Here is a 72089-nt window from a genome sequence, read left to right on the forward strand (position 1 = left end):
TTAAGTGAATAATCATGAACTTCTTTCCCATCATTGTTTTACACTGTGTTCCAATAACAGCTAATAATCAACTACAGAATTGTTTTCATAAGATTTTCTTCTTTTATTTTTATCAAGTTTCATCCAGTGTCTCTTTGGGCTTAAAGAGCCTTGGCTCTTATTATTAGGCTTTTATTTTGTACTGGAGAAATCTCAAGAACGCATTCTGGTGTTTTTAGGACCTTCGTTCATAGCATTGTTGAATGTAAAGTTAACATTTTAGGGAAGACAGAATTTCTGAAAAGTGTTCTCTGATCTTTTGAGTTATAATTAAATACATACTTGGAGTTTTAAAATTCCAGTTCTATAACCTGTGTCAGAGTGAGGGAAGACTATAGAGGAGTTATGCTTTTTAATGAAAGTTGGAAAAATATGAAATCAACATTAGGGAGCAGGCAGATTTATTGTGGCAACTGACGATTGTAGGCCTAGTGAGTTTCTCATCATAATTCCCATAAAGCAGGAGGAGAAAGAGCCTGAGTGTAGATCTTTAGAATGAAACCACAGCAGGGGCAACGGAAGTTGGTTTAATGATTTTAAAAGCAACGCTAAGACTGAAAAATGCTTTTAACATTCCTAGCACACAAAAAGAATTGGCCTCAATGTTTTGCTGCCGAGCAATTGGGAAAATGAGTATTTCCATTGTGGCCAAAAGCCTGCACATTTCTCTTATGACTCATCTCGTGTCTGAATTCTAAAAGCCTGGCATGCGGAAGAACGGGCAAGTGCCACACCCTCATTTCTAGTTAATTCCTGTCAATGGAAAGTCAGGCTGCACTTCAGGGTAAGTTTTATGTGATAGTTCAATTCAGAGTATATTTTCCAGGGCCCTTGATATTTGGGGTAAGATGTAATTTTCATCTCTAAATTTAAAAAAAATTGTAGACACTCTGTTGTATGTAAACAACAGCACCGATCCTTGACACATATACCCCTTCTTGCTCTCTATACTGTGGACTTACATAAATATCAGTACCCTGACCTTGGGCAAGTAGTTAGTAATTCTGAGCTTCATTTTCCTCATCTGTAAAATGGGAACAATATCTGCCTTATCGGTTTATTGCAGGAGTTAAATGGGTGAATGTATATAAATAGCACAATATCTAACACATACTCATTATTCAGTAAATTGTAGCTGTTGTGGTGGTTTTTGATGTTGTTCATATTATTAATGATGTAATGGAAAGAACATTGGCCTGGAAATCAGAAAAAACTAAGTTTTCCCAAAGTAACTGCTTAGCCTGTAACCTATTTTGAGCCATATTTTCTCATCTTAAAATGAAGAGTCTGGCCTAGACAACTTTCCAAATTTAGTATTTATGACTCTATGAATAAACCGGTCTTTATAGTGAAGTCCTCTCAGCTCCATCCCCTGAAGTCCCTGCATGTTTCCGGAAATATTCTTCAACCACAAGCGAGTCTTGTGTCTGAAATTCCATGGAGCTCTTGTGTCTGAGCTCCATGCTGGCCAGATCTGTGTGGGTGCACAATAGCTCTGCAGAACTGCAGAGGAAAAGAGTTTTTTAGGTAATGGTTTTCAAATCCAAGGACATTATGTCTAGAAAAGTTTTTAGTAATAGTGGGTACACAGATAACATTCAGACTTGTCTCCAAGAGATACTGTTCCATTGCCAGTGAGAGCGGAAGATGGATGCTTTTATCCCACAAATCCTTGATGATATTTAACCACTTTAACTTGGAAACAAAGAAGTTTTCACCTGGGGCAATAAAATTCTCCAGACTGATGCCAGTTGAGGACAGACAGCCGTAACAGCACAAAAAGTACCCCTTGCATCTGTATGGCTTATTGCCTCTGCAAAGCCCTTTGTCATACATTATGCCCTTTCATCCCCACAACAACTATATAAGGCAGATAGAGATGCTATGAATATTCCCATTGCTGAAATAAAGGAGCTGATATCCAGAGAGGTTGTATGACTTTGCCTGGGGTTGCACAGCTCATAGGGCATGTGCTGTGCCTGAGAGAACCATGGCTTACTGGATGTGGAAGGCACCTAGACACCCCCTTGTACTGCATCTGAGCAGCAGTAATTCTGTCTTCCCCACTGGTCTTCTTGGAAACTGGCAAAACATTTCAGCATCTCTGTCAGATAAAACTAAGCAAAGTTCTCAAAAAAGGATCTACCAGATCAGCTTCTCAAGCAGGTCTGCTGGACGAATGTAAGGGGTAAGAGGAGGGGAGACCATACCCTCCTTCTCTATCAAGAGATACCATTATAATCCTTATCAATGCCTTATAATGTATGCCATTGCCTTCTACCTGCAGAACTGACTAAGCAAAATTATGAACAGGCCAAGACTGACCTTTCTCTTGATACATGAAACTGAATTGTTCTTGTAGTATTTGATTTATTCAATTAATAAAATGTTTACATGCTGTTTTTCCTTTATAATAGGTAGATAAACGTCTCCATTAAATGTCCTAAATGACTGTGCTTTTAAACTGAGTGTCACTCTCTGTGGGTGAATTTTGCGCATTTTGGAATGTGAACCATTTGACAGTCCTACGTTTACGTAGGTGGTGAAAGGTGCTGGCTCCTGCCTTTCACCACTAAGCAGCATTGCCTCTGCACGGGCTAGAAGAAGGCTCAGAGCTTCCGACTGAAGGCAGAGCTTCTGGAACTTGGGACCAGCCCATCAGCGTGCTTGAGCGCTGCTTCCTTCACTTACTCACTCTTGCCTCCCCGTCCACTCTGAACTCTACCCCGCATTCTACAGATGCAACTTCTCTTAGAGACACTAGGAAATACACAGACAAAGCCTGGAAAGGAAGAAAGTTTAAAAGGTTCATGGGGTATGACGGAGCTCAGTATCAAAATGTGTTTGTGTGTCTTTAATGGGGGTCAATGTCAAAGTGTGTGTGTGGATATGTGTGTGTTTCATGGGGGTCACAAGGGTCAGTATTAAAGTGTGTGTGTACAACACACACACACACACACTGGACCTGTGATAGGGTCTCACCTCTATAAACAAGAAGCACGGAGCAGGCCTCCTCTGTCCTTCATAGCTCCAGTGAGTACTGCCTAGAATAGAATTGGCCTCACTGTGGCCTCATCACGTTACAGAGCAGCATCTCCGTTCCCGTCCATCAGTCTGCCCAGGTGCTTTTCAGCCTCTCAGCTGTCCTTTCTCCCTGGCCTCTCTACCTTTGCTGTGGATTAGTTCCCTGTGGCTAGTTTGGTTTGTACTTCCCCAAACCGAATCCCAGTTCCTCCCTCCCACTCTGCACCAGCTCCTTTGGACGTCAGCTCTGGTTTCCGTCTCTGGTCTTTGAAGCACACGCTGTGCCTGCTCTCTTCTAAGTTATTAAGAATAGGTGTTAAATGAGGACAGCCTGGACCAGGTCTTCAGCCTGATGCCTCTCTGGAGCCAGCTACCAGCTTGTCCCTGAGATGGGCACCGAAGTGCTAATGCTTAGCCTCTAAGGCATGCTTTGAATCCCAGCTCTGCCACCTGGTTAGTACTTTACTCCCTGAGTTTCAGTTTTGTTATCTTTATGATGGGTGCAGTAATCCCTTCCTCAAAGAGTTGGAAGTAGTTAATGAGACAACGGTATAACATATGTGACAGCTATTAAAAAAGTTCTAGCTCTTATTAATAGTATCATTATTACTTAACATGGTCCTCCCCACTCATGTGACACGGATCTTCCCTCATTTTCCTTCCTCCTCCCCAGTATTTACAGTTTCTAAAAAAAAAAATACATTATCTCAATAACCTTTACAAACAGATGTTATCACCTCAATTTATAGGTAAGGAAATAAAGTCACAGACAGGTTATATCACTTTCTCAAGGTTGCATCATTTGGAATAAAAGCAACTGGGATAAATTAGTTCCCTCTCTGACTCCTTCAGGAAAAGTTTTCTGGCTGCTTCTGGTGCCATGAACACTTTAGGTACTGGGGAGACTGTGGTGATTAGACATGGGCCTGAGGTGGGGCCCAGTCACATGGGGAAAGTCAGTAACAGGATAATTATGGGATAGTAGGATACAGGCATACAAATAGGTAGCCAGGGACCTGGGGGCACCCCCAGGTAGCAGGGCTCCAGAGCCCATGGTCTTTCCATCACCACAGAGTTTACATAGTGCAAGCTGGAATGTGTCCTAGGGTCCGGCATGATGGGGCGCCCTGGAGGAGACAGTCATTCTGAAGGGGAGAGAGGGAGCAATCCGGGAGACCCCGTAAGGGCAGGCAGCATCATTGGAGACAGGGTTTGGAGGACGGGACTTTGGCAGCAATTCTGAAGGCAGCACACACTTCACACCTCTCAGCATCCACCCTTCTTCAAGGACAAGGAGACCCTTTCCCATGAGTCCCCTGAAGACCTTCTCTCACAACTCTTTGACCAGAATCACATCGCAAGCCTGTGGAAGCACCATGATTGACTTAGGATAACAAGGATCTACTCATAGGCTGTGGAGGTGCCCTGTGAAAGCTAAAGCAAAATGGGGGTTCTAGCAAGGAAGAAGGGGCTGCCTGGTGGGTGATTGGCCACCAGTGTCTGCCACAACCATCCGTTATTGTTACTATGATTATTATTATTTTGGTTTTTGATTTACATATTAGCTAATTTTTCTCTCCTGTGCTTTGGTCCGTATTCCTTCTTTTTGATGACTGGGGATGTTGAAATGCCCCCAGCTCACTATTCTAAGCATGAATTATTTTATTATACTGAGTTCTAATATGTTGAGGCTTGGAAGAACGGGCTGAATTTATAATTTGGAAGGCATACTTTGGATAAGTTATGAACATTCACTTGTATGATTTACCTTTTAATTCTAAAAGCAGAGTGCTGAAAAATATTGCTGGCTATATTGCCAGCCTCCCATTTTAGTTGTTTCTCTTCTGGTCAATCTCATTTGATTCCCTAACAACCAACAGAGTAGGATAAGTACTAGAACCTCTAATTAGGGTCAGACAGGTGAAGAGAATTTTGTAAGGCCACCATAGCAAGTTTTAGGCTTCCTGGTTGCAGACTTCTCACTAACTACAGTGTGATGAGCAAAACAGTCTGAAAATGACCATGGCAGCTGACTCTGGTTGCCTGACCAATGAGCTAGCAGGCACCAGAGACCTCCTTCTCCCAGTAGAAGTGCTACACCCAAGCTTGGCTTCCCATGGGACTGGTAGTATCCTTCGCCTGCAGCATCCTATGAACCTTGCCTGCTGGCTTTCCCAGCAGCCCCTGTAAACAGCTGGGCCCCCCAATCCAGACTGGATCAAGCTGCCTGAGTATTCTCCCACTGACAAGGCAACTTATACTTGCTTTATAGAAAAGGCAGAATAAGGAGGGATACTGTTCCTCTACTGGAACATAAACCCACACCATATTTCCTGCCAAGCACGCTTGCCTGTCTCTCTGTGGGACTGTGGGAAGTAGGGAACCCAGTACTCTCTTTCTGTGTAATCTGTTTTTAGGTTTTCCCTTTCCCCAATAAAGCCTATTCCTTAACCCAAACCAGGTGAGGTTGTAGAATTCATTCCAAACTTGATGCACCGTAGGTGGTGACTCAGAAGGGACCCAACTTGCACAACAGACACTTGTTTTTTTTACATAGGTCGGAGTATGGAAGTACCATTCAATTGTCCCCACAAGTGTAAAGCTATAAATATAGTAATACAGAAAAAAACTTATGCAAAAGTTATTTCATCCTTGTTTGAAATGTATGCCAAGTTATATGTATGTAATATATAATATATGAATGTATTCATTTAAGTCACCCTTCTGCAAAAGATAGCGTATAAATAAATACATATTAATAAATGGGCTATATGTTATTCATCATTTTATCTAAGACTTCTATGTTCTTTCTGCTTCCTCTTGCCCCCTTACGTGCTGAGCGTTGACATTGCTGCTTTCAACAAGATCTGAGCCCTGGCACTGGGCCTGAGTGTTTTAAGCCTTGCAGCCAATAAAGACTGAGATTCTAAACGCATACACACATATACACATACACACACACACACGCCCCACTCATTTATACTCTGGCAGTAGTTCATCAATGCCATTGCTAAAGTAATTTGATTTCCATAGTGATTCTAAATATTGAGATTCTAAGGGCATCAGGGGACAGACTTCCTCCCAAATTCCTCTGATCCTACAATTTCTCTCATGTCTCCACCACGGTGATCTAAGACAAAATAGCTTTTAGTAAAAGAGCTGGGTTTTCAGTAAAGTATTAACTACCCTCATTGGTAGATTACTTTGATTACTCTTTGGAATATTCTCCATCTTAATCCTCTCCTGAGTCCTCCCATATTTGCAGATTTATCTTCAGTCTTATCCCTTCCCTGAAGTCTCTCTCTGATCGAGGGCTCCCAGATCCCCTTCTCTAGCACTGTTGCTTATATAAGTTATGGCTTACACATCATCACAGAGTAACACATACATACTCACACACTGGCTTAAACACAGGAGCTGTGACTTATACTTGAGTATAAGTGTTGAGTTCCCTCAGTGTCCTCCAGTTCATCTGGGAGAGGGTGTCTTATATGCTCTTGGGAATAAATCCTCTCTCCCGATTTGACCTGCTAAGGCTGTGAGGTTCTCCTGCACATTCCATCGAAGCCTGTGTCAATCGCCTGGTTGCCTGTCCCAGGCCAGTTTCCTCTCCCACATCAACTCTGGTCCAGAAGCAGACTGGGTTCAGCCCAACACCCCACACCCCATCCCCAGAGGAGACCCAAATGAGGAAACTCCCTTCACCCTCTAAATCCCCACTTCTTCCCTAGAAACTTCACTGAAACTCTGTTTTGTTCTTTTAATTGCAGCCTCTTCTCCAGGTCTTGTGTACAGAACATGGGGGTAGGATTGGGCCATCTGAGGGACAGATAAGGGCTGTGCTGAGGTGTAGCCACCCCCATCACTGACTTAATGACCTTGGACAATCTTGGACTCTCCTCTCTCTTTAGGATGAATTGTCACTTCCATTAGGAGGTTTTTTGGTCCTATGCACAGCGGCCCATAACTACCTCCCCTTCTGTTTCTTCTCAGGTGAGATTGAATACTAGGGAGATCTCAGCTGAAGCTATCAGGATGGCACCCCAGTTTCCAAATAAAAAACAAATGGATGCCTACTTCCATTTATGTTGTCCCTTCCATAGAGAGATGGAGTCCTATCTCTTCACCTCTTTGCACTTGAGCCTGGTCATGTGGTTTGCTTTGGCTAATGACACACTAGCAAGGGTGATACAAACAGAGGCTTGAAAAGAGTTTGTGAATTGGGATCTGCTCTCTTTTGCTGCTTTTGGAACGCAGTGGCCAGTGAAAAGCCTGGGGTAGCCTGTCGGGTGCTGCAGACACATGGCACAGTTGCCTCTGCACCATAGCCAACCACGAGACACGTGATGAGGCCGTCCACATTCAATCAGCTTCTGGCTGAACCGCCCGCTGACTGTAGCCACAGGAGTGAACCCAGGCAGGACTAGCAGAAGAACCACCTAGCTGAGCTCAGTTTAAATTGCCAACACCCAGAATTGTGAACTCCTCAGTGACTGTTTCCTTAACCAAAAACCAAGTATTGGGATTGTTTGTTACACAGCAATAGATAACTGATCTATTACTGGAAGGGCAGAAGAGGGAATGTGGAATTGACAGAATAGGTATTCATAACTGATGGATAAAAGAAGATCTAGGGTCTTTTTCAGATACTAAAATTCTAAGATTTGATGAGAAGATCCCAATGTCTATACAAGCATAATTTATATCATTTAAATTCACAATTTGAAGACCATATCTGCTTTTCCTTCTGTTTTACATTGTAAATCTCAGAGATACACAATGTATGACCATAAAGAACTATGACTAATAATCACCACACTGATCTCATTACTTCCTTGCCACACCTTGTTTTGTTACTGCCAAGGCAATGCCTTTCTTGAGTTGTGGACTGTTCGTAAATGTTTACTTCCTATGATTCATACCTCAATCTTGTATAAGAGCTATATGCATTAAAAAAAAGAATTGAGACTTACGCATGAATTAATTTTTTAATAAAAAGATATTGAAATCACTTGCACAGTCACACACAACCATGAAAGAATGCAGCTGCTATAACACTAAAGGAAATTACCTCTAGGCTTCCATCCAGTACAATGCAATTTCAGCAACTAAGACAGAAGCCTTGAAAATAAGAGGTAATAATGGAAATGCTGACAAATCCATAACTCCCATTGCTGAAGGAGTGGCAAAGAAAGACCAGAATAATAACAACACAGGGTGAATTCCCAGTGTTTTTACCTTGCGTTGGCAGCAGGTGACAGGACCGGCTTTCATAATAACATTATAATTAAATTACCCATTGTTTATCTAAATAATTTCTGAAAGCCAGGAAAAAAATAGCACTATTTAATTTTGGAGAAGATTCCATTTTGCTGAGGTTTTTGGCACACGAGTCAGAGATTTCCAGATGGGACACTGCCCTGTCCTTGTTTACATATCTGGTGTCCACCCTAGGTCATGTGGAGGGAGACGCAAGAGGGAGGCAGATGCATCTTTGTACACATGTCACACTGAGGACTGTGGGCCTAGAACTCTGGGAAAATGTCCTCTTTCAACTCAGTGATCAGTGCTTTCCCCTTCCCGGGCTGTGACACAGTTTTCTCTTTGAAGGACAGGAACATCAGGAGAGAGTGTAGACAGTTCTCATCTCCATTTATGCTGCCCCCACCCCTCCACTTGCAATTCTCCTCCCAGCCAGAACCCACCCCCAGGGCCTCAAAGGGTCTCCTCCTCCAGATACCCAGGGCTGACCCAGCAGGAGGCACGAACACCCTTATTCATTACAGTGTCCTCTCTTCTTATCTTGCCTTTTTTTAGCCTGAAGGACAAAGACAGAGAGAGGAGTCTTGATTTTCCTTGTTAATCTGCTCCAGCTGGCAGCCTAGCCAACATCTAAAATCAGTTGTGATGTGAAAGTTATGTTTTTTTTAACTCTAGCAACTCATTTTATGTAATTTTATGGGTAACAGGATGGGAATTCAGCTTAGAAAACTTTTAACCAACAATCATTCAACAAATAAAAATGAAAACCAGAAAGGTGACTGTGACGAGCAAAATAGCCTGCTATGTCAAGAATGTACATGAATCATGTTTCCAAAGACCATGTTTCTTATCTGTTTTATAATGACCTGGAACTTCCTTCTAATCATTCTCTCTTGGGCTCCTTAGTTGTCCAAGGATGACTAATTCTGCACTTAGAATGGTGGACACTTGGAGCCTCAGACTCTCTGAGCTGAAGGGACCTCAGAGTGCTTTCTGGTTGACCAGCTCCACCACATACCCCACACCTGTTGGGAGTTGGAGAAACGAGGATGGAGAGTGTTATGGGTTGAATTGTATCCCCTGAAAAGATTTGTCGAAGCCTTAACCCCAGCACTTGTGAATGCAAACTTATTTGGAAACGGAGTCTCTGCAGATGTAATCAAGCTTCAGATGAGGTCACTAGGGTGACCCTAATCCAATACAACTGCTGTCCTTACTAGAGGAGGAGGGATACCGGGACAGACACACGAGGGAGGAACATCACGTAACAGATGGTGGAAGAGACTGAAGGGCTGCAGCTGCGAGCTGAGAGCGCCTAGGACTGCTGGCAACCCCCCAGAACCGAGCAAGAGGAGAGGAAGGATGCTCCCCTCTGGATTTCAGAGGGAGCCTGACCCTGCCAACACTTTGATTTCAGGCTTCAGCCTCCAGAACTGTGAGACAATACATTTCTGTTTTTTTCAAGCCGTGTAGTTTGTGGCACTTGTTACAGCAGACCTAGGAAATGAATACAGAGTTAGGCAAACTGCCCATGATCCCAGGGAGGGTGATGGCCAAGGACACAGCAGAACACAACCTTTGTGACTCCTACTCCAGGGTCTGTCCCCCGTCCTGGGCTTTATTCCTCTGAGGCATCACAGCTAAGTTGTATGCATGTATGTTTTCTTACTTCTTGTTTTTGTTCCAGATTTCTATAATAATTTCCCTCAAATAGACTTCCCTTGTCTCCCCCTTTTTTGTTTTGAAAAACTTTAGACAGATACATTGAAAGAATAACACAATGAACACACATATTCCCTACACCTACACTCACCAATTAACATTTTGCCATGTTTATTTCTCTCTTATTCTTTCTATGTTTACTTTTGTCTTGAGCACTTGAAAGTTTGCAGACCTCAGGACATTTCACATCTAAAATGTTTCATCATGTATCTCCTAAAAGCAAAGACATTCTCCTTCATAATGATCAGATTCAAGGAATTTAACACCAAAAGGATAATCAAATAAAGATTATATTCAAATTTCTCCAACATCCCCCCAAATATCTTTTATAGATAGTTTTTTCCTTCCTCCCCTCCCCTTCCCTCTACTGTCCTTTCCTTCAGTTTCCTTCAGCATCTTATCCTCCAGCTGCCAGGTCTCTTTCTCTTTTAATTGGGAGCATTTACCCACTTTTTTTTTTTTATCTTTTCCAACATTACATTTTTGAAGAGTCTGAGCCAATTGCCTAACAGAGTGTCCCACAATCTGGTTTTGTCTGCTTGTTTCCTCATGATTAGATTCAGGTTAACCATTCTTTGGTAGGAATATTACCCAGGTGAGGCTGTGCACTTCCCATGGCATCTCTGGCAGAACTTCATGGCGGTCAACAACGCCATCGCTGAGGATGTCGGGTTCGCTGGTGATGGTGGTACCTGTCAGGTCTCCCCACTGTAAAGTTACCATTTTTTTCCTGTTGTAATTAATGAATTATCTGAGGGGGATATTTGAGAGAAGACTTGTTCTTAACTACTTAATACAGTACATCCAGAGTAAACAACAAATGCTGACTTGGTATTAGATATCACTCCACAGCTGAAATGCAACACCTAACACGCCCTACTTGATTTACCACATGTTTTCCATAAGGGCTCTAGGGGGGTTAAGGTTAAAACTAACCCTCCTCCTTTACAAACCACCTGCCCACAGACATCTGAAGGTCACTCTCATGGCTTCACCAGCACATATAATATTATCGAGGTTTTGGTCTCAGGCAAGATTTCTGACTCATTAAAATTTACATTGAAACTTAAGAAGGCATACCAAAAAAAGTTAACTATATCAAAGGGTAAAGCCCTAGGTAGAAAACCCCAATGCTTAAAGCACAAAATTACATTAGGTAAATCAAAGGTTTGCTTCTCAGCATGTCAGCATCATGACAGCCCAAGTGTCACGGATAACATAGAGCTTATAAAATTACACTTGTGGCAGCATGGTATTTTCCTTGTTGGCTACCACAAATAACATGAACTTGAGAAAGCAGGACAAAAATAGATCTCCAAAGCCATGTCAATCATTTCTGAGAGGTCAAAACCCCTTGTGGCTTTAATTGGAAATTACTGCCTTGGTAATTAGTATAATAACACGAAAACACACCTAAATCTCTGAGTGAACATTAAGCAGGGTGATTATGACCCATCAGTCACCAAGGCCACCCTCAGGGCCTTCCTATGCCACCGGGAGTTTGGTTCTGCTGTGAATTCCTGTGGAGTTTTTTCTGTATTTGTTGCAGGAAGGGGGACGCCTTCCAGGGCCCAAGAGTGGGCTCTTGTCTAACACTCGGAAATGAATTGTCGGAGGAGACACATGTGCTGACAAAGCAAGAGACTTTAGTGGGAAGGAGCACCCGTGTGGAGAGCAGGAGGAAAAGGGAACCCAGGAGGACTGCTGTGCCACGTGGCTCACAGTCCCAGGTTTTATGGTGATGGGATTAATTTCTGGGTTAGTCTCCGGCCGATCATTCTGACTCAGGGTCCTTCCTGGTGGTGCACGCATTGCTCAGCCAAGCTGGATTCCAGCGAGGACGATTCTGGGAGGTTGGTAGGACATATGGGCTGGCGTCTCCTTTTGACCTTTCCCGAATTCTTCTGGTTGGTGGTGGCTTGTTAGTTCCATGTGCTTACCAGGACCTCCTGTTGTAAAATAACTCATGCAAATGGTTACTGTGGTGCTGGCCAGGGTGGGCAGCTTCAGTCAGTGTTTCCCCTAACACATTGATTTCCCCACTGGATTGCAAGTTCCATGAGAACAGGGGCTTGGTCCTGTTTGCCCTCCAGTGTCCAGAACAGTGTCTGGTGCACGTTGGGTGTCCAACAATTATTGGTTGAATGAAGGAATGACTCAGTACTCTTCAAGGTTAGGTCAGTTCAACATTTCTAAGCAAGAGATGTAACCTCATGACCCCTTCACCATCTTTTAACTTAATTATAAAATTTGCTGCTTGGGAGTGTGTGTAAAGGGCCCTTCTTAACTTCTCTATCTTAATCTCCAACAGCTTAGCTGGTCATTTCAGGGTGGACAGCACACCTCTGTGTGCTAGACCACATCACGATTCTATCCCTTGAGGCCATGTTTCCCTCTCTCTCTACCTCTCTCTCTCTACCTCTCTCTCTCTCTCTCTCTCTTTGCAAAGCAGGAACCAGGAAGGACATGGACTATTCCATCATCTCATCATCACTAGTGTGTTTATATTCTTCCAATATTCCATTGCTGAGTTGCTAAAGGTCATGGGGAGAGCGAAGCCTGTGGATTGTTAATAGAGTGTATAATTTGCTTAAATAACATTTTTTCTGGGCTTCCCTGGTGGCGCAGTGGTTGAGAGTCCGCCTGCCGATGCAGGGAACACGGGTTCGTGCCCCGGTCCAGGAGGACCCCACGTGCCGCGGAGCGGCTGGGCCCGTGGGCCATGGCCACTGAGCCTGTGCGTCCGGAGCCTGTGCTCCGCAACGGGAGAGGCCACAACAGTGAGAGGCCCGCGTACCGCAAAAAAACAAAAAAAACAAAACAAAAAAAACCCACATTTTTTTCTGTACTTGATTTTGTCTAGAAATATTGTGACATACAATTTTGATTCATTTGCTTTAATATATGACAGTTAAGCAAAATAAATGATCTGCCCTATAAACATTATTTTGCTGTCATTGTTCATGTGCAGATGGAGGTTTCAAGGAAGCTGAAAGAATCAACCAATACACATGTTCACTTGAATCAAGACCCTCCAGACTCAGAGATGGAAGACAGTGCAGAGCAGAGAAGGAGAGAAGGGCCAGGAGAGAGGCTCTCCTTCCAGGAGAAAGTAGCAATAATAAAACTTTAAATATAAGAATAGTAGTAGTTTGTGCTTGTTGCATGCTTATTACTTCTTTTACAACAGCCCTATGCAGTAAGACTGTTATTCCCATTGTAGAGAGGAGGAAACTAAAGCTTAGCAAGGTTGTGACTTGACAGTAGTAAGGAGTGGGCAAGAATTTGAATCCTCTGACTTCAGAGGTTCTTACTTCACCACACACGGGGCTGCTTCCAAACGCACAGTAGAAGAAGAGCCTGTTATTTGCAAGTGTTGTTTTGTAAATTTTCAAGGAAATCTTTGATCATTTCTTAAAGTATTTATGCTGGGAGGAACTAAGGGCAGATAAGTTCCTGTAAGAGTTCACATAGGGGAATCCCTACAAGTGTTCTTTTTAAATCTAATATCTTTTGATATTCAGCCCTTTTATCATCTTTGTCATTCTCCTTGAATCCCTCTTCAAAGATGAAACATTCTCTAAAATTATGGATACAGCTCAACTCCTGAGAGGCATCCATTTGCAAAGAGATGAAAAGCTTTTCTACTGTAGGTGAGATGAACAAGGCAGACTGAAAACGTGACACGTTAAATATGCTACTGCCACTGACCTGCTCAGACACACAGATACAACGGCTCACTCTTTCTCCTGTCCCCTGGTGAAAAATTAGGGGAAATAAAGGGCCCGTATATACAAAGGTTATTTTTTAATCCAACACCTGGAAAGAAGTAGAAGGTTTACAATCATCAAGCTTAATTTTATCTAAACTTCTTAAGATTTTATGTGGGTGGGGGTGAGACGGGGGTGGGAATCCTTCTAAAACTAGTATTCATGTTGGCAACAGCGGCTTTCCAAAGCTACAGTTCAAATTCTGCACCAGTGCAGGCACAGTGTTTTTCTCTTACACCTACCCTCCCCCGCACTCCCCCAGACACATACTAGAAAAGCATTCAAAACCAGTTTTAAAAAGCAAGTGGGGCTTCCCTGGTGGCGCAGTGGTTGAGAGTCCGCCTGCCGATGCAGGGGACACGGGTTCGTGCCCCGGTCCGGGAAGATCCCACATGCCGCAGAGCGGCTGGGCCCGTGAGCCATGGTCGCTGAGCCTGCGCGTCTGGAGCCTGTGCTCCTCAACGGGAGAGGCCACAGCAGTGAGAGGTCCGCGTACCGCAAAATAAATGAATAAATAAATAAAATTTAAAAATAAAAAGCAAGTGTATTTTTTTTCTTTCTCACAAATTAATTTCCCCTTAATGTAGATGTGGTTAAACCACTGACAGGCAAACAGCAGGAATGCCTTTATATGAGTGTATCTTTCTTCCAACCCCAGCACAGATATAACCATCCATAACAAGGGCTCCTAACCTTTTGGATTTCAAGGACCAATAAATGAATGAACACATGAAACTTTGGATGATTCAAGGTTGCCAAGTTTCAATTTGCAATGAAAGAAAACAAATAATAATACATATTACCACCATGACTTCATAAAGCAAAGGACAACATAACAGGAGAAAGAATGTCAGTACATAATTGCAAGATAAAGAATTTGTTTTAATCTTAAAGTTAGCTTATGGAATTTAGTTTTATTCTCACTCTGCCACAAGTCAGTGAAAATTCTATTAGAGACTGGCACTGGTCCTGGGAGCAACATTTGGCCACCACTGATCTAAAGGAGGTCTTTCCTGATTATCATCTCCCTCCACCACTGGGTGGAACTAATCCCCTTCTTTCTCCTCAAGCATTTTGTGAATACTTCTGCTATATCGCACTGTTTCATAATTATTCCTTTTTTTTTTTTTTTTTTTTTTTTGCAGTACGTGGGCCTCTCACTGTTGTGGCCTCTCCCGTTGCGGAGCACAGGCTCAGGACGCGCAGGCTCAGCGGCCATGGCTCATGGGCCCAGCCGCTCCGCGGCACGTGGGATCCTCCCGGACCGGGGCATGAACCCGTGTCCCCTGCATCGGCAGGTGGACTCCCAACCACTGCGCCACCAGGGAAGCCCTCATAATTATTCCTGTTAATATTTATCTAGCAGCTAGACCACAAGTTTTTAAAGGCACAAAGATTGTGTCTTACCCTTTTATCCACGTACAGAACTTATCAAATTAATTTGTACATAAGTCAGTCAAACGTAAAGAGAAAATTCTCTCCCTAGACAAAACTGACCATCTTATTTGCAAACTGGCATACCACAATAGGCCCTGGAGGGAGGTCCTAGAGATATGTAAAGGAAGGTATAACAACATCAAATACCATTGGCACACAGCTACGGCTTGCAAATTTTAATTGAAGTTTAAATAATTAGTCAACATCATTGTTCTGAAAAACAATCTCGGCTAAGAAATTGGTTTGGGGTCGTGTTTAAACATGGAGAGTGACATCGATTTATACATACCTCAAATGAAAATGGAATTTCCGGATGCAGAACAGAGTAAGAATCAAGAGGTAGGGTAATAGCCAGCAGCAGATGAGATCCACTGTGTTCATTTATGCAGGTGGTTTATTGGTGAGTCATGGATCTGTGGTCTGAATACTGAACACTGACCCGGCAGTTTCCTAAATTCAGGAAAACAACATGTCCTAATTTATTACCCTGACATAATTTGGCCACAGATCAGCAATGCAGTAAAAATATATTCCATAAAAATATCTTTATGGATTTTCTCATTACATTGACAAATGAGGGGTGGAATCACCTTATGGGGGGCGGAATCACCAAAAACTTCTATCCTTTATACACATATATCTCCATGAAGCAAAGAACATAAAAAGGGGAAGGAATTAAAATGATAATCAATTGTTTCCTAGACTGTCTCTTAAGAAACAATTGACAAATTCAGAGGCTGTCAGCCTATACAGTGTTATGTTAGCTATTACTTTTCACTTCTTAGCGGTATCCAACAGTTAAATCATTTAGTGTTGTCTTATGGATCAAATTTAAATTTACCTTTAGCAGTGATTAAATAGTTATGAAGCTACACGAAGCTTTATGGATAAAATTGTGGCAGCATTAGCAACTGTAAGTGGGATCAGAGGAAGAAAACTGAAACCCAGAGCCTCACAGCTTGCTGTGCTCATTCACCTATCCTTCAGGCTAAAGAAATGAAAACAGCTCTGGGGGCCAAACTTGAGCATATCTGAATGCAGTGCTTTTGTAGAAGCAACATCATGCAGGCACAGCTACATTATTTCCTCACTGAGGCTGGCAGGCCCCAAGGATCCCACCCCTGGGACTCATGCCCTGTGGACTCCTTTCCAAACTTTACCAGCGTTGGTTTGTGTGACCAATAGGATACAGAAGTGATTGTACGTCACTTCTGAGATTAAGTTATAAAAGACTTTGCAGCTTCTGCCTCGAAGTCTCTCTCTTTGTCTCTCTCAGATCACTGGCTCTGGAAAAGCCAGCTCCTATGTTGTGAGCAGCCCTAAAGAGAGGCCTGTGAGGCAAGAAACTGAAATGTTCCGTGAACAGCCATGTGAGTGAGTTGGAAGCAGTCTCCAGCCCCAGTCAAGCTTTCAGATGACTACAGCCCCAGCAGACAGCTTGACTGCAACCTTAGCAGCCACTGAGCTAGAGCCACCCAGCTAAGCCGCTCCCAGATTCCTGGCCCTCAGGAACCAAGTGAGAAAAAATGTGTTTGTTGGTTTAAGCTGCTAATTTTGGAGGTGATTTGTTACTCAGCAATAGGTAACTAATACACCCACTGTGATCTTTGGTAAGTTAGATAAATTAATTGAGCCTCTGCTTCTTCATCTATAAAATGGGGACTGATATAAATAGAAATATATTTATACTTAATTTCCTTTGTTCCAGAACAAATTTAAGACTACTTTCAGGGATACATAAAATATAAGGAAGCATAGATTAAAAGAGGAGGGAGGATAGAAAAACAACGATAGGGGAAAAATAAGAAATGGGAAAGAGGTTAAAAAATAATACATTACGGGCTTCCCTGGTGGCACAGTGGTTGAGAGTCTGCCTGCCGATGCAGGGGACACGGGTTCATTCCCCGGTCCGGGAAGACCCCACATGCCGCGGAGCAGCTGGGCCCGTGGGCCATGGCTGCTGAGCCTGTGCGTCCGGAGCCTGTGCTCCGCAACAGAAGAGGCCACAACAGTGAGAGGCCCGCGTACTGCAAAAAAAAAAAAAAATAAAAATAATAATAATACATTACACACATGTTAAAACTGGGCCACAATCTGGCTCTGAAACTTAGCATAATTCCTCCAGCCTCCTCTTACCCCACCCCCACAACTGCACCACACACACATAAGGTCAGATGTTAGCTCAGAGTCCAAAAACTTTAAAAAGAAAACCCCCCTTTTTTTTTTTTTGTGGTACACGGGCCTCTCACTGTTGTGGCCTCTCCCGTTGCAGAGCACAGGCTCTGGACGCGCAGGCTCAGCGGCCATGGCTCACAGGCCCAGCTGCTCCACGGCATGTGGGATCTTCCTGGACCGGGGCACGAACCCGCATCCCCTGCATCGTCAGGCAGACTCTCAACCACTGCGCCACCAGGAAAGCCCAAGAAAATCCAATTATTGAAGAAACATATAATTATACTTAGTGCTAACATGGATGAGAATTTTCCTTGGGCACTCCCTAAAGCAGACACTGTATGGGGTACAGGCTCAGGCCTTCACACTCAGGGGTAATTTAAGGAAATGGGATGATGACACTATGTCTCGTATTATACCAAGCCCATAGTGGGGCTTATACAACAGTGTCTGCTGTTACTACTGTCATTCAGGGCAGAGTTTTACCAGTACTACAGCTCATCTCTAAAAAAGGTTTTCCCTTCACAGCCTAATACTCTTGACTTTCCGTCCTCATCAATATTAAAAATAGTCCTTTTCCCCCCACAAACTTAATGGAAACAGCTGTGGAAAATCCTGGATATTTCAAATAGTTTCTCATATTCCTTACATTGCAATAAGAAACGCAGTGGACATAAATGTCCACCCTCATGGTCACTCATGCTCAAAGCTTTGGGCCTCTTTGATACCCTCCCCTTTAAACACTTTCTTATTGACCTCACCACCAAGTCTTAATGTTTTCAGTAATGTCTCTTCCCATCTGACCCCTCCTTTATATTCTTGCTGCCACTGCCTAGCTCTGAGTTTTAACTCTTTACTGTCATATTTAGGCAATAGCCCTGTAGTAGTCAGCTCGGGCTGCCATAACAAAATACCATAGACTCAGCAGCTTAAACAAAAGACACTAATTTCTCACAGTTTTGGAGGCTGGGAAATCCAAAAGCAAGGTACTGGCTGATTCTGTTTCCTGGTGAGGGTGCTTTTTCCTGGCTTGTAGATGGCCCCCTTCTCCATGTCTCCTAACATGGTAGAGGGAGAGAGAGGGGAAGAGAGAGAGAGAAATCTCCCTGGTGTCTCTTTTTATAAGGGAACTAACCCCCCACCCCCATTCATGAGGGCACCATCCTCATGATCTCATCTAAACCTAATCACCTCCCAAAGGCCCCACATCCTAACCCTTCACATTGGGGGTTACGGAGGGAGACACGAGAGGGAGGAGATAGGTGGATGTATGTATATGTATAGCTGATTCACTTTGTAATACAGCAGAAACTAACATACCATTGTAAAGCAATTATATTCCAATAAAGGTGTTAAAAAAAATAAAAAAAAAAGAATTGTGGGGGACATTTCAGTCCATAGTAAGTCTCCAGTCTTTCCCAGTAGAACCAAAATGAATAGGATTGTAAGAGCACTTTTTCTCTCTTCTTTCATCAGGATTTAGTCAAGTGTCAGCCTGGGTCCAGACTGCAGCATGAGAAAATCTGACATCTTTGATATTAAAGAACCCAAATGCCTGCCCCAACTCTAATGCCTGTTCTTCACCCAACATAGCTCTTCCACTCACATTTGCTCCCTCTTGTCTCTGGGCCTTTTCTGTACTGTGAAATCCAGAACGCAACCACCACTCCCTTTCTGCAGCCAATTCCATCCTTTAAACCTAGTTGAAATCCTAGCTGAGAACTGAGAGTCTGAGTTGGAAGGACTCCAAAGGTTACTCTGTCCAACCCTCAGCCTCATTCATGCATCACCTATTCACCAACCCAACATTCATTTGGTAACTTCTAAGCCAAGTAAAAATGAATATGATAGATTCAGCCCCCAAAGAGGTCGCAGTTTGCACAGGGAGATTGGAATGCAAATGATTACAATGTAAGTACAATGTTCAAGACCTGAACAAAGTGCTTTGGGAGCACATTCTTTGACACTTGTCTAGATTCTACTTGAATACCTCCAGGGACAGGAAACTCAGGTAGCTCATTCCATTTCAGAAAACTATAACCAAATCAAGTTAGCACACTGAGTGTAAATCTAACTTCTACATATTTACTCTAGTTTTTTCAAACTCCAGAGGTTTCAAAGATAAATCTAGATTTCTTTTCATGTGTCTGTCACTTAGGTATTTGAAGACCATACCATAAATATCCCTAAATTTCTTACATGTTCTGATTCTAGGCTCTTCACCCTGTTGGCTGCCCTCCTCTGGCTCCACTGAAGATTTTTTATACCCTTCAAAGTTTGTTGGGGATTCACCAAGGTAAAATGGAGGGAGGCTATCCCCTCCTTAGTTCTTACCTTAATGCAAACTAAGATCACGTTTACCTTCTGTGGAGGGAAGGGGGCAACCTTACTATTTATTGTAGAAAATCAAAGTTTTCAGTGATTCTTTTTTTCTCCCTCATTCATCTAAGTGATCTCTCCTTTTGAATGGCTCATATTGGGGCTTGTTCATACTATCTTGTATTATCAGTTAATTTTTTTATGTATAAATCTAAGCTCTCTACCTAAACAGAAGGATTCTTGTGTGTGGGGGGGTAAGGATACTTTTATTATTCATATTTTCCTTTAATAAGTATGTGAATGAATGAACAAGTGTTAAGGGAGAAAAGCCCTATGGTATGCAGAGCAACATCCCTTTCTAAAAGATGTCCACACCACAATCCCCAGAACCTGTGAATATGCTATGCTACATGGCACGGGGATGATTAAGTATGCAGATGGATTTATGGTTGTTGATGGACTGACTTTAAAGTAAAGAGATTATCCTGGATTCTCACCCAGCAGGCCCAATGTAATCACAAGAAGGCAATAGAGATCACAGTGAGAGTGATCTGAAGATGCTACTCTCTCCCTTTGAAGATGGAGAAAAGAGCCATGGGTCAAGGAACTGCAGTAGCATTTCATCGCTGGCTGAGGCAAGAAAACAGATTCTCACCTAAAGCCTCCAGAAGGGAATGCAGCTCTGCTGACACCTTGATTTTAGCCAACTGAGACCCATTTTAGACTTCTGACTTCCAGAACTGTAAGCTATGTGTGCCATTTTAATCCACTAAATTTGTGGTAATTTGTTACAACAGCAATAGGAAATTCATTCAGGTGCTACTATTTTGTGCTATTTGCCAGCCATCATTTGGCATTTTCCTTTAGATTGTCATTAATCCTTATAACGCTCTTTAGATTTTAAAAGTGTTGAAGCTATTGGGTAAATTTGGAAAGATTAGCCAGCTAGTAAGAAGCAGAGCTAGGATTTGAACTCTGGTGTCTCTGGCTCCAACTTATGCTTGTTTTACAAAACCACAATGCCTTCAGAAGGGATAAAATCACAACCCAGATATTGTACCTTAGTAACTCCCTAAACATTTTTTTAAAATATTTATTTATTTGGCTGTGCCAGGTCTCAGCTGCAGCATGCGGGGTCTTCGTTGCTGGTGTGGGATCTTTAGTTGCAGCATGCGAACTCTTAGTTGTGGCACGTGGGATCTAGTTTGCTGACCAGGGATCAAACCCAGGCCCTTTGCATTGGGAGCGTGGAGTCTTACCCAGTGGGACACCAGGGAAGTCCCCTAAATATTCTGATTAGACTTCCCGAGTCCATTATTCCTAGCAGAAACTGGATACATAATTCGATAGCTCTTATTAACATTCTTCCTCTGTCTTCTTTCTCTCCGTGAACTTTTCCCTCTCCTGTTGATATGCTTAAATATAAAATATTGTAAACTGAACATATAGCTTTAAATAGATTAAATTGTTCACTTCATATCACATGTCAACTATAGTTTATTACTAGGATGTGAATTGAATACATTAGGTATTCATCTACAAATATTTATAATATCTAGTTTCCAAGGAAAACATGGTTTTATAGCTGATATCTTGGGGTAAGGGGTGCGGTGGCTTGAAGCAGGACCTTGGTCCTTGTCTTCTTTGAAGAAACAATTCAGCAAAGAGACAGATTGTGAAGGAGATAAAGCATTTATTAGAAGCAAAGTACATGTGGAAGATCATACAGGTGGACTTGGAGTGAGGCGCAGAATGGGGACGGCTTAGGTTGCTTACGTGGATACAGTCTTCCAGAGTGTCTCTGGCCAATCATCTCACTTGTGTCCATACTTGGCTGGACTCAGGGCCCTCCCTGGTACATGAATCTTTCAATCCAGATGGATTCCAGTGTGAAGGTTTCTGGGAGCTTGGCAGGACATACTATGGGTTGACACCCCTCCTTCCTTTGAACCCTGAGGACCTTCTCTATGCCTGTGTGGGCTAGGAAATCCCTTTGACCACAAGAATGTGAAAAATGTGGTCACTCTGTCTTTCACCCAGTCAGGGCCTGATGCTCCTGCAGGTGTCTTATCTCAAGGTGTTAGCAGGGGCCAGTTGTAGCTGCTCAGCCTGGGGCCCATCTATCTCCTACCTCGAAACTACAATTGTTTTTCCTGAAAAAACATAACCAAACACTTCAGTGCTCTGACAAGAATGGCCATTCAGTGGTGATACACTTATCTGTGCAAAATTTATTGCTGGTTACAGATACAATAACAAGGGTGGAAATTTTGCAATTATAAGGATATAGTTTATCCTCAAATCTATAATGAAAATGTGAAACTTTCTGTAGTTCCTCAATTATCACAATTCACCTGTTGCAACATGCTACTTTTGTCTCTACTTGAAACGAGTTCATTATTGATCACCTATTGTGTGCAGTGGTCACTATAACATAGTGCTTTAGAACGCAAGCTAAGATGCAAGGCAGATGATTGTACTACTTCCTACTTATGTAAATAGTGCCAATCATCCTCAGTGAGACTCAAGTTTCCTCTCCTGTGAAATGGATATAATGGCGACACCTACCCCATATGAGAGTTATGAGGATATAATGAGACAATGCATTTAGAACAGGGGATAGTATAAAGTAAGCACTCACTACCTGTTAGTTCTCACTATACGCCAAGCTGTGGGTTTATATGGGTGTATAAAAGAGACAGGATCCCTGCCCTTAAGAAGCTTATACTCTTACAGTGAAGGTGTACAGGTAAGCAAAGAATTATAGTTTTTAAGAAGTGTGCAGATCAGCAGCTACTATTTTTGAGTTCACAGTGTGGGAGCTTCTGCTGAAGTCTGCATATTGGCATGACCTGCTTCAGGGGCACTCATGCCCGGGCACCTGCTGTAAAGTGCTCTAGACCCACCCCAAGGTCTCAGTTCCCCTGAAACCCTTCACCTTTTACCCTCTGTATTCTGGAGAATTATCTACAGAATTACAAAAAGTAATGAAAGAAAAAGTAATCCTGCCTGATTATCTGATGGCTGGAGAATACCCCTTCCCCCAAACATATCATCCTTAATATTTAAAGACAGCACCATAAGCAGGGATTTCTGAAATAAAGCAACTCTAGATACCCACTTTTCGTATTCTTTGTCATGTTAAATTAATGCACAGAAGCTTCCTCCTTCCCAGGAGATTTTTGTCCCTAATTCTGTAAGAGAACGATGATATATCTATTTCCCTCAAACATACTACTGCCTCATGTATTCTGATGAGAATGGACTACTTTTAAAATATTAAATAAGACAAAACTGAATGCACCTATAACAGCCTCTGGCCCACAAGAAATGAGCCACATTCCATGATCTGTTTCTTTCTTACAGATGATTTGTTGATCTCAGTGCATAACTCCAAATAATTTAATTTCAAAGAAGCAGTTCTCAACCCCAGGATGGTAATAAAACAGGTACCTATTGCTTACATACTTAGTAAGTACTTGCTGATTTCCTATCCAAGACCTGGAGGAGTTAAAGATGAGTGTCTAGCAGCCTCTCTTCCCTCTAATCACTGATTTTGGCAAAGGCCATGGTAGTTCACCAGGCATCAGGCTGACAGCATCTCAGACCCACTTGCAGGTCTATTTTAAGCTTCCTGGCTGGCATCTCTGAGATTCTACTGGACTATCTCCATGTGGTCACAGCTAACCTCCAATACCCCCAAGGGTTTTTATCATCCACCCACAAGAACACCAGGCCAATCTGGCTGAGCACTTGCTCATCTCCAGGTTTATTCTAGGGCAAGAAAATGACTACATGTTAATGGTCTAATTCAGGAACTGTCTTTCATTTTTGTTATCACAAAAAACACTGTGTAGACAAAACAGGTACTTTTGTGCAGTGCTTTCTTTGTACCATACTATTTTAGAAGCCCCTTCCTTTCTCCTTGCCTGCCCTTACAACAATCCTGTGTTGTTCAGTGCTACTTTTATCTACCTTCCAATGTCACAGTGTCAACAGGTGTTCTAGTGACTAAAACAGTCCGTGGGGTCAGAGCAGCAAACCCAAAGACCTTCCCTGGCCTTGGCCAGATGGCCATGTGATAAACAAACAGCACTTCTGAAGCAAGCCTATTTACTGGGTGGCCAAATGGAGCTCCATCTAGAGACAGGAAGAAAGCCAGGCCAGAGGAAAGACAAGATTGAGACGCTAAAGAATCTCCCCCAGTGGTACAAGCAGTTGGTTCCTCTGCAGAAGTACTATGACTTTATTTAGAACATACTTATCACTGAATCATACAACTTTGTAGCTAGAGAACAAAACTTACACCTCTAAATGAGTTTATTTCAAAGCCATTACTTTGGGGAGCCTTTATTCTGACTCCAGAAATACTTTGGCATTGCCTTCAGTTCTCATGACAAATTCTTTTGACTATATTTACTGGTGGCGAATACCAATTTTTTGAGAGTGGGTGTTATTTTCAGAAATAGGTCATTCAGAACTAAGACTATTAGCAGGAGGGAATCAATACTATTTTGGTGTAAAAACCAAGGCGCTAGTTATAGTAAACTAAGTTGGAGTTTCCTGGGCAGATCCAAAAACAATTTGAAAAGGTAATTTAAAAAGGGCTCTGAATAATGGCAATGTTGGTGTGGAATAATGAGATACGCCACCAAGATGAGCTGAAGAAGCCATTGATATGGATGCATATATTCTGGAGTCTCATGACTCTATTTTCACAATCACTAGGAAAAAGTTTATAGCCAACAGGCAAGCCTAGTGTAAGCTTCATTTCTGAGTCCTCAGGCAGAAATTCTCAAAATTAAAATCCACTTACCTTCAATTACCTGGTCTCCATGTCTGCAACGTAGGGGCTAAGAGGCAGTGACATTCCTCATGTAAATAAATTACTTTAACCTGATTTCCTAAGGTTCTAAGAATCTCCAATCTATTAATATTATGACTTCTTAGTATCTAGCTGTAGAACATATTCCACTTGAGGGTCTGGGTTTCCTACTCACTAGGAGTCCTTAATTAAAACAAACACACTCATCTGGACATGTCTATAATACTAATAATAGCTAATACTTATATAGCCCTTACTACCTGCTTGTACTTACTTAACATGATATGTATCAACTCAATACAACCCTGAGAGGTTAAAAAGTTTTAAAATATTACTATTTTTATTCCTATCTTACTTATGAAAGAACTGAGCCAGGAAGAGGTTGCCCAAGGCCACACAGTAAGCTGCAGAGCTGGGACTGGAACTCAGGCAGTCTATCTCCAGCTGTGCTCTTACTCACTTTGCTATATACCACCCTATACTGCCTCTATGAGACCACAGAAAACCAGATACATAAATCAGCTACTCAATAGAATAAAGGACAATGAAAAATATTTACAAACTTGGGCTTCTCTGGTGGCGCAGTGGTTGAGAGTCCGCCTGCCGATGCAGAGGACGCGGGTTCGTGCCCAGGTCCGGGAGGATCCCACGGCCACTGAGCCTGCGCGTCCGGAGCCTGTGCTCCTCAACGGGAGAGGCCACAGCAGTGAGAGGTCCGCGTACCGCAAAAAAATATATATATATTTACAAACTTATGGGATGCTCATTTGAGAAGTAGAAAGGAGGGGTGAAGTGAGGCAAGACCCATGTAAAATGGAATGAAGGCCACATAAAGATAGCCACAAGAGTTCCATGGGCAGCCTGGTGCTGGGCAAAAAGGCCCTCTAATTTATTTAGAGAATAGAGAAGGCAGTTGGAAAGACGTAGGAGTTATAAAGAACCAGTTCCTGGCACTGTTTTGTGTCTATAAAAATTTTCCTTTATTACATAAAAATCAGATAATGCAAATTAATAAAAACAAAACTCCACAATACTGTTAACATGACAGTTTTTATATCCAGCTCACATCACTTTATGAACTTTATTGGCTAGTAAGCAGACATGCTTAATAAATCAAAGTAAACTGTTTAACAGTAGGCGGGTTAAGTGCAATGATCTACCTGATACCATCTCCGAGGAAGCTTTTAGAAGTCACTATCAGTGACTCATTTCCCATAAAGAGGGGATTACGTGTGGACAGAAGGAAATGAAATAGCCCTTGACATGTCTTCCCTTTAACCCCAGGCTGCCAATACCACCCCAAATACAACTCGTCTCACAGAAGGGGAAACTGAGTCTTATGGAGTGGAAATGACTTGGATGAAAGTCCTGACACAAGAGTCCAGGGCTCTTCCCACTTCGTCACAAATGCAGACTGCATTCTACCCTTTTCCTTGTAACCATTCAGGGCAAGTAAGTCAATACTGATTTCAAAGCCCTTCAGAAAACGTGAGCACACACCTACTCTACAGGGGAAAGAATTCCTTCATCACAACTTCCTCTTGCTGCTGTTTAGACCGCCTTTCTCCCTGGGCCCTGAGAGGTGCCCAGAAAATGACAGAAAACATCCACGGCAACACTCCTAAAATCTGCAAAGTATCAAATGAATGAGGCCACAGATACTCCCGGGTTATCACGCCTTGTTATTCCAGGCAGGGGCGACTGCAGCGAATGCAGTTTCCCGTTGGGCAGGGAGCCGCCCCAACAGCCTAAACCTACGAAGCCCCGGCCCACTCGCAAGGCGCGGGGTAGGCTCGGCCAGCCCCCCGCCAGAGGCCAGAGATTCGCGGAAGCCTGCCCGGCAGGCAGAAGCCGGTCCCGGGGCCCAGCTCGCTTGGGGATGCTGGTCCGGGCCAGACGCTTTCTCCAACCCGTTCCGCCGCCAACCCACTAACCGCGCGCAGCCCCACCCTCCACCAGGCAACCAGGCGCGGGCGCGGTCACGTGAGGCGGGCCCGCGGAACCAATGGGCACCTCGCGCGGAATGGAAGGGATTGTCTGACCCCCATGACGTCACAAAGCCGGCGGGGAGCGCGCCGCTCTTCCGCTCCCACGAGCCGGGCAGCGGCCAGCTCTCCTCCTCTCCGCCCACTCGCCACTGCGCAGCCAATCGGAAGGCGGGAGAGCTTCGGCCCGAAAGTGTGGGCGGGGTAGGGTGGCTGCCCTGCGGGGCAGGGGCGCTGAGTGGGCCGGGCTGGGGCAAGGGGCCGAGCTACAGGGAGTTGCGCTGGGCTGCGTGGAAGGACCGCCCGCAGGTGCCGCCGCCGCGGCCGCCTCCTTGTTGAGAAGAAGCGGCTCCTCCCCTGCCGTGCCCGGTTCGTATTCCCTACTCCAGGCCCCGAGCCGGCCCTTCCGGAATCCTCCTCCACCAACCCAAAGTTGTGAGGGGGCGGCCGGCGCGCTTGGGGAGCGGCGGCCGCGGGCGTGCGGAGGGACTAACCGCGGAGCGCCAGGTGCGCGTGAGGGCGTCGGGGCCGCAGCAGGCGTGGCGGCGCTGGGGGCAGCCGCAGGCTCGGGGTGGTGGGCGGGCCCGCCGCGCCCGCTGTCAGCGCCGGGGGCGCCGTGGGGACCCGCGGGAGGGTGGGCTCCCGGGAGGTGCGACGCAGGTGGCGCGGCGTCTCTGCCTGAGGGTTTCCCCTTACACACCTCGAGTCCAGGGTGATCCCACAGTCAGCCGCCGCGGGCCGACCCTCAGTTTTCAGGACTGAAGCCGGTGCGGCGTGGGCGGGCGGAGGATGCCGCGCGCCCGTGGGCTCCGCTCCCGGGCTGGATGGACGGGCCGGTCCCGGGGCGCGCTTCTGCGGGCGTTGGGGCCCCCGCCGCCTCCACTGTAGCTCTGCCTCTCCCGCGGGGTGGGTTGGTTTGTTTGGTTTCCTTCTTCTCCCCACCCCTTTTTTCCTCCTCCATCCTCTTCCCCCCTCCTAGCCCCATTCACCGGGCTGGGGCGAGACCTCGCCCCTCCTCCGCTCCCGCCTCCCCTGCCGCCGCCTCCTCTAATGAGCATCTCTGCCTTGCTTTCAATGGGCCGGTGCTGCTGTCGCTGCTGCTGTCCGCGCGGGTTGTGGATGTTGTCGGCTCCGTGTTGTGATGACAGGAGAATGTGTGTGTGTCCCGGGCCCAGACGAATTGGTAGGTATTCACTTAACTACCTGCGTTGGGTACCCAGGAAGGATGTTGACTGATTTTGTGTGTGGATGGTTTTAGGTGGGTCGGCGTGGAATTAAGAGGTGAGATAGATAGCTTTGATGCCTTAGTGAGTGCAATTTTCAGGTAGGGACAAAGGAAACTAATCAAACAAGTGCTGGCTTAGGGCTTCGTGTCTTCCGAAGGCAACCGGTTTCTTCATTCATGTAGAGATAACAGGAGCTGTGAAATGTCTAGACATTAACCAAAAATGCTGAAAAATCGCAGAGAGTCTTTATGCAGGGTGTTTAATGCAATCAAATTACGTAAACTGGGGTTCTGACACATTTAATGATTAGTATAGCATTTTTTTTTCGTTTACACCAAAATTTTTGCAAACCTAAAGAGCTCTGGAGTCGGTACAGTAATTGCATTCTCTAATTTCTTCTGCGAGTTTATTGATGAAGTTGAATCATTTCTTGGCACAAACTCTGTTGAGCACATCAGTAAGAATGGATGGATCTCTTTCCTGTTGCTGGTTACAGCTCATCTTTCCTTATTAGTCGTGGGCAAAATTGGCAAAATCTGCCTAAGACTAAGATGCTGAATATAAGGTGGCTAAGTCTGGATCATGGGATAGGACCTTTTAAGTGAAATTGTGGCCAGAAATAACTGGAAAATTTGACAGTGCTTCAGTTTACCACAACTGTACCTTGCTGCGGTTCTTCCTGCCTCATCAAGAGCCGTCTACTTCATTAATTTAGCAAGTTTGTCGACAGAAGTTTTGATTTCATGGGGTTTTGTTGTTGAATCACAGGATATTCAGAAGGATACTCACAGAGTTTTTTGAATGCTCACTTAATGGTTTATGAAAGCATTTGAAAGTACTTCGACTTCTAGTAGTAACTGGTCTGATGGAGAGAGTATGTTACTTGTACTGGTGGTGATAGAATGTTCATTAATCACAGAGTAGGTAACTTCCCTAAGAATTTGACTTTTGGAGGCATGTTGGGAGTCAGTCCATATGCTAAGCCCCTGAGTAACTGAAAGATAGAGTTAATAAAATTCACTCTCTGCTTTTTTGTTTTTAATGTTGAGAATTTATGCCTGAAGGAAAAATGTATGTTAGAGTGCTTGCTGTTTGAATTTACGTATTATTCAAAGCATCTGCTGCATGAGTCGGTTCTTTTTGCCACAATAGTTCATTTTGCAGTCAATTTCAAAAGCAGGAGGATTGTCAAAGCAAAGGAATTTAAGGAAAGTGTGGGTTTCCTGGACTTGTTATTCCTTGATCAGACACCATATAGCCAAATCCTGGTATGCATCTATCTGTGAAAACCCCGCTCCAACACACACACACACACACACACACACACACACACACACACAGTGCTTTGATTCAATCTACATTCCATACAGAAATACACGTTTTTCCCTCTAAGATTCTTAAGTTTTAAAGTAAGCATAAATGCAAACGTATATAAAGTTACAGAGAAAATTTATTTTCATTAAGATTGGTGTCTGTTTACATTTTTAATAACAGAAAAAATCTTTATACAAAGCATGAAATAAGTTAATGTGCTTTCTGCATACAAACCTAGCAAGAGATATGATTCATATCTAGAAGCCAGTGTCATGTGGCCCCACGTTTGAGCACATCTCCTGGCTCAGTCATGTACACTTAACCTTTGGATGACTTTCAGGTATTCAGTTTGAAGTGCTGTTAGTTAAGTGGTTAGTCTTGATAGATTCCTGTTCTTCTGGAATTTCTGTTTTTCATGACTGCCTTTCAGAATACTTATTTAGTTATGGATTTTATTTCCAAAATTCTAATCATTTCCTTCTATTGCCTAATCTTGTCCTCAATTTTGTAAACAAATCCCTTCTTAAATACTGTAGTTAAAATAACGGTACTTTCTATCACATGCAAAAGGGGTTCTATATGACTGGCTTATATAGCACTTATTACAGAAGCAAATTCTCTGTTTTCTCTGCCCCCTTCACCGCATTCCACTTATCTTTTTTCTAACTGTGTTTCAAAAGAGGGTGCGTGAAAATAATGTAATATATTCTAACACTCTCTATGATATTTGTAAAATGTTTTCTTAATGTGTTCAACCTTAGGAAGGAATAGTTGATATTCAGACTCAGATGGTTTTATATTCCTTATTCCCTTTTGTTTACTGCATTTGTTTTCTTATTTAAAATATAAAGCCTGTTTATTTATAGGCCAGATGAATACTTTGATGCAATACCTCAAGAATTCAGGGGAAATATATGTTACAAGAGGGATTCTCTTCTTGTAAAAATTACCTGAATTAATGATACATGTTTATTAAATTTTCTAGATAAATGCCCAGCAAAATGTTTTCAGTGTCACATAGTAAGTGATATGATTTTGGTTTATTCATGATTATAATGCTCTACCTTTTTTAGCCAAACCTTAGACCATTAGACTACTATTTCACTGTTTATTAATTTCCAAGTACAAATAGATAACTTTTTTATAAAATGTAAGAGAAAATATTTTTCTAGGGGTGAATTCTACTTGGGATCCATTGTAGATGAAAATCATATTTCTGTAGCTTTCTTTCATGGCTGATAAGCAGAGGAAAACGGTAGCAAGTAAATTAAATTCCAGAACTGCGACCATTTATGTTATTAACAGAGTTTTAGAGCTGCTAGAATACTTAGGTTTTTTTTTTATCACAAAGAATGCACTAAAATTAAACAACAAATGAACCTGCATTTAATATCAAAGCCTCACTTCAATGCACACTTTTTATAAAGGCACAGAGTCCAGGAAGCGTGCTCAGATAGGATCTGCTCTGATGTGTTCACGTACAGCTTAGGAAAGCAAGGCTCAAAGCGGTGATCCAGCTTTTCCAGGATTATGTGGTGAATTGGTGGCAGACCTATGTCCCTAAACCTGCCAAATTGGCACAGTGGTCTGGAGAAACATTGTTTGCAAGACCATCTACTAGGATGCAGGGAGGGCATTTTGGAGCTTCTATTTTTATTCATTATGTAAAATTTTTCTTGTACAGGTTATAATGAACATTATATTAATGTAGTAGCATACGTATATAACTTACAAATAATTCATGAATACACACAGGTTGGGACTGCATCCCAACACTTTTATAGTAGTAGCCATGTGTATCAAATGCTAACAATCGACCACTGGTCTAGAAACAGGATCTTCATAAATGGGAGAAGCAATGCAATTTGGGAGATCCACGGCCTTTTTTAAGGATAGGGAGAAGGGTGATTGGCCAGGTAGACTGCCACTGCATAATGTTATATAACCTTCGTCTCCTCCACTCTCCCCAGCCAGATCTATTGTACATTCTGCACAGTTTGTGCTGCACAAAGAAATACAAGGAAGAGAGAAAAGTAAAGCTCGACGACAGTTCAGTCCTGGCTCCATAAGTGATTGGGAGGTGTGCTTAACAGAGTATATCCTGTAGAAATAGTACATGATATGTGTGTAAAATGTAGTGCCTTAGGAGGCACAGGGAGCCTGTAGATTCACCTGCTAAACATTTGTTATGAAAGCAAAAATAGATTAAGTAATCAGAATGTAACTTTTGCTGTCTAGGAATCCCAGTCAGAAGTTCCAGCCTGCCGCTGTTCTCTGATGCCATGCCAGCACCAACTCAACTGTTTTTCCCTCTGATCCGTCACTGTGAACTGAGCAGAATCTATGGCACTGCATGTTACTGCCACCACAGACATCTCTGCTGCTCACCCCCTTACATTCCTCAGAGTCGCCTGAGATACACACCCCATCCGGCATATGCTACCTTTTATAGGCCAAAGGAGAGCTGGTGGCAGTACACCCAAGGAAGGAGATATGCTTCCACACCACAGAAATTTTACCTTACACCTCCACAAGTCAACAGCATCCTGAAAGCTAATGAATACAGTTTCAAAGTGCCAGAATTTGATGGCAAAAATGTCAGTTCTGTCCTTGGATTTGACAGCAATCAGCTGCCTGCGAATGCACCCATTGAGGACCGGAGAAGTGCAGCAACCTGCTTGCAGACCAGAGGGATGCTTTTGGGGGTTTTCGATGGCCATGCAGGCTGTGCTTGCTCCCAGGCGGTCAGTGAAAGACTCTTTTATTATATTGCTGTCTCTCTGTTACCCCATGAGACTTTGCTAGAGATCGAAAATGCGGTGGAGAGCGGTCGAGCACTGCTCCCCATTCTCCAGTGGCACAAGCATCCCAATGATTACTTCAGTAAGGAGGCGTCCAAATTATATTTCAACAGCTTGAGGACTTACTGGCAAGAGCTTATAGACCTTAACACTGGGGAGTCGACTGAAATTGATGTTAAGGAGGCTTTGGTTAATGCTTTCAAGAGGCTTGATAATGACATCTCCTTGGAGGCTCAAGTCGGTGATCCCAATTCTTTCCTCAACTACCTGGTGCTTCGAGTGGCATTTTCTGGGGCCACAGCTTGTGTGGCCCATGTGGATGGTGTTGACCTTCATGTGGCCAATACTGGTGATAGCAGAGCCATGCTGGGTGTTCAGGAAGAGGACGGCTCTTGGTCAGCAGTCACTCTATCTAATGACCACAACGCTCAGAATGAAAGAGAAGTGGAACGCCTGAAATTGGAGCACCCAAAGAATGAGGCCAAGAGTGTGGTGAAACAGGATAGGCTGCTTGGCTTACTGATGCCTTTTAGGGCTTTTGGAGACGTAAAGTTCAAATGGAGCATTGACCTTCAAAAGAGAGTGATAGAATCTGGCCCAGACCAGCTGAATGACAACGAATATACCAAGTTTATCCCTCCTAATTATTACACACCTCCTTATCTCACTGCTGAGCCAGAAGTAACTTACCACCGATTAAGGCCACAGGATAAATTTCTGGTATTGGCGACTGATGGATTGTGGGAGACAATGCATAGGCAGGATGTGGTTAGGATTGTGGGCGAGTACCTAACAGGCATGCATCACCAACAGCCAATAGCTGTTGGTGGCTATAAGGTGACTCTGGGACAGATGCATGGCCTTTTAACAGAAAGGAGAGCCAAGATGTCATCGGTATTTGAGGATCAGAATGCAGCAACCCATCTAATTCGCCATGCTGTGGGCAACAACGAGTTTGGGGCTGTTGATCACGAGCGCCTCTCCAAAATGCTTAGTCTTCCTGAAGAGCTTGCTAGGATGTACAGGGATGACATTACAATCATTGTAGTTCAGTTCAATTCTCATGTCGTAGGGGCATATCAAAACCAGGAATAGTGAGTGGATCTTACCCTGGCAGTTCTCACATGAAATAGATTTAAAGAGCAGATAGATTTTTAAAAGATACTAATATAGTAAACATTTCCAGTGGGTCATTCTAAGCATTTCCCCATTTGATACTCTAGTCGCCAAGTAGTCCAAGTTGACTTTGTAGCCAGGTGGCAGGATCCTGAGTCTCCTTCTGCTTAGCTCGGACCTCACAGCACTTGCGGTTGAGGCACGTCAGTTCCTTACTGCAGATGTCTTAGGACATTGGCTTCTTTTTTCAACCTGAGAAAATCAGGATGACCTTACAAACAGGATCTTGAATAGGCCCAAAGCAAGGAACTTGCTGGGCATATTCTCTTGGTAAAACGAAAAAACATTATTCACACCTGCAGACCCATTTCATCACCAAGATTCCACTGTACATGAGAACATTTATTTATTGCATGATCTCCTAGATATACAGCCTATGCATTATTCATATAACTTTATTTTAACCTGAAGTAGTTTTCAAATCCAGTGCTTTAAGCCATAAAGGACCGAGAACCAAGTAATCTGAATTTGTAAGTGTGTGTGCTTATTTGACTGGAATCCTGCTTAAATGGAAAAACAAACGCTACCCCCTTCCCCACCCCTGATTACCTAATATGATTGAAACATTTTCTATCTTGCCACACACTTGAAGACAATAAAGGTGTTTAGTTTTATCTACTCTTATTGATGTTAAATAAAGGAAAAATAATTTTTTCAGTTTATGTTAATGAAAAGCTTTATTTAGTTTGAAATAAAAGATCCAGAATGAAGAGAAGAGGCTGATATGTTCAATTACTGTCATCTGCAGCCACCAGCACGTCACTCTTATCATGTAATCCCCCGAAGCGTGGCATGCTGTGTGTGCTGGGTAGACTGCTGCTGGGAAATCATACTTCTAATTTAGTAGTGATAATAATTTTCATCACTTTTGGACTTTTAAGGATGACACATATAAAATAAATTTAAATATATAATTTTGGGGAGTAAGGTTTAATATTACCTTCGGGTGCTGAAATGAGGAGGAAGTTTTTTGTTTTTCCCCACTTAGATGTAGGTCAATTAAAATAATTGGTTTAAAAATTACTAAATGCTTTAAACATATTGCAGCTTATAAATAGGAATGTTAAGATATCTACATGAGAAATTTTTAAAGGTAACTATTGTGCATGCCTCATGCTTAATGGAACACTTAGCAGCATCAAGTATTGTTTGCAGCAGTCGCCATAATTATATGCAGTCTCTTCCAATGCTGTATCAAAGTAAATGAAAATAAATATATTCAAATTGGCTTTTGGGGAGCTTATTTAATATGCATCAAATGGCATTTTGTTCCTGTGTTTAATGGTGATCCATGTACAGCTGTGCATATATTTTCATCACTTATTGTAGCATCACTGATAAAAGAATGGCTATGACTATGTTTGATTTTCACATAGATTTTAATACAAAACATGATCAGTTTTCCCTTGTGTAATTAGCTGAGGGGTGTTTAGGTCCTTTCGGATTTCTGTAGAATATGAACTAGATATTCAAGGACTCCCTCTGGACTGTGGACACTGAAGCAAGGTAGAATTGGCTGCAAAATTTGTTCCAATTGAAAATAGACTCAGGAAGATTGCAGCTCAGAAGACCATATGTTTGTTTTCTGAGGTCTATTTTTTTTCCTTTTTTTTTTTTTTTCCTTTTTTTTCCCCTTGAGTCAGCTTGGAACTTTCCTCCCAGGCAGTATTTTGGAGGGGGAAAAGCTATTGTACTATATACTTATTTATAAATGTTTTGACAGAGACTTCATCTTTTAATGAAATATATTGTAGAATGCAGTAGCAGTTAAAACTCATTTTCAGGCTACTATTTGAATTTCTCTTGAACACCACCACTAAAGAGTTCCACATTATCTTATACTTAGTAAAGTCTTGTCTCTATATAGTACAGTATATATAAATTTGGTTTCCCATGGTCATGATCAAGATAGTAATTCTTATTATTACACAAGAAACTTGGTCTGCAGTCCAAAAGCCTGTCTACTCTCTATAGAAATGAAAATGCAGTGTGGAGTTAACAGTATGGAAATGAAAATAATGAAAATGAAAATAATTGGATGTTAGAAATATGAATATTATCATCTAAAAAAAGTTGAGATTTTATTATAATTGGTTGTCACTGTGATTTGATATCTAGAATTAAAGAATATGTGTAAACTTTCATGGTATTTAGCCTTAAACTTTTTTTAATTTATACTTTCTAACATATGTATCAACTTCTGTATTTAGTCAGTGGCTCATGGTATTTATAATACGTCCTTAGCTAGTTAAATGGGATGGTGGTATGGTACACAGTACTTGGGGAAAACAACTGTCTTGTATCTGTGTGAAGAAATGTGAAAAGTTCATATATAATATAGAGAATGGTCAGAGAAATGCCCACAGTGAATTAAAGCTTCATATCTGCTTTCTGAATGACCTGTGTTGGTTTTTAATTAATAGTAAGATTCATTAGATGCTTTCTGTGGGGGTAGATTATACTTAACTTTAGGATCCTCTAGATAGATAGTACTTAAAAAAAAAACGAGGGTATAATTTACATTCAGTAAAATGCACAGGTTTTAAATGTGTAGTTTGAGATTTGGTAACCACAACCCCAATAAAGATATAGAACTTTTCCATTACTCCAGCAGAAAATTCCCTCATGCCACTTTCCAGTTAATCCTTCCCCACAAAACTATTGTTCTGACTTCTGTCACCATAGATCAGTGTTACTTGTTCTAGAAATTCATACAAATGAAATCATATAATATGTACTCTTTTGTATCTGACGGTTGTTCATTTTTTTGAGGTTCATTTATGTTGAGTGTATTCACAGTCTCTTCCTTATTACCAAGTAGCATTCCATAGTATGAATATATCACAATTTATCCATTGCTGATGGGCATTATTAGCCCCCTTCCTCTCCCCTTTTAGAGCTAACTTTTAGGTTAGCAATTCCCAGGGATATTATTTGGTTGAAGAATAGATTTAACATTGCAGATGTGATTGATTACAGGTGAGTTTTATGTTCCGTACCTTAATGCTAGGACTTTTTAAAAAATGCCCTTTAAACAAGTGATGAAAATGTTTCATGGTGAAAAATTTGGAGGGATTAGGGAGTGGTCCTTTGCTAATGACCTCTCTGTACCTCTCCCACTGATAATCTTGTTGAGTTGATTTAGTTCATTAAGTGATTGAGCTAATGACTATCCTATAAGAAAAAGACAAATAATACCTCGGTTTTTGATGGTCCTGGTTTATCACTCCATCGGCCATTGCTGTGATTAGGGTTGGGGAAGGAAGTGGCTTAAATGCTGACTGTTAAGTTAGGACTGGGATGGTGTAGCTGACTTGAATATCTCTGCTTTTATTAAACTAAATTAATACTTCCTAGAACAAGCTTTCCTGCTCACTAGTCAAACACATGCCTGAATATGGGTTATTGTTAGCTCTGTCTTTGGGTATAGCAAGAGGGTCTAGGTAACTGCTATCCTTAGTCTGTAGGTGAACATACCTTAATTATGATCCTTATCATAAATAAAACAATTGCTATTCACTATAGAATTTTTCAGATCGTCAAAAGCTGAGGCCTGGGCAAGCTGGGTAAATGAAGACGTTAATGGTATCTGAGTTAACTTGTTACAGTATGAAGGTCACTTCCTTTGTTCCATTCAGAGTTTACTTTGAAAGCCAAGCTTAATCTTATTAAATCCAGTCAGCCCGGTTCTTATGACAAAATTTATACCTTGGATTGAATCCTAACAATACACAGTATTGTCTTCTAAATAGCTTTCAAATTATAAGTCTTCAAAGTAAATATATTAAGAATGATGAAATTCATGCATTTCATGTGCCATTAATAACGATTATGCAATGCACATATTTTAAGGACCACACAATTTAGACTCAGTTATGTAGCCAATATTTAGGTTCGTAAAATATGCACATATCTGGTTTAAAATTGTTCTAATTTTTAACTTTACCTTGTTTGTCCATCAAGATTTTCAGTTCCTTAAGGTCAGGGCCCGTGGATTTTGTTTCTCTCTCTGAGCCAACACAATGTTGAATAAAAAATGTTCTGCATCCACTTTATTGTACATTAGAGACATACCATCAAGTAAAAAAAAAAAAACCTAAGTGAACTTTAAGAAATTCTTCATTCGTCAGAAGTTAACATCAATCTAGATGCTGAAATTTAGTTTCATTTTTATAGTTAAAAGTCAATGATTTCTAAAAATTGAACTAGTTTCCTGTTGCAAAGAATATTCAAAAGAAAAAAAAGTATCACTATACAAATTGGCCCATCACACCTTTAGCCCTCGACGGGAGAATGTTTCTTGTGTTCATTGGGAGAGACCTCAAAGACTCAATAGTCAAGCGAATCAATCGGACCCCAAAAGTCAGTTCATTTCCCCCAGTAAAACTTTGCTAACTGGTCCCCATCTAACCCTTGCCCTCTTCCCCAGCTCCTTTTGTACACACGGTGGGAGGCGTGCCCTCTGAGGGCCTGCGAAGAACTTTAGCTGTTGTTTGGAAGCACCTGGCACCCAGCTCCAAAAGAGCTCAGTAATTCACGTCACCTTCCTACCCCAAGGGAGCCATAAGACCCTGCCCTAGAGTCACACCTCTCCTCTCTTCTAAGCCATACCCAGTTCACTGACGTACTTCCTGCCTGCATCACATGCTCAACCAACCCAAACAATCAGATTTTACTACAGTGCAAGGAGGTTAGTGATCCTATTCAGCCTTTCAGAAACCTCAGACCTGGAGCACTGAGCCACCACCAGCAGCCAAGAAGAGTCAAAGAACCAAAGATTTTATCTCACCTGCGGTGATTGAATCAATCTGTCTCCTTGAAGGACAAGACCAATTTGATAGGCTGGCAGTGTTGACTAAGAGGCGAGCCTTCAAGCATAAAAGCTGAGAAGAATGGGAAACGTGACAGATCTAAGGGAAAGAAAAAAGAAAAGGCGAGAGAAGGAAGAGAGTGGTGTGATTAGAGGCAGTAATGGGGGCAGGGAGCATCAGATCCTCTGACTTCTTGGACCAGTGACAGGGATGAAAGCAAAGCAGAGGAAAAACAGCAGCCAGCTGAATAGTGGCGACATAAAGGATTGAAAAAAACACTTTTAAGCCCTTATGAAATCATGGATTTTATGCTAGGGCAGCAGCAGTTGGAATGCAAGGCAGTTTCCATTAGCGTGACCATTTTGTCTTGGCTCATTAGATAAGAGGGAAAAAAGAAAGTCTTTGACCACATGGAAAGGGAAACTGACCAGATGGACAGTTTTCTCAAAGGAACGTTGCTTAGACATTATTTTTTCTTGCTCCAAATCTGGGGACAAGTTAAACAGCCTAATTTCACCTGATGAAAACAGAGACTAGATCATTAAAGCCCTGGTGTCAGTAGAAACAGAGCTGTGAGACTGAGCAGACCAGAGAGAGTATGTTACTAAACCAAGCCTCATGACTGTGGGGTCACACACCTATGGCTCTTGTTTAGACGGGCAAAGATGGCTTCAGGTATAACGAGAAAGTGACCTCGCAGCCTTAGTAATGCTAACGGTAACCACGATTACTGTTTCTCGAGCACTTACTGTGTGCCAGGTCCTGTGGAAAATATACTCTGTGTTTTCTCATTTAATACTTGTGCTGCTAATCTCTGTTTGGCCCCTCAACCCCTTCTCTAAGCCATCTCTGCCCTGCCCTGTGTGCCTGGAAGCTCCTCCAGGCTGCACCTCCCAGGCTTGCTCGTCTTCTTTTTTTTTTGGCTGCGTTGGGTCTTTGTTGCTGTGCGTGGGCTTTCTCTAGTTGCAGCGAGCCAGGGCTACTCTTTGTTGCATTGCACGGGCTTCTCATTGCAGTGGCTTCTTTTGTTGCAGCACGCAGGTCCTAGAACACGTGGGCTTCGGTAGTTGTGGTGCACGGGCTCAGTAGTTGTGGCTCGCGGGCTCTAGAGTGCAGGCACAGTAGTTGTGGCACATGAGCTTAGTTGCTCTGCAGCATGTGGGATCTTCCTGGACCAGGGATCGAACCTGTGTCCCCTGCATTGGCAGAAAGATTCTCAACCACTGCGCCACCAAGGAAGTCCCTCGCTTGTCTTCTGATTATCATTTCCATTCAACCAGTGGGTAGCACCAGCAGGTGATTGGAGGGTGGGATGAGAGAGATGCTGGGATAGTTCTTCCTAGCTCTCTCCATGTTTCAAGTAACATCTCCAGCCTTAGCTGTGTCCCTCCACACTATAGCCCCTTAGGGCTGCACCTCTTCCACACTTCCGGTTCTCAGTGGGCTCAGGTCACGCTATTCCTCCCTTTGTCCTTTCAGCCTTAGGGATGGTAAAGACTTCCTACTACTGCTCGTCTCTGGGTGCCTCAACAACCCTGTCTGTTCCCTCATCCTTGCTCACACCTCTGTGAGTAATCCGTTCATTTGAACAATGTAAGGTGAAATCAGTTTCCTACCAGGACCTGACCAATACAATCCTTAAAACAAACTGAAGTATGATTTCCCCTATTTTACCTAGTGCAAAGAGGCACGGTAGCTTGTCCAGCATCACACACCAAACAAAGCCATACCTGTATATTCCAAAGCCTGCATGTTTAATCACATCACATTGCCCAGCCTCTCCGTGTAACCAGAATGATCCCTTTGGAATTGAGAAGACCCGAGGACTGTCAAGTGGCCAGTAGACAAGTGAGCCCTTGCAAAGCTGAGATAACGATCCTCAGAAGCAGCAGCAAAGACTGATGTAGGCCAGCAGTTAGTCTAGCACGTGGGGAATGGAGCCACCCACAGAGTGTGCCAAGTGAGGAGTGCATTGCAGTGTCCAGGTGTGCAGTTCCTCAGTTTCCCAATTCATTTGTTGAAATCTCCACAGTGGGAGATGAGGTAGAAAGATAGGAACTGCAGAAAAAGCCTTAGGTAGATAGTACATTTGAGCCTTGAACGAGAAGGGGACTAGGGGCCCCAAACCTCCCAGCATACAGGAAAATCCGGATATAACTTACAGTCAGCCCTCCATATACTTCATTCCTCCAGATCTACAGTTCCTCTGTATCTGTGATTCCACATCTGCAGATTCAACCAACCATAGATCAAGTAGCACTGTCGTATTTACTATTGAAAACTATCCACATAGAAGTGGACTTGCACAGTTCAAATCCTTGTTGTTCAAGGGTCAACCGTACACAATGGCCATAGCATCCTTGCAGCTAGCATACATTTAGAGAACTACTTGAGATGGCAAAGACTAGCCAAGCAGGCGTGGGATGCAAGAGTTGGTAGAGGCAGGGGTGGGAGGAAGAAGTACAAAACGATGTTAGCCAGAGCCATGCCAGGCTGAAATCTGGCTTCTAGCTACTCATAGGTGGGAGACTTGCCTAATTCTAAATGAGGAAGGATTGGTGGTTAGGCAAGAGAACATCGTTGTGATTTACATATTGCCATTAGTCATTCACGTGTGTACACTCACATTTAATGAACGGGTATGTTTTGTTCAAACACAGTCATATTTTTGTTCCTCTTGATTCCTTAGTTACCATAGTGCACGATCACTGAGCTCTACTCGGGTATGGGGTAACCTGACAACTGAACTTGGGAGACCTAACCAGTCACCCATCAAAGTCTTGGAACATTGTAACTGGATTGAATTGCCAGCCACCAGTTAGTTCAGTCCAATCTAGCAAGTGTTTATTGGGCTTGTTCACTGTTTTGGGTACTTGGCTATGTGGTAACCACCTTCCAAGATGGCTCCCAATGATCCCTATCGCCTGGCATTTATGCCCTGTGTAATATGCTCCCAGGATTTGTTTGTGTGACCAGCGGAACACAGCAGATGTGATGGCATGTCCCTCCTGAGATCAGATTATAAAAGACACTGCAGCTTCTGTCTTGGTCACTCTTACTCTCTCTTGGGAGGAGCCATGTTGTGAGCAGCCTTGTAGAGAGAACCTCATGGAAAGAGACCAGTGCCTCCTGGCAATAGACACATGAGTGGAGTTGGAAGCAGACCTTGCAGCTCCAGTCAAGTTTCCAAAGGCTGCAACTCTGGCTGACAGCATGATTAACAACCTCATGAGAGATCCTGAGCCAGAAAAGCTGCACCCAAATTCTAAACCCTCATAAAACGCAGCCAGTTATTCTACTAGCAAAATGGGTTTATTCAGGAACAGTAAAAAATTGCAATTCAGGACACGCAATCTATGGCAAATCACAGGCAGATTTGGAGAACACAAGAGAGGACCTTTTTTTTTATAGAGGAGAAGGGGGACGGGCTGTTATAAACAAGAGTCCATTGGAGGAAACTGAGAGTTTGAAGTATAGTGGATTTTCATTGGCTGAGTTGTGACAGTCTCTCATTGGCTGGGCTGTTGCCAGGCGAGGAGAAATTCTTCCTTCCTCCTACTGGGTAGTAATGTAACTTTCTTCGTGTTGTAACTGCAAAGGTACATCTCTTCCAGTTGGGTCTGCAATTGATTTACAGTGGTACAGCATGAGAGCTCCCCCTTCTGGACCTCCTCATTTTTTTTTTTTTTTTTTTTTTTGCGTGGTGTGCTGAGTTGGGTCTTCGTTGCTGTGCGCGGGGTTTTCTCCAGTTGCGGTGAGCAGGGGCTACTCTTCGCTGCGGTGCGCGGGCTTCTCACTGCGGTGGCTTCTCTTGTTGCGGAGCACGGGCTCTAGGCGCGTGGGCTTCAGTAGTCGCGTTACGTGGGTTCTAGAGCGCAGGCTCAGTAGTTGTGGTGCACGGGCTTAGTTGCTCTGCGGCATGTGGGATCTTCCGGGACCAGGGCTCGAACCCTGCATTGGCAGGAGGATTCTTAACCACTGCGCCACCAGGGAAATCCCTGGACCTCCTCATTTTCAATGAGGTTTCTATTTATAGGCAAACCTCATTTCATTGTGCTTCACTTTATTTTGCTTTGCACATATTGTGTTTTTTACAAGTTGAAGGTTTGTGGCAACGTCGAGTTGAGTAAGTCTATCAGTGCCATTTTCCCAACATTTGCTCACTTCCTGTCTCTGTGTCACATTTTGGCAATTCTCAAACTATTTCAAACTTTTTCATTATTATCATATTTATTATGGTGATCTGTGATCAGTGATCTTTGGTCTTTGATGTTACTACTGTGACTCGCTGAAGACTCAGATGATAGTTAATAGTTAGCAATTTTTAGCAATAAAGTCTTTTTAAATTAAGGTATGTACATTGTTCTTTCAGACGTGATGCTATTGCGCACTTAGTAGACTACAGTATAATGTAAACATAACTTTTATATGAACTGGGAAACCGAAAATTTTGTGTGACTCACTTTATTTCAATATTTGCTTTACTGTGATGGTCTGCAACCAAACCCACAATATCTCTGGGGTATGCCTATATTAATTTTCACAGAAATAACTGTTCATTGTTTTTGACATTAAGATTTGAAGCAATTTGTTATCCTCTTGAAAATTTTACATTTGGTTACCCAGACATTGGTCATTCAACTGTTTTCTGAACAGATGATGTCTCCAATTTGAACGTTATCTGGTAAACAAGATGTGCAATGACCAAATATATATTTTTATGCAGAAAACATTTCTGAGATATATTGAGTGAAAAAAATCAAGTTGTATAATACGATCCTGTTTATTACAAGCCTATTTAAAAAATACATTTAAGACTCTATTTCTATTATATAGATAATAAGTGCTCAATGTAGAAAATTAGAAAATACACATAAGCAGACATAATTAGTAGATAATCAAGTTGAACCATTATCTTGCTATTCAATGATAACAATTATTAACAAGTCAGTATATCAGGAGACAGTACAGTATAGTGGAATTAACACTGGCTTAGATACAGGTTGACCTAAATATGTGTCCCAAGTTGACCAGCTCCCAGAAATTATTTTACCTTTTGGTGCCTCAGATTCCCCATCTGTAAAATGGAGATAACAATAGCACTTTCTTCATAGGCTTTTTATGAGGATTATAAAGAATAATGCATATAAAGTGCTCTGGGAGTCGTTTTCACTATTATCCTTCCAGGTCTTTTGATATGCATATATACATTTAATATAAAATCAGATTGTACTATACATATTGATTTGTAACCTGTTTGTCCACTTAATCATATATGACAAATATCTTTTTAGTTATCCCATGTTCATGGATTAGAAGAATTAACATTGTTGAAATGTCCATTCTACCCAAAGCAATCTACAAATCAATGCAATTCCTATCAAAATTCCAATGGCATTTTTCACAGAAATAGAAAAAACAATCCTAAAATTCATATGGAACCAGAAAAGACCCCAAATAGCCAAAACAATTTTAAGCAAGAAGAACAAAGGTGTAGGCATCATACATCCTGATTTCAATATTCATTACAAAGCTACGGTAATCAAAACATTATGGTACTAGCATAAAAACATACCTATAGACCAATGAAACAGAATAGAGAGCCCAGAAATAAAAACATGAATACATGGTCAACTGATCTTCAACAAGGGTGCCAAGAACACACAAAATGGAAAGGATAGTCTCTCAATAAATGGTGCTTGGAAAATTGGATATCTGCATGCAGAAGAATGAAGTTGGACCCTTATCCCACACCCACCCCACCCCATTTTTGCCTTCTCTCTCTAGCCCACTTTTTTTCTGGTCTCTGGTCAGAAGAGCAACCTGTCTGTAACATCAATGCCTCACAGTGGATCTAGGCTGTCATACACCACTGCCCACAGCTTTGCTGTTGCTGGTTCAGCCAAGAAGGGTTCCAACTCTAGAGTGAGCTGGACCACAAAATCCCCAGCAGGTAAGTAACCATGACCAGTGGATTCTTTTTGGCTTCCAAGTTCTCATTTATTTTCTCTGGCTCCCAACCTGACTTGAACTATGCTTTGCCTCTCTACTACAATGCCAAATACAAGTACCAAAGATCCAATTCTGGAATGGTGGCAGGAGGAACTTCTCAGACCTGCTGTCTAGTGAAACAATCATAACTGGTGAAAGTTATTTTTTAAAACGCAACCATTTAAAATCTCTGGAGATTGTCCTGAGGGCATACAGCAAATGAAGAAACATTTATTCAAGAAAACCTACTAAATCTCAGAACAGTGAGGATCTATGGCATTTGAGCTATGACCTGCTCCCTGCCTCTCCCTGCCCCCAGATAAATGTAAGGATGTATTGTTCCATCATTTGGAGGTTATTAAGAAGTTGGCACATGATTGGTCTTGGGTAGCAGAGAAGGTACTTGAAATAATCAAAGAGAATGACTCCATTTTCTGCAATTTCCTGTGCTCACAAAAGGGCAAAAAGTCAGCCTCATGATCTGCTTGGAGAATACTTACACAGTCACAGCCCACACAGTCTAGTCTCAAAATGGACACTTATTTGAAGAAGCACAGCTCAAACAGGCATTTCAGTCTTACATCTCTAAAAATTTTAAATAATCCAAGTCATAATTCATGATTAATCTTTAAACCCTTTACCCTCAACTCTTCTCTCAAACCTAATAAATCCTAGGGGCCTCACATTTCCCTCCTGGCTTGGCCAGATCCCTCCCTTCTGCCCCTCTTCTCTAGTGAGTCCGATCCAACACTTCCCACCTCTTCTCTCCCCTCCCCCTTCCCCATCTATGCAACTGGCAGAGGAGACAAAGCAGGAGGCTAACAGGACAACACCCAAATGATTTTGTCCAGTTGCATTTCAGTCACATTAAGCTTCTGAGGTTTTGGACTTTATCTTAGTGTTTTTGTGTATATTTTTAAAATGCGTGTTCGTAAAAGAATTATTGTTATTGTACTTTGGCAAGTTATCTTCTTTCTTTGGACAGTGGCTCATGTGTTCCTCACCAATGCCCCTTTATGCTGTACCTCATCTGCATGTGAGTTTGACCATCTTTGCCTAGTTTCATTTCCCTTTCTGGAGAAAAGGCCTGCCCCTCACCTCTCACAGCTCCCCAACCTTGGCGACAGGCAGCCAAGCCCACTTGGGGGTGAGGGGGCAGCTGCTTCCTGACTTCGTGGCGGCTGCTCCAGGGCTTGAGCCCATTTAGAGTTTAGTATGCTGGCCTCCTTGTCTGGCACATAGTAAGAGTTCGAGAAAGCTGATCTGGCTCTGCATTTGTAGCTTAGCGGCAAACTTGCTGGTCTCTTTTTGGTCACGTCACCAGCTCTCTTACAACAGTGAGGGTAACTCAGCCGAAAGCTGGCTGCCATCACAAAAGTTGGATGCAAAGTTCATGTTTGATCACTGTGGGAGACAATTCAAACTAAGTTTTCTGGGTCTGTCAACTCTGTCCTATATCCAGTCTGTTCTCCATTCAGGGTCACCTTTGCCCATGTCCTGAAGAGGAAGTCTTTCCCTGTCTTGGCTCAACTAAATTCCTTTAGTTACCGAAGACGTTTACTCTCTGCAGAGAGAAATGGGTTTCCTTCCTCTCATGGCAAACTGACCTTTACCTCCCTTGGACACCAAGAAATTGAGCTCCATGTTCATGAGAAAAGGCTGATAAGACTGGGTGGCTGCTGCCAGGTTCTGCCTCCTGCCTCCTCTTTGATTTGATCGTTGTCTAAAACCCTGGGGGAGATGAAAGGTGCTTCCCACCTTTAGATCCACAAAAGATGCTGCCTTGCTTCATTAGCATTTGTGAACGCCCAACACAGCCAGCTACTCCCGTGATGTCAGAAGGTCCTGGGGTAGACTAGACAGTGTAGAGCAACTCAGCCCAGCATGCAATTTTAAAATACGGTGCTCTCAAAAATAAATATAGACACTAAAGGAAACGGTATTAGGTTTAAACTGTGGTATAAAAAAATATATGTTATGTAAGATTCTAACCTTCATGTAAATCCTTTTCTCTCAGGACACCTTTCCCTGATTCTTTTTGACTTTAAAGAATGTTTGTGTTTTTTTTTTTAAGAAAAAGGAAGTTACGCCCTTGGAAGCAAGAAGAAACAGCAGCAACAGACATGCAAGCTCCCCAGGTCTTCACAGGTGGGGTACAGGTGAATTCTTTGCCATTTATGGGGATCTTTTCTTGACAAGTCTTTCTTCTAAACAATGGCTTCTGCAGAATTCAGACAGCTACAGGCCACTCAGTTGCTTGTATTTGGCCAATCATCCTAACAGTTATTAAGTGCCTACTGTGCATCAGGAACAGAATTTAATTCTAAAGTAAGTTTAAAACACTTACTACGGCCTCCAACGTATTTGCCACTTCCCGCTCATCAGTTCAGTGAACATAATATCACCAGTATGGCAGACCAATAAAATGTTTTACAGAATTTCCAGTTAGTCTGAGGCCCTTGGGACTATATTGTGACAGAGGGCATGAGTTAACTTAAAAGCTAAAGAGAGACTGTAAATGTATACTATCCCACGTGAATGCAAGCTGCTTCTACTACTCTCTTCTGATGAGAATAGACGACAACACATTTGCCAGATCAGTGGTCATATACCATGAGCCAGAAGCCACACTGACATACTTTAGTAATGATACTAGCATGACAGTTGCAATTAGAGCTTCTGCTTAGTTGAATCGGTGGGAATCCACTCCTAGGATCCATTTGGTTTTATAGGAGACAAACTAGTGAACTGAATTGACATATGAGGGGGACAACCATGCATCCTTAGGTTTTTAAGAGTGACACAGGGAAATATAGTCATTATTTTATAATAATTTTAAATGGAGTATAATCTATACAAATATTGAATCAGGATATTGTGCACCTGAAACTAATATAATATTGTAAATCAGTTATATTTCAATTAAAAAAGAATATTAAAAATTAAATAAAATTAGGTTTAAAACAAGTGACTAAAATATCAGCTCTTAGCCAAATGTAATCAAATTGTACAACTTGCCAGATGTTATCTTATTTACAAATTTGACTGTATTTACTCTGAGTGGGCAGGTTTAACACATAACTGCTCGATCTTTTTCCTCCCTGTCCCCATATTCCCCCAGCGGGGACTAGAAACAGAGAGAGAGGAAGAGGATGCCAGTTTGGAGCCAAATCACAATCATGTCTCAGGCTTAAGCATATCCCTTTGCTTATCTTCTTGCAAGTCCTTGGTCAGTTCTCAAGCCCATTCCCCGGAGCAGCTATTTCAAAGCTCCATCACTTCCCCAAGCTCCCCATCACCTTTCAACAGATGGCTGTCTCATACTGAGGACATTGAGGTAATCAAGTGAGAACTTGCTTCATTTCCTACTTCCTAGCCAACAACTTTATCTGTTTCTATACCTCCCTCCTTCTCTCTTGTTTTAAGTCTCACCTCTCCACCAGACTTGTTAATCAGATCCACCTTCAGCTTCTCTAGGGTAGAATCACATCTTAAGGTGGAGATTAGATTCTTAAGTCAGTACATAGGGAAAAGTCACACATAGTAATTAAATAATCCATAACAATAGGTCAAAAGTGGCTTTGAGAATACAGTCCTGTAAAGTAATATATAGGTGTGAATGTACCAAGCAGACAGTAATCTATAGGTGTAAGGTATATATACTGCATAAGACTACACAAAGTATACAGTAATATATAGCATGAAATTCCAAAGAGGCGTTACTTAAGTAAGCTTTTTAGGAACCTTGAACAAACTAATGAATATTCCATCTTCCCATTTGCTGTCACCATCCTAGTTTTCGTAGATAACTTTATCAGTTCCTCTCTAGCCCTTAGTTGGTTCTTCAGTTTCTTCTTCCAGATTGTAGTAAAGCCAGCACTACCCACTAGTGGGTAGTGCTGAATCCCTTCCTATAGGCAACTTCATTGAGTGCGATGGTCCACTGGATTTCCAGCATTCTTTAATAATGATTTCTCTCTCTGTCTGCCTCCTGCCCCATTAGAAGATTAAGCTTGGCCACTTATAAAAGAAAACCAAAACAGCAGTGGCTTAAGAGAGAAGTGTATTTCTCTCCTTCTCTCTGTCTCATAAAAAAAGTCCAGGAGTAAAGTGGTGCAGGGCCGTTTTGGTGGTTCCACAGTCATCAGGGACCCAGGCTCCTTCTCCCTTTCTGCCCTGCCTTTCCAGTTCATGGCTTCCATCCTCGTGACTGCTGCAGCTCCAGCCACTGCATCCACATTCCAGACAGCAGGCAGAAGGAAGCTGATGTTCAGGAAAGTTACCCAAAACTTGGAAAGAAAGCAGAAGGATGGCTGTGTGTCCTACCAATGTCATAGGAGAACACTGTCAAGTTCCCCCAAGGGTCATCTCACTTGGAGAATGGCCCTTTAGTTACTCTTGATCAGGGTTCAGACTCTAAAATTAGATGTTAATTTGTAAAAAGTCAATAAGACGCAAATGAAATTTTCTCAGGATAGATGGTTTTATTACCTTGAATAACATTTGCCATTTTTGTATCTTATTAGCATTCTTATTCCAGGATTTCTTTTTTTTTCCCTACTAAACCAGCTATGTCATCTTGCTGGCTCCCCTCATTAATGAATTAATTATATTGTGGCATGTGCTCAGATAATGTGTGGGAATTACATTTTTAACATTTATAGTTTTCAACAGCAGGAAGGACAGAAGGGCTTTCTCCCACCTGAGTCCACAATCTCCCGAAATGTCCCACCTAAAATTTCTGCTTGTATCCCTTGGGCCAGAACGTAGTCATAAGGCCACACCTAGCTGCAAGGGAGGCAGGAGAATGTGGCCTTCTAGCTAAGTGCATCAGTACCCTGATTACAATCAGGGTTCTCATTCTAGATAGGCAGAGATCAAAGAGCAGAGACAACTACTAGTCTTTTTCACAGGAATATAGATCCATTGATTATACCCCCTTTAACCTGTATTTTTGCCTCTCCTTCTGTCTTGGCTTTCCAGTTGCCTAAAAGCATACTCAAAGAACTCTGACCCCTTGGTCCTGAATCCTTCTCCAGCTATCGTGATGACATTCTCCTTTTTCCCCAGTCAGGGTCCTAGAAAGAACAATCTTATTTGGTTCCACTTTCTCACTGCCTCTTCCACCTTCATCCACTTTCATCAGGCTTTTGTTTCTCTCACCCCACTAAGTCTCCTCTCACAGGCTACTGCTAATCCTCCAAACATAAAACTCAAATCAGCTGCATCTTGCACAAGCACATATGTAATAAATGATTACTAAATTATTCAGTGTGTTGGCTGATTTCTAAGTTATTCTTTCTTACTACAGAGTTATTTTCTATTCTGAATTGCAAAAGTAATATTTTAGTTTCATTATGGGCTAAATCGTTTCTTTTGACTTGTTCATGAAAAGTTAATTCTCAGAGATCACTTTGTTTCTGTGCAAAAATGCATTCTAACTTCCAAAAAATTAGCCTAACGGCACGCTTTTGGAAATGACCTTTTTGTAAGCTCGGGTATGTTTATTCAGTTCTCCTGTCTATTGAATAGAAAAAAGAAATTGGATGTTTGTTGCTAATAAAAGCAGATTTCACTTAGATTGCTTCCAAACACAACAGATCCGTGACAAGGTGTTTACCTGGCTAACTCATAGAGAAAAACTACCCATTTTGAAACCCCCAAGGGAAAAACACCAGTAAGATCCTTGATAATGCATTTTCCTCTATTCTTGAACTACCTCTTGATTCTCCCTCAAAATATGGATCTACGTATGTTCAAGTTCAATTTTTGTTCTAAACTAGAGATTTTAGTGTCCCAAACGGATGCTTTGCCCTCTGTAAGCCTCTCCCTGTTTGCTGCTTCATTCATCGCCTGGGGCTGCTCTTTTGGGATTGGGGCCTGGGACCTGGAATCCCCAGTGGTTGGGGATTGGTGCCGTGATGTGGTTATACTGCCCCGATGTGGTTATACTGCCCCGATGTGGCAGATTTCCTTCTATTTCAAATGCTGCCTCATTTTTTCTCTCATGCTTCCTTGAGAAACAACCTACTAATGAGGAATGGTTTCTGAGTGAGTACATCATAGGGCATTGAGGGGCAGTGGTGGGCTTGAAGGGAACCCAAAACATTTCTTCCATCCCTTCCTCACAGGTTTTGGGGGACATATGCGGAAGTAAAAATGAAAGCTTGGAACTTTAGTAAGCAACCCTCCTCTGCCATATCTGAAGAGCATCTCCATCAGGAAGAAGGCAAAACCCCTAGGAAAGAAGTCTGTCAGTTTTTCATCAGCTGGAGTTTGTCTGACCCTGCCAAATTAAACAGAGGTTGCAGTTTGGGACTCATAAGTTAAATCTGGCCCTCGGACATGCTGCGTTTGGCTGATGGTGTTTTTTGTTTGTGTTAGGTTTTAATTTTAAAAAAGTAATATTTAAAAGAAAGATTTCATAGAATAATCTAGACTTCTGGCTTCAGCGATATTGTATTCCTGAGTTGCAGCAATTGGTTGGAATGGAGTAGCTGCTCCTACCTTTAGATGGAGTTTGCCCACTGCATTGTGTCACATTCCTCACTTCTCCCTGTTATTGCTGCTGCTTCCCTCGTTTACAATATGTGCTGGGGCCCTTTGGAATCTCTACTGTAAACAGCTGGAGATGAGAAAGGAAGTAGAGTTATAAGGGAGCACTTCACAGAGGTTAAGACCTTAAGCTGGTCCTTGAAAACTGAGTAGAAATTTTCTTGGTAGAGGAGAGCACTAGGTAAGGGCACTCTAGGTAGAAAAGACAAATAGACAAAAGACATAGAGTTATGAAGGTTATCGGGAAGGATCAGAACCTGAAGAAGGGCTAGAGTAATCTTTCACGTGACCTTGGATTTCAACAGATTTCAATGCCAGTCCAAGCTCTACCACATAAGGTCTGTGTGACTCTGTGCCAGGTATTTCATTTGTTTGAGCCTCAGTTATTCTGTATAGTGGACATAATAGTAACTCTACCATATGGTTGACTACAGAATAGTCACATGACTACAGGTCACGTAGGTTTTTACTTAAAAAACTATTTACTGAAGTATAATATACATACTCAAAATTGCACATATCATAAATATGCAGTCAGTGGATTTTAATGAACTGAACTTCCATCCATGTAATAAGTACCCAGATCAAGAAACAGAAGATACCATCATTCCAGGGGTCCCCCTTATGCTCCTCTGGTCACTGGCCACCCTCCCAGGTCACCACTATCCTGACTTCTAACAGCATAGATTAGTTGTACCTTTATTTGTACTTTATATAAGTGGAATCTTATAGTAGGTACAATTTTTGCCCAGCTTCTTCTACTCAACATTACATTTATGAGATTCCTCCATATTGTTGCATGTAGTTCGAGGTCATTCATTTTCAATGCCATATAATATTCCATTGTGTGAATACCCCACAATTTATTTACCCTTTCTTGGTTAATGGACATTTAGGTAACTTTCTGGTTTTGGCTCCTAAAAATAGTATGGTTTACGAAAATTCTAAAAAGTCTAGTACATACATTTTGGTGAACATATGCTTGTGTTTCTGTTGAGTATACACCCAGGAGTGAAATTAGAGGGTCACAGGCTATGCATATGTTAAGTTTTAGTAGATATTGCTAAATAGTTTTCCAAAGTGATTGGAACCAATTTATATATCCAGTAGTCTATGAAGGTTCTGGTTGCTCCATATTTTTTCCAGAACTTGGTATTTTTATTTTCATTTTTGCAATTCTGATGGAGGTATAGTGTTATCTCATAGTGGTTTTAAAGTACATTTCCTTCACGGCTAAGGAAATCTAACATCTTCTCATATGTTTATTGAACATTTTGGATATTCTCTTTTGTGAAATATCAGTTTAAATCTTTTGCACACTTTTTTTATTGAATCATCTGTGGTGGGTTCCTTTGTATTGATTTGTATGATTCTTTATATATTTGGTGTAAGGCTTTGTTGGATATATGTATCACAAATATCTTATCCTACTCTGGTTGCTTTTTCACTCTATTAATGATGTCTTTTGGTGAACAGAAGCTCTTAATTTTAACATTGTAAGTATTTCAGTTTTTTCTTTTATGGTGAGTCCCTTTTTGTCTTGTTTATGAAATCATTGCCTACTCTAATATCTTGAGGATGTCCTGTGTTACCTTCTCAAAGCTTTATTATTTTACCTTTTACATTTAGATCTGTGATTCATCTGAAATGCATTTTTGTTTATGATGTGAGGTAGGGGTCAAGATACATTTTTTCCCCATTATATATCCAATTGACCCAGCACTATTTATGAAAAAATCATCCTTTCGCCTCTGAAAAGGATATGGCACTGTCCCCTTTGTCATAAGTTAGGTTTCTGTTCACGTATAACTGTGTTCTGCTCCATTGGCCTTTCTGGTTATCCTGGTGGAAATGCTACACTGTCTTAACTGCTACAACTTTGTAATAGGTCTTGGTATCTGGGGGGGGTTAAGTCTTCAGGCTTTTTTTAAGTCTTTTTCTTTAAGATTGCCTTCATTCTCCTTGAGCTTTTGCATTGCCACATGAATTTTAGAACCAGTGAGTCAGTTTCCTATGCCCTGAAGTACTAGAAATTAGTGTCCTTGAAGTGTATCACATTAGTATCTGAGAGTCCAAAAGGGCAGGGCTTGTATGAGTTTCCAAATCAGATTGTCTCCACGGTGACCCATCCAGTGTCTTCCCACTCTTTTTCTCTGACTCCCAGTTATACAAGTCTGCAGCCCCTGAAAGTCACTTGGGTGAAAGCCCCTCCTGCTCACAAGAATGCCAATGTTCATATCAAGGTTATCCCTATAGTTGTTAACAAGTTTCCACTTCTTGGTGGGTACCAGAGTAATGCTGGGTTCCATGAAGAAGACAATAGCCTATTCCCTAGTTCTTGCAACTTTGTTTCCTGAGCCCTGAAATAGCTCAAACTATTCCGGGAGCCTCGAAAGTTTTTCTGTTTCTTCACCTCTGGGCATAACCTCTGGCCCATGAGCCCACTAACTATTTCAAGAAATATAGTTCAGTTTCTGGGCTTAAACATTATTCAAGGAGCCAGAAAAAAAACCTTGCTCATCGTTTCTCTTCAAGTTCCTCTTTCAATCACAAGTTATACAAATGAACCTCCAGATATATGAGTGAATGCACAGAGACTCGGGGGCCTGGCTATGGGTATGCTTTCTCTGTTCACAGTGTCTGAGTCCCAGCTAACAAGTCAAAAATGCCCAAAACTCACACAAAGTACATAAACAATTCTTGTCTCATAAAATGCACTCGATAAACGATCCCTGGAAAGCATCTTCTATTACTGATTTAGACTTCCAACAGTAGGGATAGCATTTAGAATTTGGTGTCTATGGGGACTTCCCTGGTGGCACAGTGGTTAAGAATCCACCTGCCAATGCAGGAGACACGGTTTTGATCCCTGGTTCAGGAAGATCCCACATGCCACAGAGCAACTAAGCCCATGCACCACAACTACCGAGTCTGCGCTCTAGAGCCAGTGAGCCACAACTACTGAGCCCGCATGCCACAACTACTGAAGCCTGCACAAGCCCATGCACCACAACTACTGAGCCCACACACTGCAACTACTGAAGCCTAAGCACCTAGAGCCTGTGCTTCACAACAAGAGAAGCCACCACAATGAGAAGCTCGCGCACCGCAATGAAGAGTAGCCCCCACTCACCACAACTAGAAAGAAGCCCGCACACAATAACGAAGACCCAATGCAGCCAAAAAAAAAAAAAGAAAGAATAGAAGAATTTGGTGTCTATGACAAAGCAGAGACAATGGTTTCTCTCTTTTCTTTTTTTTCCCCTTCCTTTGCCATCTCCTCTTCTTTTTCACTTTTCCTATCACTCTCCTCTTTTCTCTCTTTCTCTTAATTCTTCACTAACTTCTGTTATTAATTATAATAGCTTAAATTAATTTGCTTGAGTTTTGTAGATAGAAAATGATGCAATCTGAAAATAAGGATACATTTATCTCTTTTTCCAACAACTCTTACTTTCCTTTCTTACTTCATTGGACTTTCTTTTTTTTATGTTTATTTATTTATTTTCTTATTAGTCAGCTATTTTATACACATCAGTGTATACATGTCAATCCCAATTGCCCAATTAATCACACCACAACCCCCATCCCCAGCTGCTTTGCCCCCTTGGTGTCCATACGTTTTTTTCTCTACTTCTGTGTCTCAATTTCTGCTCTGCAAACTGGTTCATCTGTACCATTTTCTAGGTTCCACATATATGCGTTGATATATGATATTTGTTTTTCTCTTTCTGACTTACTTCACTCTGAATGACAGTCTCTACATGCATCCATGTATCTACAAATGAACCAATTTCATTCCTTTTTATGGCTGAGTAATATTCCATTGTATATATATATCACAACTTCTTTATCCATTCATTTGTTGATGGGCATTTAGGTTGCTTCCATGACCTAGCTATTGTAAATAGTGCTGCAGTGAACATTGGGGTGCATGTGTCTTTTTGAATTGTGGTTCTCTCTGGGTATATGCCCAGTAGTGGAATTGCTGTGTCATATGATAATTCTATTTTTAGTTCTTTAAGGAACCTCCATACTGTTCTCCATAGTGGCTGTATCAATTTACATTCCTACCAACAGTGCAGGAGGGTTTCCTTTTCTTCACACCCTCTCCAGCATTTGTTGTTTGTAGATTTTCTGATGATGCCCATCCTAACTGGTGTGAGGTAATACCTCATTGTAGTTTTGATTTGCATTTCTCTAATTATTAGTGATGTTGAGTAGCTTTTCATGTGCATCTTGGCCATCTGTATGTCTTCTTTGGAGAAATGTCTACTTAGGTCTTCTGCCCATTTTTGGATTGGCTTGTTTGTTTATTTAATATTGAGCTGCATGAGCTGTTTATATATTTTGCAGATCAATCCTTTGTCCGTTGATTCGTTTGCAAATATTTTCTCCCATTCTGAGGGTTGTCTTTTCATCTTGTTTATGGTTTCATTTGCTGTGCAAAAGCTTTTAAGTTTCATTAGGTCCCATTTGTTTATTTTTCTTTTTATTTCCAGTACTCTAGGAGGTGAATCAAAAAAGATCTTGCTGTGATTTATGTCAGAGTGTTCTTCCTATGTTTTCCTCTAAGAGTTTTATAGTGTCTGGTCTTACATTTAGGTCTCTAATCCATTTTGAGTTTATTTTTGTGTGTGGTGTTAGGGAGTGTTCTAATTTCATTCTTTCACATGGAGCTGTCCAGTTTTCCCAGCACCACTTATTGAAGAGACTGTCTTTTCTCCATTGTATATCTTTGCCTCCTTTGTCATAGATTAGTTGACCATAGGTGCATGGGTTTATCTTTGGGCTTTCTATCTTGTTCCATTGATCTCTGTTTCTGTTTTTGTGCCAGTACCATATTGTCTTGATTACTGTAGCTTTGTAGTATAGTCTGAAGTCAAGGAGTCTGATTCCTCCAGCTCTGTTTTTTTCCCTCAAGACTGCTTTGGCTATTTGGTGTCTTTTGTGTCTCCATACAAATTTTGAGATTATTTGTTCTAGTTCCGTAAAAAATGCCATTGGTACTTTGATAGGGATTGCATTGAATCTGTAGATTGCTTTGGGTAGTATAATCATTTTCACAATATTGATTCTTCCAATCCAAGAACATGGTATATCTCTCCATCTGTTGGTATCATCTTTAATTTCTTTCATCAGTATGTTATAGTTTTCTGCATACAGGTCTTTTGTCTCCCTAGGTAGGTTTATTCCTAGATAGCTTATTCTTTTTGTTGCAATGGTAAATGGGAGTGTTTTCTTAATTTCTCTTTCAGATTTTTCATCATTAGTGTATAGGAATGCAAGAGATTTCTGTGCATTAATTTTGTATCCTGCAACTTTACCAAATTCATTGATTAGCTCTAGTAGTTTTCTGGTGACATTTTTAGGATTCTCTATGTGTAGTATCATGTCATCTGCAAACAGTGACACTTTTACTTCTTCTTTTCCAATTTGTATTCCTTTTGTTTCTTTTTCTTCTCTGATTGCCATGGTTAGGACTTCCAAGACTATGTTGATAGTGGTGTTAATAGTGGTGAGATTGGACATCCTTGTCTTGTTCCTGACCTTAGAGGAAATGCTTTCAGTTTTTCACCATTGAGAATGATGTTTGCTGTGGGTTTGTCGTATATGGCCTTTATTATGTTGAGGTAGGTTCCCTCTATGCCCACTTTCTGGAGGATTTTTATCATAAATTGGTGTTGAATTTTGTCAAAAGCTTTTTCTGCATCTATTGAGATGATGATATGGTTTTTATTCTTCAGTTTGTTAATATGGTGTATCACATTGATTTGCGTATATTGAAGAATGCTTGCATCCCTGGGATAAATCCCACATGGTGTATGATCCTTTTAATGTGTTGTTGGATTCTGTTTGCTAGTATTTTGTTGAAGATTTTTGCATCTATATTCATCAGTGATATTGGTCTGTAATTTTCTCTTTTTGTAGTATCTTGGTCTGCTTTTGGTATCAGGATGATGGTGGCCTCATAGAATGAGTTTGGGAGTGTTCCTTCCTCTGCAATTTTTGGAAGAGTTTGAGACGAATGGGTATTAGCTCTTCTCTAAATATTTGATAGAATTCACATGTGAAGCCATCTGGTCCTGGACTTTTGTTTGCTGGAAGATTTTTAATCACAGTTTCAATTTCATTCCGTTGGTTCATATTTTCTATTTCTTCCTGGTTCAGTCTTGGAAGGTTATACCTTTCTAAGAATTTGTCCATTTCTTCCAGATTGTCCATTGTATTGGCATAGAGTTGCTTGTAGTAGTCTCTTAGGCTGCTTTGTATTTCTGTGGTGTCTGTTGTAACTTCTCCTTTTTCATTTCTAATTTTATTGATTTGAGTCCTCTCCCTCTTTTTCTTGATGGATCTGGCTAACAGTTTGTCAATTTTGTTTATCTTCTCAGAGAACCAGCTTTTAGCTTTATTGATCTTTGCTATTGTTTTCTTTGTTCCTATTTCATTTATTTCTGCTCTGATCTTTATGATTTCTTTCCTTCTGCTAATTTTGCGTTTTGTTTGTTCTACTTTCTCTAGTTCCTTTCGGTGTAAGGTTAGATTGTTTATTTGAGATTTTTCTTGTTTCTTGAGGTAGGCTTGTATAGCTATAAACTTCCCTCTTAGAACTGCTTTTGCTGCATCCCATAGCTTTTGCATCATCGTGTTTTCATTGTCATTTGTCTCTAGGTATTTTTTGATTTCCTCTTTGATTTCTTCAGTGATCTCTTGGTTATTTAGTAACATATTGTTTAGCCTCCATGTGTTTGTGTTTTTTCCTTTTTTTCCCCTGTAATTGATTTCTAATCTCATAGCATTGTGGTCAGAAAAGATGCTTGATATGATTTCAATTTTCTTAAATTTACTGAGGCTTGATTTGTGACCCAAGATGTGATCTATCCTGGAGAATGTTCTGTGCACACTTGAGAAGAAAGTTCAGTCTGCTGTTTTTGGATGGAATGTCCTGTAAATATCAATTAAATCTATCTGGTCTGTTGTGTCATTTAAAGCTTGTGTTTCCTTATTAATTTTCTGTTTGGATGCTCTGTCCATTGGTGTAAGTGAGGTGTTAAAGTCCCCCACTATTATTGTGTTACTGTCAATTTCCTCTTTTATAGCTGTTAGCAGTTGCCTTATGTATTGAGGTTCTCCTATGTTGGGTGCATATATATTTAAAATTGTTATATCTTCTTCTTGGATTGATCCCTTGATCATTATGTAGTGTCCTTCCTTGTCTCTTGTCACATTCTTTATTTTAAAGTCTATTTTATCTGATATGAGTATAGCTACTCCAGCTTTCTTTTGATTTCCATTTGCATGGAGTATCTTTTTCCATCCCCTCACTTTCAGTCTGTATGTGTCCCTAGGTCTGAAGTGGGTCTCTTGTAGATAGCATATATATGGGTCTTATTTTTGTATCCATTCAGCAAGCCTTCGTCTTTTGGTTGGTGCATTTAATCCATTCACATTTAAGGTAATTATCGATATGTATGTTCCTATGACCATTTTCTTAATTGTTTTGGGTTTGTTTTTGTAGGTCCTTTTCTTCTCTTGTGTTTCCCACTTAGAGAAGTTCCTTTAGCGTTTGTTGTAGAGCTGGTTTGGTGACGCTGAATTCTCTTAGCTTTTGCTTGTCTGTAAAGCCTTTGATTTCTCCTTCGGATCTGAATGAAATCCTTGCCAGGTAGAGTAATCTTGGTTGTAAGTTCTTCCCTTTCATCACTTTAAGTATATCATGCCACTCCCTTCTTGCTTGTAGAGTTTCTGCTGAGAAATCAGCTGTTAACCTTATGGGAGTTCCCGTGTATGTTATTTCTCATTTTTCCCTTGCTGCTTTCAATAATTTTTCTGTGTCTTTAATTTTTGCCAAATTGATTACTATGTGTCTCGGCATGTTTCTCCTTGGGTTTATCCTGTATGGGACTCGCTGCACTTCCTGGACTTGGGTGGCTATTTCCTTTCCCATGTTCAGGAAGTTTTTGACTATAATCTCTTCAAATATTTTCTCTGGTCCTTTCTCTCTCTCTTCTCCTTCTGGGACCCCTATAATGCAAATGTTGTTGTGTTTAATGTTGTCCCAGAGGTCTCTTAGGCTGTCTTCATTTCTTTTCATTCTTTTTTCTTTATTTTGTTCTGCAGCAGTGAATTCCATCATTCTGTCTTCTAGGTCAGAATTGTCAAAAACATTTCTTATCCATTCTTCTGCCTCAGTTATTCTGCTATTGATTCTTTCTAGTGTATTTTTCATTTCAGTTATTGTATTGTTCATCTCTGTTTGTTTGTTCTTTAATTCTTCTAGATCTCTGTTAAACATTTCTTGCATCTTCTTGATCTTTGGCTCCATTCTTTTTCCGAGGTCCTGGATCATCTTCACTATCATTATTCTGAATTGTTTTTCTGGAAGGTTGCCTATCTCCATTTCATTTAGTTGTTTTTCTGGGGTTTTATCTTGTTCCTTCATCTGGTACCTAGCCCTCCTCCTTTTCATCTTGTCTATCTTTCTGTAAATGTGGTTTTTGTTCCACAGACTGCAGGACTGTAGTTCTGCTTGCTTCTGCTGTCTGCCCTCTGGTGGATGAGGCTATTTAAGATGCTTGTGGAAGTTTCCTGATGGGAGGGACTGGTGGAGGGTAGAGCTGGCTTTTTCTCTGGTGGGCAGAGCTCCGTAAAACTTTAATCCACTTGTCTGCTGATGGGTGGGTCTGGGTTCTCTCCCTGTTGGTTGTTTGGCCTGAGGTGACCCAAAACTGGAGCTTACCCAGGCTCTTTGGTGGGGCTAATGGTGGACTCTGGGAGGGCTCACACCAAGGAATACTTCCCAGTACTTCTGCTGCCAGTGTCCTTGTCCCCACTGTGAGCCACAGTCCCCTCCTGCCTCTGCAGGAGACCCTCCAACACTAGCAGGTAGGTCTGGTTCAGTCTCCCCTTGGGTCACTGCTCCTTCCCCTGGGTCCCGATGTGCACACTACTTTGTGTGTGCCCTCCAAGAGTGGAGTCTCTGTTTCCACCAGTCCTGTCCAAGTCCTGCAATCAAATCCCACTAGTCTTCAAAGTCTGATTCTCTAGGAATTCCTCCTCCCGTTGCCAGGCCCCCAGGTTGGGAAGCCTGACGTGTGACTCAGAACCTTCACTCCAGTGGGTGGACTTCTGTGGTATAATTTTTCTCCAGTTTGTGAGTCACCCACCCAGCAGTTATGGGATTTGATTTTATTGTGATAGCACCCCTCCTACCGTCTCATTGCGGCTTCTCCTTTGTCTTTGCATGTGGGTTATCTTTTTTGGTGAGTTCCAGTGTCTTCCTGTCGATGATTGTGCAGCAGTTATTTGTGATTCCAGTGTTCTCAAAAGAGGGAGTGAGAGCATGTCCTTCTACTCCGCCATCTTGAACCAATCTTCCATTGGAGTTTCTTATTACACTATTTTTCAAGTTAAAATTACGTAAGAGGAAAAAAAATTTACATAAGAGGAGTGGTAATGAATAACTCCTTTTTATTCCTTACTTCACAGGAAATGATTCCAGTGTTCATTAAGTGTGATCTTGACTGGTGGTTTGATACATTATATTTACTATATATATTGTATTCTGTACTTTTATATTATATTTGGTAAATATTCTTCTTTTTCTATTTTAGTGAGACATTTTTAAGCCAGCATTAGGTTTTGAATATTATCAAATGTAATTTTGACATATATTGGGCTGGTCTCTTTTTTTTTCTTTTTGAAATGTATTATGGCATAGGTTTTTAAAAACTAAAATAGCATTGTAAAATATATGGTTGACTTAAAATAGCATTTCTAAATATATGGATACTACAAAACTCCTAGAGGAAAACATAGGCAGAATGCTCTTTGACATAAATCACAGCAGTACTTTTTGGACTCCTCTCCTAAAATAAAGGAAATAAAAGCAAAAATAAACAAACAGGACCTAATTAAACTTAAAACCTTTTGCACAGTAAAAGAAACCATTGACAAAATGGAAAACCAATGTACTGATTGGGAGAAAATATTTGCAAATTATATGACTGATAAGGGATTAATATCCAACATATATAACAGCTCATACAACTCAACATCAAAAAATCAAACAACCTGACTAAAATATGGGCAGAAGAACTGAACAGACATTTTTCCAAAGAGGAACTGCAGATGGCCAACAGGCACATGGAAAGAAGTTCAACATGAAAAAACGCAAATCAAGCCACAATGAGATATCACCTCACACCTGTCAGAATGGCTATCATCAAAAGAATACAAATAACAAGTGTTGTCGAGGATGTGGAGAAAAAGGAACATTTGTGCACTTTTGATGGGAATGTAAACTGGTGCAGCCACTGTGGAAAACAGTATGGAAGTTTCTCAAAAAACTAAAAAATTGAACTACCATATGAGTGGAATGAGCAATTCCACTCCTGGGTATATATCCAGAGAAAACTAAAGCATTAATTTGAAAAGATACACCCCAATGTTCATAGCAGCATTATTTACAATTGCCAAGATATGGAAGCAACCTAAGTGTCCATCAGCAGATGAATGGATAAAGAAAAGGTGGAATAAAAAAGAACTAGTCAGCCATAAAAAAGAACAGCATTTTGCCGTTTGTAGCAACATGGATGGACTTGGAGGGTATTATGCTAAGTGAAATAAGTCAGAAAAAGACAAATACTGTATGATATCACTTATATGTAGAATCTAAAAAATACAACAAACTAGTGAATATAACAAAAAGAAGCAGACTCACAGATACAGAGAACAATCTAGTGGTTACCAGTGGGGAGATGGAGGAGGGGCAGTATAGGGTTAGGGCAGTGAGAGGTACAAACTATTAGCTGTAAGACAGGCTTAAGGATTATTGTACAATATGAGGAATATAGGCAATATTTTGTAATAACTATAAATGGAAAGTAAACTTTAAAAATTGTATAAAAAATTGAAAAACTTTTTTTGAAAAAGCAGTACCTTTAACCCCAGCCCCCCAAATATGGTTGAGTTTGATTATCTAGTATTTATGTGGGATTTTTGCACCTTTATTCATATATAAATTGGCATAAATACACATATATACATCTCAATAATTTTACTTTTTTGGTTGTTATCTTAGTTAGATCTCTTGGCATTAGGGTAATACTGGTTTTGTAAAATAGTTTGTGAAGTTTTTTTAACCTTTTCTGTTTTCTGAAGTAATTCACATAGCAAGGAATTGGTAACATTTATTTGGCCCTGAACTCTGTTTTGCAGATACTTCTTTGAAAAAGTTTCTAATTTCTTACATGACAGTGTATTCAACTTTCAACATTTTAGATAAACATTGATAATTTACATTTTTCCAGAGAATAGTTTATTCTATTAAAGTTTTTACATTTATTTCTTCTTGCATTCCCTCCTTTTAATGCTTTATGTTTATTTTGCTTTCCTTTTTTTCACTAATTAGATTTACTAGAGATTTTTTGTTGTAACTGCTTTTGTTGCTCTTTTTCCCAGCAAAGGAACAGAACTTGAACCAATTTACAGTTTCTCTGTTTCTAATTCATTAAATTTGACCTTTTTTTAGTTTGCCTAAGTTAGATTTCTAATTTTGTACATTGAATATTTAATTGGAGTTTATTTTATCTTGTTTAATAAAGAAAACATTTAAGGCTACTTATTTGCCTCTGAGCATAGCTTTGACAATATTCCATAAATTTCAAATGAGTATAGTATTGTCTATAAACTATGCTTTAGCTTTTGGTTTGCCCCAAGTATTTAGGAGAGTTGTTTTGTTTTGTTTTGTTTTCTTACTGTCCAAGATTCTTTCAAGTTTTTGTTATCTTTATAGTTAGGATGATCTTTACACTGCTTATTTCTCTTTCAGCAGAAAGTCTTCTGATCTGTCCTTGAGGAATAGTAACCCATCAGGAAAGAATGGAAACTATCTTTCCATCCTCATCCCTCTTTGAGTAGAAAGGCTTTGTGTGTGTGTGTGTGTATTTCTAAAGTTTGACACTTCATCACAGACAAGCAAGCCCTATTATAAAAGCAAGGAACCTGATGGACGTTTAATTTCAGGAGGAGGGTTTGGAGATGTGTGATAGTGGATGAAAAAATAAAGCACTCCAGTCCGAGGTGTGCTCTCCAAGTCCTGGGAATAGAGACTGGTTTAAGGAAGAGAGGATGATGGAACCCCCTTTTGCAAAACATCGCTGAAGTGTAGGACCTTGGAGGAAAGTGGCTGTGTGTGAAGACAGGTCCAGATACCAAGAGCTGCAATACTGGGGCCCATGTAAGGGGAGTGAGCTTCACATGGAAGAAGTGGGTTTGCTCATAATGCTGCTCCCTTTTGAAGGACATTGTTGAGGCATGACTTGGGACACAGGGACCAGCAGTTCTGGACAGATAGAGGAAGACCCAGGCTAGCAAAATTGTCTTGTGAAGCAAGAAGCAACTATGGTGAAGGTGGCAGCAGGCTTAAAGAAGCTAGAGTTCTTCTTTGCTTCAGAATAAAAGCCTGCCTGCTTTCCTTTTTAAACTGCCTAAATGAACCCCTTGGAAGAGTGTAAGGGCCCATAGATAAGAGAAAGGCCCAAGAATGAAGTCCATGACCTCTCACCAGTCTGGAATGTGGGGACTCAAACCAGTTCCAATTAATTTAAGAAATAAATAAAATGTGGTATTACTTGCATCCCTCCTGGGTGGAGTGAGTTACACATATCGCGTTACTTTTGAATTTTATTTTCTAGTGGCTGAAGCGTATGCCTTGCATAATTTTCATTTTTGAAACAATCCTGTGTTCTTTGTGAATTTTTTATATGTTTTCATAAATTCTAAACATTTTCATTGATTTGTTCCTAATTACAAAAGTAGTCCATGTACATTAGAGAAAAATTTTAAAGATAAAAGCATAAAGAAGAAAATGAATCTTTTAAAATACGTTTTTAATGTCTAAGGTATTATTTGTGTACATATATTTGATACCCAGTGTTGGACATTTAGGTTGTTTTCAACATTTTTCTTTTATAATTAATATTGTGATGAACTGCACATTCTTAATTATTTATTTAGAATAAATCCTAGAAGGGGAATTATTGAATCAAAGGTTATATCCATTTTTAAGTTTTGTTACATTTTACTAAATTGCTTTCCAAAAAGTTGCAACTATCTCAACAGCAGCGTTTGAGAATGCCTGTTTCCTGCACCTGCTCCAACATTAGGTATTGTCATTTCTTAAATGCCATTACCTGAAGCAGGTCACCCTCAGCTCCCACCTGGATGACTTACAACAGTCTCTTAGTGGTCCCCAGCCATCACTCTCCCCACTCTAATCAATTCTCCATACTCTACCCAGACTGATTCTTCTAACTTCCCTTTTTAAATTCCATAGCCCACAGAATGAGACCTAAATGTCCTCATGGTCCATGAGGTTCTTCATGTCCCTTTGGGGGCTCTTTAATCATCTTGTCATCCCCTTCTATGCCCCAGCCATTCTGTTTTTAGAAAGAGTTATTCATATTCTCTCTCCCTCTCTGTCTTTGTCTCTTACTCTCCTTCTGTCTTCCAGCCTCTGCATATGCAACTTCCTCAGGTTGTAACTCTCTTTCCCCTGTTCCTCTGGCTAACTGCATCCTCTTCCACCAGAGCATTGGGACATTTTCGTATCTGCAGTGTTCAGACTGGTGTTTGGCATTAGGCAACGCTGCCCCCTAGAGGACTCCTGTGTGCTCTGAACTAACCAGGCAACTAATTTGGGAATGTTTCAGGAAGTTAATCTCTGATGGAATATTCAGGGAATCTGATATCCATATCCAAATTATTTCTTTCTTCAGATATTGCTTCTACTGCATTCTTTCCCCTCTCTTCTTCCGGAACTTCAAAACCTGTTAGATTTTCTCACTGGATCCTTGGAGTCTCTTATTCTTTGCTTCGTATTTTCCATCTCTCTGTTTCTCTGTGCTGCATCTAATAGTTTCTTCTCTCCCATCTTCCACTTTGCCAAGTCTCTCTTGAGCTATGTACAATTTACTGTTAAACCCTCTGCTGAGCTATTAAGTTTACTTATTGCATTTTAAAATTATATAATTTCTATTTGGTTCTTTTCAGCTCTGCCATATTACTTTTAAAATGCAATTTTCAGGTCTCTGCTGAAACTTTTAAGCTTGTGTTTTATTTCTAAAAACATAGTAAGCCTAGTTGTTTTATAGTTTGAATATGATAATTCTAGTAGTTAGGTCTTTGTACATCTATTTCTGTTGTTTGGTCTTTCTGCTCCTTTTTACTTATGGAATCTGGTGTTTGAATTTCTGGTTTCTGAATATGTCTGGTTATCTTTCACTATGTGCTGGTCATTGTTTTTGAAAAGTTCTTTGAAATATTAATTATGAGGCCTAGGATGAGGACATGTCTTTCCTGAGAGCTTTTTCATTTATTTTTGCTGGGTGCCTAGGGGTGTTTCTAGTCCAGGACCCTGTTCATCTAAGTTTAAGTCTTAAGTTTTCTCCCACTGCTAAGATGTGATAAAACCAGGCTATGGGTCACTACAAGGCTTCCTTCTGGTTCACCTTATTCCGAGGCTAAGGCCCTTTGGGGTCCCAGCTTAAATAGGGGATGTTTTAACACAGTATGTATTTTTGGTGTGTTCTGGGCTTTGAGTTTTATCTTCTTGAGCCTGGATATCTGCCAGACACAGTATTCAGTTGTTTCTTTTGTATCAGCAAATGCTTCCAGGACAAAGGGAGCTTTGAACACTGGGCTTACCTCTTTGAGTTCTTATCCTTCCCTAGATTTGAACCCAGAAATTCCTCACTAACTTGTTTGTTCTTTGATGCTTTAAAAATTTTTTTCTTCCAGCTTTTTTGGTTGTCCTCAGTGGGTGGATTGGTCCTAATTACCTTATCTTTCATAACGTAAGTGGAAATCCTTATTCCTTGTTTGGCTTGGACCTAGGAATGCCAAGGGATAGAACTTGAATTTAGCTCTCAGTTGTGGGTCAGATATGAAAAGATCTCTCTAGACTGTTTAGGTGGACTCGCAGACTGAAAGAAGCCAAACCAAAAGAAGAGACCAAAGCCCCCTTTCAGCTCCTTAGATAAATGGCAGGAGGGTGTGCACAATACCCTCTCTAGCTGTCTTTTATCTTAGTCAGTTCTCCTGACTAGAGGCAGGCTGCATCCCTATCCCCATTACCTGGTCCTCAGATTCTCTGGCAGAACTAGGACACAACAGCCTACAACTACCAGAGTGCACTTCTATTAGGGTCCCCTGCTCACCAGCCCTTCCCACAGCACTTTACTTGTAGGAAATACATTTCCCAGGGTGCAATGTGCCTCTGCTGGTCCCCCACTCCCAATCTCACTTGTTTTCTAATTGTGTTCTGACAATCTCGGACTGAATGTAGAATAAGGTGGAGCAAAGGGAGAGGAAAGGTTGAGAAGAGCTATAGCTGCTTATTTTTCTGGTTGTTCTAGACCTTGAGTTTCTCATCCAGGGTCAGGCAGATCAAGGGATGCCTTCCTGTGGCAGGCTTGCTCTGGTTCTGACATCATGTCAAGGGTGGCATTATAGGCTAAATAATCCTCCCCCACCCCCAAGTCGTCCATGTCTTAATCTCTGGGACCTGTGAATATGTTACCATACATGGCAAAAGGGACTTGCTGTTGTGATTAAGTTAGCGATGTTGAGGTGGGGAGATTATTCTAGATTACCCAGTTAGTCCCAGTGTAACCACAAGGATTTATCATCTAGTTCTACCTCTAACTATTGTAGTTAGTGGGGACTGTTTTGTGATGCTAGTGATAAGTCTATGCTATGTTCTCAGCAAAAATTGTCTTAACTCTTCCTTGTGATGGAGCAGGTTATTCATCCCCAATCAATTCACATCAGTTGTACATTTTCTGTGTAAAGTTCAGCGTTGAGCATCACCGATCCAAATTTTGAGAGTCCTTTCGTGGAAATAAACTGAGATAGAATGAAAACACAAAAATACCTTAAAATGCTATAAATATTCCATCTAAGACAGTGTCTTCAGTGTTTTAAACTATGGATCTACGTATTTAAAACAGGTTGTGAAATGGAACTTGGGAGAGACAGCGGTATGTGGCTGGCAGAAGACAAGCCCCGTCACCCACCCTGCCGGGACTCAGTCAGCCCTGAGCCAGCCACTCAGTTGTCCCTGAACTCCTGCCTCTCTCTCAGGAAACAGTGATGGATCGAGTATTTGGAAATTCGTTTTATGTTTTATCTGTTTGCATAAATAGAAGCTAAAAATAATAAAGGCACAGTCCTTGCTCTTGAGTTCACCTGGGGAGACAAAGAGCTCAACAAATAATTACAGTGCGGCATAATTGCTATGAGACGATGACAAGATGAGCAAATAACTGAACCAGGAGGAAATTGGTAGAGGTATTCATTAACTAATTAATTTATTCAAACTGCAACATGCAAGCCCCGTGTCAGATGCTGGATAATTACTTACCCTGTGAAACATAAGCTGTGAAAAGAAATTTGCTGGAAACTCTAAGCACTCAGGGCCTCCCCGTCTCTGCCCCCGAGATGTCAATGTTTGTCTGAAGTGAGGACACCTACACAGGCTGGACACACTTGCAGGTATGGACCAGCCGAACCCACAGACTTCGGAAAGACTCTACACCTTAGCCTCTGAGGCCTTGCAATCCTCCACTCAAAAATTATGCCTTCTTCAAATTCCGTCAGGCCTCAGTGATGGGGTCGAGGTGACCGTCTATGTAGCCTGAAGCCCAGGACAGACTTGAATGTGTCCCTGAGGTGCAAACACTGTCTACCTTAGGGACCTGCACACACTTTCATGCTCTTGCCTTGGTTTCTCCCTTCTTATCCTAAACAGCTAAGTTCAACTTCATAGTCACAAAGTCTGATGCTCCCAAATATAACTTTGTTTCCCTGTACTTGAACTTAGGATCATTCTCAAAGAGCCTCTTCTCACGCTGTGATAGAAAACCTAATCTTGCCAATTCCAGGTGATTCCAGTTTAGACCCTATGTCCCTCTGGGTACTAATGATGAGAAGGGAAAATGCCTCAATTAATATTTCAATCCCTAGACAATCTCTGATTCCCTCTTTCTCTTCTTTCCTCTTGCCCAGCAGGAACCTAAGCCGAGGAGTATATCATGTGGTGGTGCCGGGGAAGAAGCTGAGCTCCACGGATTCTCTTCCCCGGGCATCCATCACTGATGTTACTTGTCCCTTCTTTTAGCAAGGCCAATCTTGAGGACTGCCTGGGAGCCGGGTGAGGTCTTCTGCTGACCAACATCCACTTGGCTCCGACCAAAGTGATTTCCCTCTGTGCATTGCACCTGCTGGCTCTGCTATGGGGTCTGCTCTCTTCACTCCTCGCCATCCTCTTGACCAGACCAGGACTCTCCAAGACTCCTTCCACACCCCTACTTGGGCATGTGGAAAGTTCAGATTTCCTCTTTGTACTGTGGGAGGCAAGGAAGACCTGGGGATGTGGGAGGGCTGACCCAGACCCTCTCTGCTAAACTCACCACACTGCCTTTTCTGCTCTCCTCTGGCCATCCTATGATGATGTGGGGTATTCTTTAGGACTGTTTCCTCCTACAGTTAGGAAGAATAATGGGTACAAGGCCCTCTGTTTCAAAATCTCCAAGCCCATCCAGGATTTTATTACCACCTCCCTTGTCCACTCAGGTGAGGGCAAAGAGATGAAGGCTACACTAGCATTTCAGTTTTCCTGCTTTCCTGTTCCATTCTCTTCTAAAACTTTGCCCCCAGACCAATAAGAGAAAAGGACCTTATTCTTTCCTATTCTCTGGTTTCCAAAAAACACCCTAGGTTAGGGCTCATGTGGCAAATCTGGTTGAAGCCTGTTTTTGTGAATGAAGTTACATTGGAACACAGCTCACTCATTTGTCTACTTACTGTCTGTGAGCTGCCTGCACAATGGCGGGGTTGAGTCATTGAGATGAGGACTTTGGCCCTTTACAGAAGAGTTTGCTGACCTCTGTTCTAGGCTCTGAATCCTCTAGGTTTGGCACCAGATATTTAAAGCTAAGCTTTTTGAATCCAAAGAAATCTACCCCTTCCCAATTCCCACCCTATTGCTTGGTTCTTGCAACTGAGAACCATGACTTGAAGACTCTTGGAACTCAAAGTCAAGAATGGAACTGTTCTCTTGGGGTTCCTTTGTGTCTTCCCTTCCTTAGCACAGTAAGTCTGGTCTGGTTCTAGTGATGAGAAGGGAAAATGCCTCAATTAATATATCAAGAGGTCCCATGGCACTATCTCTGTCTTCCTGCTGGTGCTTCTGTGGCTTCATCCCCAGGTAGACATCTGGCTGGGACTGGTGCAGTGCGCTTTCCAGCACCCTATGAAGGTAGTGATTTTCCCAGGAGAATCGGAGACACTGGCTCCTCCTGAGCTGTTTTGGACAGGTTCACCAAATGCAAGAATCATGGGATGTGTGAGCGAGAAAAGATGGCAATGTCTACCATTTTCTTCACACCCTCCCTCCCATCTCCCTCCTCTTTAACAGCGAAGACATGAGATGTGGAGAGTGTATTGAGGAGAAATGAGGGGTGGCCTCTTCAAGAACACACCACACGAATTGTAGTCTTCTTCTCCCGTCTGATGACCTGGTCCTGTGCTGAAAGAGATCCTGAGAGCAGCAAGTCTCCGGGCGTCATGTGTGAGGTGAGTGGAGCCTGACCTCTAACGCGATGATCCCACTCACGTGACTCCCAGGGGGTTACCTAAACAGCAGAAATTCTCCCAACAGGACAGGACCAGCAATGACCTGGAGCCCTGAGTCTCTGGATTCTGTGCTCCTGGGCAGATTTAGGGAGATCTGCCTGTCTTTCTCCTTCAATCTTTTCTCGGTCTCTGGTTTTAGGGAAGGAAAAAGATGAAAGTCACAGTTGGACTCCACAGCGACCACTGGGGTGAAGGGTTCAAGTAAAGGAGTATTGATTCCAAATGACCACTGGCAACTGTCACACCGCCCCTCCCCGGCCAGCCTTCTCTTTCTTTTCCTTCTTCTCTTGGAAATTGGTTCTTAGATAGCAACCACTGTTGACAACAGTGCAGGCTATGTTGGCTAAAGGACATAGTGTGTGAGTAACAGCTCATATTATTAGCACTCACCATTTCCAGGGCGAATCTGAACAGCATGCACCTGGTTACATTGAGTGGCTCCCCACTGTCCGTGGTATCAGCTCTGACTCCCTCACATGGTATATAAAGTCCTCGCCAAGCTCTCCCACCTCATCTTTAATTATGTCCCCTCCAAATTATCGGTTTCATCCAAGCTTCAGCTTATGGAACTTTTTTTTTTTAATCTAAAATGTATTTCATTCTCTTCAGCCAGGGAGCTTTTGGACAGAACACTTTCTCTGCCTAGAAGACTGCTTCTACCTCCCCAAACTTCCAACACATTGACCCACACCCCAAACTCCTATTTGCCCGATTAATGCCTTCTTATCATTCAGATTGCAGTTTAGTCATCACCTCTTCCAGGAAGCCATCCCTGACTCCTGCGTGCCATGATCCCAGAGCACCCTGTACTTCTGGGACATGCTCCTTATTATACTATATCATATTTTAATTGTTTACTTCTTTGTGAGCCGCCTTAGACCAGAGCTTTGCCCAGGTGCCTGGCACTTAGAAGGAATCCAGTAAAATATTTGTAGAATAAATGAACGAGCACATGTGTGAAACAGTTGCTAATCCTATTTGCAGGGCACTTTACATGGCTTTTCCAAAGTCAGCCACATAACAGGGAACAGAGTAGAGATTCAAATGTAGGCCAACAAAATCCAAGCCCGGTGCTTTTTACAATGTCTCGTAAGGCCTCACACAAGCCTGGCTGATCGGCAGGTATAAGGGAAATGTGTCCTTCAGATAGGGTATCATCACCCACATAAACAATTAGAGAAGAGTCCAGAAGAAAACACACTAACAGGAAATCCTGATTATTGCCAGGGAGATGGAAATTAGCATTGATATCTTCCTTTACTGCTTATTCAAAAAAGAAAAAAGAAAATAAAACAACCAAAATACTTTGCCTCCAATTTTTTTTTTTTTTTTTTTTTTTTTGCGGTACGCGGGCCTCTCACTGCTGTGGCCTCTCCCGTTGCGGAGCACAGGCTCCGGAGGCGCAGGCTCAGCGGCCATGGCTCACGGGCCCAGCCGCTCCGCAGCATGTGGGATCTTCCCAGACCGGGACACGAACCCGTGTCCCCTGCATCGGCAGGCGGACTCACAACCACACGCCCCTTGGCCTCCAATTTTAAAAAAGGCTTATCATTACAGTCAGTGCTAAAACTAACTGAATTCAGAAGGTGAACTGCGACAAGTGAGTTGTGACTGTGACTAGACTACTTAATTTGTTGTTTTCTTTCAATTTATGACTCTTCGTCACAGATGATTTGTCTTTGATGCTCTTTCTGTTTTTGAGTTTATTTCTAGTCATGAAGAATCTGGTCTGTATAATTAAGGGGAGCTGAGAAAATATAATTAGCTAAACATGCAGGAATTAGATGGCAAATCTTCTTCATGACAGAAATGTAGCCCCAGACCACAGTCTTTCTTGGATAAAGACCTTACTCAGTGACTCTCCTGGGATTGTGAATATGAATTGCTCCATTCCCTGAAGGCATTCCTGTATAGCTCCCTCTGGTGGTGTATCTGTTTAAAACCCACCTGCACAAGCTGCTTCTTCACCCTCCAGCCCCATTCCTGACTCTGGATGTGTGTGTACAAATCCATATTTGTTGACTTAGGAAAGCCTCTAGCAGATGTATATCAGCATGGTAAGGTCTAGTTCAAAAGTAAATGCTATTTGGACCATTAAGACGAATGCCAGAGGAAGAACTAAAAACAACAGTAGCAGCAACTTCTAAATAAACACAAAATCCCAGCAGGTGTACACCATGCCCTCCTCTAGAAAGGACCAGGTGGTTCTGTGAATATACAAGTCCAGACTTAGGTGCCCTTTGGACAAGCCCCTGGATGACACAGTTGAGTATCTGTACATGAGACAGAGTGATTGCATGCTATGGGATGTAATGGTATCATCATTATGGGTTACAACAGAGAAAGGTGGTTGTAGCCACAAGGATGTGGACGGTTTCATATGTGAGGACATATGTGGATTCTGAAGAGTAAAGTATTTCTGAGTGATTAACTACTCCTTGGACGTGTTTTGTCAAGTGGTGAATAAGGCTGATCTAAAGCAACAACAGAACAGAAGCCAAATGCCCCCAGCAGGCCTGACTGTGATCTGTGGCTTCAGATGGGGCCCCAGTAAGAGCAATACCCATATTTCATTGCCCCATTTGCTGAGTAAAACACTGTAAGGCACAAGGCCTCTGGAGTTGAAGTGTCTGGCTTCAAAGCCAAGACGTTGCTCTCCCCTGCATGTACCCTTGGGAAAGTCGCTCAATCTCTCCATCCTTGGTTTACTCACTTGTCCAGCGCAGTAGTGCCTATTGTATCGGGTGGTGGTGAGGGTTAAATGAGATAGCACAAGTAAGAGCTGAGGACGGGGCTGTGTACATGCAGGCTGAGTAACTGAAAACGATTACTATTCATTTTTAACCACACTAGCTGCCTCATCGTTCATGTTGCTGGGTCTCCAGGTTGTGTCTCACATTTGCTCACAGGCAAATAACATCTGCCATGATCTCTTGGTCCTCCCACGGCCCTGCCCGCAGA

At 41.7% G+C, this 72089-nt stretch overlaps 1 protein-coding gene and 2 long non-coding RNA genes across 5 annotated transcripts in view; 1 reads left to right on the top strand and 2 right to left on the bottom strand.

Moving 5' to 3' along the window:
- Positions 1-11673: 11673 nt before the first annotated feature.
- LOC132508377 (uncharacterized) lies at positions 11674-27459 on the bottom strand. Its single transcript, XR_009536565.1, has 4 exons — positions 27256-27459; positions 17089-17281; positions 15544-15704; positions 11674-11996 (listed from the first exon to the last, which is right to left on the bottom strand). It is a non-coding gene; the product is annotated as an uncharacterized LOC132508377 (long non-coding RNA).
- Positions 26706-35468, top strand: PDP1 (pyruvate dehydrogenase phosphatase catalytic subunit 1). 3 transcript variants are annotated; one of them, XM_060128544.1, is made up of 3 exons: positions 26894-26924; positions 27704-27738; positions 31334-35468. In XM_060128544.1, the coding sequence occupies exons 2-3, from the start codon at positions 27708-27710 to the stop codon at positions 32989-32991; spliced, it is 1689 nt and encodes a 562-aa protein (XP_059984527.1). In that variant the 5' UTR covers positions 26894-26924; positions 27704-27707; the 3' UTR covers positions 32992-35468. The 3 variants fall into 3 exon arrangements, with proteins under 3 accessions (XP_059984530.1, XP_059984529.1, XP_059984527.1); XM_060128547.1 differs by lacking the exon at positions 27704-27738 and having other exon boundaries at positions 26706-27062; XM_060128546.1 differs by lacking the exon at positions 27704-27738 and having other exon boundaries at positions 26802-26924.
- Positions 35469-69127: 33659 nt separating this feature from the next.
- Positions 69128-72089, bottom strand: part of LOC132508378 (uncharacterized) — a 4765-nt gene continuing 1803 nt past the window's right edge. The window contains exon 3 of the long non-coding RNA XR_009536566.1: positions 69128-69257. This is a non-coding gene — a long non-coding RNA (uncharacterized LOC132508378). The remainder of the gene's footprint in view (positions 69258-72089) is intronic.

The sequence above is a fragment of the Lagenorhynchus albirostris genome, chromosome 17, assembly GCF_949774975.1.
Source record: "Lagenorhynchus albirostris chromosome 17, mLagAlb1.1, whole genome shotgun sequence".
In the NCBI taxonomy this organism is placed as follows: domain Eukaryota; kingdom Metazoa; phylum Chordata; class Mammalia; order Artiodactyla; family Delphinidae; genus Lagenorhynchus; species Lagenorhynchus albirostris.

Excerpts from the sequence above, each read along its gene's own strand:
- PDP1 (XM_060128544.1), top strand. The coding sequence starts at position 27,708 with ATGTGTGTGTGTCCCGGGCCCAGACGAATTG. Across the intron at positions 27,739-31,333 it reads TCCCGGGCCCAGACGAATTG|GAATCCCAGTCAGAAGTTCC; the intron begins GTAGGTATTCAC and ends TTTGCTGTCTAG.